General features: G+C 36.4%; 11 protein-coding genes and 1 pseudogene across 13 annotated transcripts in view; 5 read left to right on the top strand and 7 right to left on the bottom strand.

Annotated features, from left to right (window-relative positions):
- Positions 1-3,266: 3,266 nt before the first annotated feature.
- LOC106382712 lies at positions 3,267-6,275 on the bottom strand (annotated as a pseudogene).
- A 1,566-nt stretch (positions 6,276-7,841) lies between these two features.
- LOC106380104 (cytochrome P450 86B1-like) lies at positions 7,842-11,752 on the top strand. The gene is made up of 2 exons (XM_013819922.3): positions 7,842-9,432; positions 11,233-11,752. Exons 1-2 carry the CDS (start codon positions 8,191-8,193, stop codon positions 11,653-11,655), a joined length of 1,665 nt encoding a protein of 554 aa, XP_013675376.2. The 5' UTR covers positions 7,842-8,190; the 3' UTR covers positions 11,656-11,752.
- A 1,831-nt stretch (positions 11,753-13,583) lies between these two features.
- LOC106447857 lies at positions 13,584-15,906 on the top strand. Its single transcript, XM_048759640.1, has 4 exons — positions 13,584-13,692; positions 14,609-14,987; positions 15,087-15,468; positions 15,556-15,906. Exons 1-4 carry the CDS (start codon positions 13,584-13,586, stop codon positions 15,904-15,906), a joined length of 1,221 nt encoding a protein of 406 aa, XP_048615597.1.
- Positions 15,907-19,073: 3,167 nt separating this feature from the next.
- Positions 19,074-19,637, top strand: LOC106447856 (uncharacterized protein At4g04775-like). The gene is made up of 2 exons (XM_013889812.1): positions 19,074-19,229; positions 19,335-19,637. Exons 1-2 carry the CDS (start codon positions 19,074-19,076, stop codon positions 19,635-19,637), a joined length of 459 nt encoding a protein of 152 aa, XP_013745266.1.
- Positions 19,638-20,548: 911 nt separating this feature from the next.
- On the bottom strand, positions 20,549-21,589 carry LOC106447855. The gene has a single exon (XM_013889811.2). It carries the CDS (start codon positions 21,587-21,589, stop codon positions 20,549-20,551), a length of 1,041 nt encoding a protein of 346 aa, XP_013745265.1.
- Positions 21,590-28,639: 7,050 nt separating this feature from the next.
- LOC106449134 lies at positions 28,640-29,861 on the top strand. Its single transcript, XM_013890942.3, has one exon. The coding sequence runs from the start codon at positions 28,766-28,768 to the stop codon at positions 29,732-29,734; it is 969 nt and encodes a 322-aa protein (XP_013746396.2). The 5' UTR covers positions 28,640-28,765; the 3' UTR covers positions 29,735-29,861.
- Positions 29,862-42,306: 12,445 nt separating this feature from the next.
- LOC106437194 (protein CYSTEINE-RICH TRANSMEMBRANE MODULE 3) lies at positions 42,307-42,949 on the bottom strand. The gene is made up of 3 exons (XM_013878110.3): positions 42,806-42,949; positions 42,578-42,716; positions 42,307-42,467 (listed from the first exon to the last, which is right to left on the bottom strand). The coding sequence occupies exons 1-3, from the start codon at positions 42,831-42,833 to the stop codon at positions 42,422-42,424; spliced, it is 213 nt and encodes a 70-aa protein (XP_013733564.1). The 5' UTR covers positions 42,834-42,949; the 3' UTR covers positions 42,307-42,421.
- Positions 42,950-43,983: 1,034 nt separating this feature from the next.
- On the top strand, positions 43,984-44,943 carry LOC125589223. Its single transcript, XM_048761719.1, has one exon. The coding sequence runs from the start codon at positions 43,984-43,986 to the stop codon at positions 44,941-44,943; it is 960 nt and encodes a 319-aa protein (XP_048617676.1).
- A 4,830-nt stretch (positions 44,944-49,773) lies between these two features.
- On the bottom strand, positions 49,774-52,799 carry LOC106447854 (putative tRNA (cytidine(32)/guanosine(34)-2'-O)-methyltransferase). 2 transcript variants are annotated; one of them, XM_048761721.1, is made up of 12 exons: positions 52,648-52,799; positions 52,244-52,287; positions 52,041-52,134; positions 51,881-51,930; positions 51,543-51,592; positions 51,296-51,404; positions 51,121-51,181; positions 50,983-51,035; positions 50,782-50,874; positions 50,636-50,699; positions 50,399-50,506; positions 49,774-50,195 (listed from the first exon to the last, which is right to left on the bottom strand). In XM_048761721.1, exons 2-12 carry the CDS (start codon positions 52,268-52,270, stop codon positions 49,975-49,977), a joined length of 930 nt encoding a protein of 309 aa, XP_048617678.1. In that variant the 5' UTR covers positions 52,271-52,287; positions 52,648-52,799; the 3' UTR covers positions 49,774-49,974. The 2 variants fall into 2 exon arrangements, with proteins under 2 accessions (XP_048617678.1, XP_048617679.1); XM_048761722.1 differs by having other exon boundaries at positions 52,608-52,675.
- A 782-nt stretch (positions 52,800-53,581) lies between these two features.
- Positions 53,582-55,550, bottom strand: LOC111212564 (uncharacterized protein At4g15545). Of its 2 annotated transcripts, XM_022714115.2 has the most exons (9): positions 55,185-55,550; positions 55,032-55,100; positions 54,883-54,936; positions 54,769-54,799; positions 54,610-54,663; positions 54,299-54,529; positions 54,160-54,205; positions 54,009-54,087; positions 53,582-53,915 (listed from the first exon to the last, which is right to left on the bottom strand). In XM_022714115.2, exons 1-9 carry the CDS (start codon positions 55,446-55,448, stop codon positions 53,826-53,828), a joined length of 918 nt encoding a protein of 305 aa, XP_022569836.2. In that variant the 5' UTR covers positions 55,449-55,550; the 3' UTR covers positions 53,582-53,825. The 2 variants fall into 2 exon arrangements, with proteins under 2 accessions (XP_022569836.2, XP_048617677.1); XM_048761720.1 differs by having other exon boundaries at positions 54,610-54,799.
- A 4,202-nt stretch (positions 55,551-59,752) lies between these two features.
- LOC106358680 (elongation factor 2) lies at positions 59,753-60,967 on the bottom strand (the record flags this gene model as incomplete). Its single annotated transcript, XM_048759641.1, is given in 3 exon segments — positions 59,753-60,672; positions 60,675-60,907; positions 60,910-60,967. Coding segments are annotated over 3 exon segments (1,104 nt in total), but the record flags the coding sequence as incomplete, so codon positions are not given.
- A 709-nt stretch (positions 60,968-61,676) lies between these two features.
- The window catches only part of LOC106360458 (WD repeat-containing protein 11), an 8,595-nt gene continuing 904 nt past the window's right edge, over positions 61,677-69,367 (bottom strand). The window contains exons 1-20 of the mRNA XM_013800060.3: positions 69,174-69,367; positions 68,227-68,677; positions 67,976-68,063; positions 67,701-67,882; positions 67,364-67,500; positions 66,999-67,065; positions 66,298-66,427; positions 66,097-66,202; positions 65,589-65,664; positions 65,331-65,513; positions 64,985-65,145; positions 64,573-64,678; positions 64,205-64,409; positions 63,807-64,093; positions 63,542-63,663; positions 62,849-62,993; positions 62,666-62,758; positions 62,431-62,504; positions 62,253-62,306; positions 61,677-62,137 (exon numbers count right to left, since the gene is read on the bottom strand). The exon at positions 69,174-69,367 is cut by the window's right edge and continues 904 nt beyond it. Coding sequence (XP_013655514.1) covers positions 61,837-62,137; positions 62,253-62,306; positions 62,431-62,504; positions 62,666-62,758; positions 62,849-62,993; positions 63,542-63,663; positions 63,807-64,093; positions 64,205-64,409; positions 64,573-64,678; positions 64,985-65,145; positions 65,331-65,513; positions 65,589-65,664; positions 66,097-66,202; positions 66,298-66,427; positions 66,999-67,065; positions 67,364-67,500; positions 67,701-67,882; positions 67,976-68,063; positions 68,227-68,677; positions 69,174-69,367 — 3,162 coding nt within the window. The 3' untranslated portion in view covers positions 61,677-61,836. The remainder of the gene's footprint in view (positions 62,138-62,252; positions 62,307-62,430; positions 62,505-62,665; positions 62,759-62,848; positions 62,994-63,541; positions 63,664-63,806; positions 64,094-64,204; positions 64,410-64,572; positions 64,679-64,984; positions 65,146-65,330; positions 65,514-65,588; positions 65,665-66,096; positions 66,203-66,297; positions 66,428-66,998; positions 67,066-67,363; positions 67,501-67,700; positions 67,883-67,975; positions 68,064-68,226; positions 68,678-69,173) is intronic.

A 69,367-nucleotide genomic window follows, 5' to 3' on the forward strand; every position in this document is an offset into this window, starting at 1 on the left:
CGGCGTGGGGTTTTTGGCCCGTAGTGTGAAGCATCGGCCCGTTCCCGTGCTCATCGACCGTGTTACGGGAGTTAGAGCAAGCCTGGGCGATTCTAATGGAATCAGGAAGGCGCCAATAACGGATGAGGCCATCCCACACATCCGTGGTGAGCTCAGCGGGTTTGCCACGCTCATACCCCTTCACGATCCAGTCACCCTTCCAGTTGGAGACCGTGTCCAACAAGCGAACTTTCGCCTTCGCGTTAAACTTCTTCCTCACCCTCTCAGTGATCCCCAAGGCCCAAGTATATTTTTTCTGTTGGAAAAATAAATTAACAATTAGTTTTTTAGAAAGTATATATATAAATCATGAAAAAATTAAAGTATATATAATTAATTAATAGAAACTTACAGCGTAAATTTTGAACCACGTCTTTCTGACGTAGTGAGGCGTCTTACTCCAGTTTGGATGTGGCATGGAGAAGTAACCCTTGATCGTGTCGGTTACGTCCGATGCAAGACATCCGTCAACCCCCCACCTGGAAAATACAAATTTAAAATATAAATTATTTTTTAATGTTATAAAAGAAATTTAAACGAATTAAAAAAAAATTAAGGCAACATACCACAAAGTTCCGTCCGGGCGGTCTGGGTCGATGACTGGTAAACCTTCTCTGCCTGGCAGACTGAGAATGTCCTCTACAGTGTACTGCGAGTAAGGAGCACTCGGAGGCACCATCAAATCAGGATGAATATCGGCGGCCATCGGAGGTGCCATCGGAGGAGGCACAGGAGGAGGCATCGGAGGAGGCACATGAGGAGCCGATGGTGCAGTAGAAGAAGTAGACCCAGAGACTCTCTGAGTGTACTGAGTCTCGGGGACAGTCTCCTGGCCCGAAGAACTGGGAGCAGAAGAAGAGGCCGGGTCTAAACGACTACCCGGCTCACCGAAGATCTCTCTGTAATGGGCAGTAAGTCTTCCTTTTCGAACCTGGGAAAAAAATGAAAATTTTAAAATTAACATCAACAATATATTTCCCAACATTATCCACATAATCAACACTAAACAACATAAAATCCGCAAACCTATCTAAATTCCCTATACTAACCACCTAATCTATCATAAACTAACCAAATTAGAGAAGAATCAGAGAGGCTTACCATTGCTACGAAATGGAGAGGAAGTAGAGAGGAAGTAGAGAGGAAAGAAAGAGTGAGCGCTCGGGTGTATATATAAGATTACATATCGTCGCAAATTCCTCGTAAGTTTACGACGAAATAGCGAGCAGTTACAAAGGCCCGTCTTTTTTTTTACGAGGAAATTGCGAGGAGTCACAAAGGCCCGTGTTTTTTTATACGAGGTATTAACGACGATTTACCTTACGAGGAATTAACGAGGCTTGCTTTCCTATAAATATACCCACAACTCTCACTCTCAAACCACACACAAACTCCCAAATCACACCTTATCTCAAATCACAATCCTCAAAAAAATCCTATTCAAATTATAAATATTTGAAAAAAATAGGAAAAGGAGAAGATATTAGAATTCATGTGGGCGAGACTTACGTATTATAATTCCTGGAAGTCTTGCCACATGTTAATCTGGTATTTCTCTCCTTTTCCTTTTTTTTTTCAAGTTTGTACACTCGGAGATATTTACGACGATTTGTACTTACGTGGAATTAACAGGTTTATGTATAAATCCGTTTACGTGGTCTTTACGACGATTTCTGCTTACGTGGAATTAACGAGTGTTTTGTTTAAATCATTTTACGTGGTAGTTACGACGATTTCATCCTACGAGGACTTTACGACGATTTGTGCTTACGTGGAATTAACGAGTGTTATGTTTAAATCCCTAGAATCCGAAACCCGAAACCCGAAACCCGAAACCCAAACCCGAAACCCCAAACCCCAACCCCCAAACCCGAAACCCGAAACCCAACCCCCCATCTTTAATTTTCTACTTCATATATTCCAAATCCCATATTTAATTTTAAGTTTCGTCGTTATTTTTAACGAGTGTTATGGTTAAATCCCTAGAACCCGAAACCCGAAACCCGAAACCCGAAACCCGAAACCCGAAATCCGAAATCCAAAACCCGAAACCCCAAACCCCGAACACCTAAACCCGAAACCCCAAACCCGAAACCAAAAACCCGAAACCCGAAATCCAAAACCCGGAACCCCAAAACCCCAAACCCCAAACCCCAAACCCGAAACCCGAAACCCGAAACCCCAAACCCCAAACCTCAACATTGTATATAAAAATTATTTTATATATTATATGTTTTTTTATATATTATAAAATAATATATATATATATATATATATATATATATATTGGATAGTAAAAAAGTCAATAACTATTACGTATATAATTAAATACGTAAATAAATTTTATTAATCCAAACAATCATTTTTCTATTTTTTATTTTATATAATTAAATTTACATAATATATACATAGATAAATAATATATTTTTAATATTGATATATAGTTAAATGATGCGTTCTATTTATTTGTATTTTTTATAACAAAAAATTTAAATCGCTGATAACAAATTTTCATTGTGCAATATTTTTGAAAGTTGTAGGAACTTATAATTTTTTTATAAAAATTCAATGCAAATTTTAAATTTTAAATATTAAGTTATCAGTATAGTATTTGTTTAAAGATTTTATCAAAAAAAAATTGTTCAAAAACAAGTTTCAAAATTAAAATATTTATGTATTTTCTATGGTATATAGTTTAATTAAAAGATATTAATATATATGAAACTTTCTACTTACATGATTTTGTAATAATTTGTATCTTGTTGTAAAAAAATAAATCATGGATCATAAAAGTTTTAATGTGAGACTTTTTAAAAAGTTCAAAATATAACATATACGGAAAAATCTAAATTTTTATTATATGGTTAATGTGATTGTTGAATTTATTTTAATAACTTAAAGTTAAACAAAAATGATAGAGAATACACTAATTTGTATCAAATCTTTATTATTCAAAATCATTAATTGTCATATATACGTTAGCCACATTAGGCAATTCCGTAATTTTTATTTAAAGAAAGAATTGAAAACATGAATAATTAATTTATGGTTAGTTTATTAAAAAGTTTATTATATATTTGGATAAACCAACCTATTTTTCTAAGAATTTTAAAAATCATTGTGGTGATAACACGTAACTACTTCAAATGCTGAAATGCTTATCTTTTAAGGGGGTTACAATGCTTTTATAATAAACATTTTTGTAAGATTTAATTAAAAAGTTTAACTTACCGATGACAAATAATAGTTTGATAAGATAATTTTGCTTACAATATTGTTAGTTTTCAGACCATAATCTTTTTTAATTAACAACAAAAACATATTAAAAAGAACAATAACACACAAACACTACGACGTCGTATTAGTGCGAAACAGAGGAGGGAGCTCGGAAACAGAGTTCATGACTTGAACAAGAAAACATATAACAGAAGCGGAGAAGTTTAGCTCCATCTTCTCCTATCCTCCTCTTCGTTAACAGTACCAATCCGGTCTTCTCTTAGAGTTAGTCAGCCTGTAATTCAGCAGAAGCTCCTCATCGCATAACTCCCTTGTTGCCACCAAAACCAGTGTCTTCAAAACAGGAGCATCCAAACCATTGCTACCTCCTGTCTTAAACCAAAAGCTTCCAAATCTTTTCAAGAACCTCTTTGGCTTTACCAAAGCCTTGGAGTGGCTTGCTCAACGCTTTCAAGAACCTGTCTGAACCGTTTTCTGATATTTTGGTGTCTGTTTAACCGCGGGTGTGTAGGAAGTACCAGTCCATAGTTCTTTAGCTTCGCCACCAAGTCCCCAAGGCTGAGAGTTTATCACAGTGCCATCGTACCTTGTGATGAGATAAGAGGTGTGTGAGTCAACCTTAGGGTACCCTGGTATGTACCTCTAGAAGGCAGGGGAGTAGATAACTCCAGGGTAAAAGGCTAAGACAGTTCCAGCATCTGCTTGGCCTTTGATGAAACAGCCTTGACCAGAGTCTTTGTGAGGTGTAGCCCATTTGATCAGGTAAATGTCTATGAGACCTCAGCTAGTTTCAAAGGCTTTGTTTCAGGAACAACTGTGCTGAAGAAGAAGAAGAAGAATCAGTGTGAATAATATGGAAGAAAGTAGTGAAGATCAATGTTAAAAAAATCACTAACCGGTAACTAAGCATTTTACAGAAGACTAGCGATTAGACCGCCATATCTGGAGCCTAAACGTTAACGAATAATTGCTTTATTTTATATACTTTTATTTATATTAGATATTTTAGTTTTTGGGTTTAGTTATAAATTTATTTTGATGAATTACATACGACAAAAAAAAAACTGAATAAATTTGTGGATTTGCACTAACATTATTGGTTGATTCAACATATTAAGACTGATTTAAACTGAAATAGACCGATTTCAACTGATTTAAACCGATTTAAAACGGTATAAACCTATTTGAGTTGCATAAGTCAGATTTTAGTAAAAAAAAATCTTAGTTTATAACAGATTTACAGCTTAGTAGGATGCCTAGACACTGACTACATGGGTTAAGATTATAAAGCTCACGAATAGGCCTGGGAATATGAGTTTTTACCCGCGGGGCCCGGCCCGTTTGACCCGCCGCGGAGCGGGTGCGGGTTGGTGGATTTTGAAACGCTGGTACCCGCCAATCCGCAATTTTTTTTTTTTTACATTTAAAAAAAAAAATATATTTTTTTTTGTAAAAATGTATATTTTGTAAAGAAAATATGGGAATTTTAAAAAATAATAATCAAAATATTTTAAAATATTTAAAATTTTAATTATAAATATATTATTTATATTATATTTTACAAAAATTAAATTAAATAAATAAATTTTAAAATAAAAATATAACCCGCAGGTCCGGCGGGTTATCCGCAAAATTAAGCGGGGCGGGTGCGGGTACAAATTTATTTGTTCGCGGATTGTGCGGGTCGGATTTTTTGACAAAAAAAAACTTTGTAACCTGCGGGTTGGCGGGTCAGCGGGGCGGGTTTGACCCGCAACCCAGCCCTACTCACAAACTGAAACACTTACGGAGCTCATCTGCAGCTGGAAAAGTATTACCCCCACCAATGGCGAAAGTAAACCGCTTTGACGAGGAGGAGGAGGGCTTGCTGTTTGTGATCCTGACTCGTTCTTGCTAACATCAGGAAGAAGGATTCCATCCATCAAAGAGCAGAAGTTTTCAACTAGGTGGTGAATGTTCTCTTGAACTTGTCTCTGCTGCTCAGACAAGGAGGTCTTACCAGCCATCTCAATTATCTCTTCTGCTCCGTCTCCATAGCTTCGTTAAAGCTAAACACACAATTGGTATTCATAATTTAACTTAGAAGGAACAGCTGGAGCTAAATAAAACAAAATCAAGAACTATTGAGACAAAAGAACCAACCTTGTATACATAAACAGTTTGTTAATGTCTGCTTCAAATTGTAGTTGCCTTTGGGTTCTTAGCAAATGTGGTACTCTTGGCAAGAACTCCAACAGCCTAAGTTCAAAATCTCAATCAGCAATGTATAAACCCTCTCAGAAACTAATCAAAAGAGAAACTTCATACGACATTAACCAACAAAAAATGAAAATTTAAAGATTCATATTCAACCTCTGTTCTAATCTATTTCTTGCAATGCCAAATTTGCCTAAAATCGAACAAAGAGTCAAACTTTGTTCGTACCCGTTACTATAAATCGTACAAGAGATGGAAACAATGTTCAGATAATTCGATAGGATCAAACACAGAAGCCAAGAGAGTTCATTAACCTGCTGGAATTTGTTGAACAAAGACGCCATTTTTCTTCTGTGTGTGTGTTTTAACAAACGATTCTCCGACCTCTTTTTTGTTATAAGGATTGCTAGAAAGGGCTGAAACATCAGGAACTGAAAGAGCCTAAAGAAAACCTCCTTTGATGCAGGTTGCTGCATCTTCAGTAGCACAACTCCATGGCTGCATCACCATGTCTGGGCCTATTACTTAATAATGGGCTGAACACAGTGCATTTTGGGCTTTCTAAGATTTTCATGTCCGAAGATAATACTACATTGTATACTAGTATATACAATAAATATACAAGAAGCCCTTAGGCTAATGTATTTCGGTTTATTTTCACGAAACTAGCATTCAAAGAATAAAATAATCAGAATAATTTTTATTGAAAGGTAAATCTACCTTTATAGTTCTTGGGTCAATTAACTTTATATTTTGAATTTAGACTTAAGATTGAGTTTCAGGGGTGAAGTTTAAAATTTTTAGAAACAGAAAAGAAATATTAAAATTTTAAAATAGTTTCAAAAAATATTTTAGAACTTTCAAAATAAAATTTGAATTTTTTTTTTTGAAAATTCTATACAAAGTTCGAATTTAAAAACATATAACTTGAAATTATGAAAAAAAAAATTATTTTATTTTATTTGTCTTTATATATGTTTATAAAATAAAAAGTAGAATGATGCCGATTTAATGATTTTTTTTTTCATTTTCCTCCTCAATAGACTCTTTCGTCTAACTAAATCTAATACTAATCCTTTGAAACTTATAATTGTTCACATAATGTCCACTGTTTTTCTTATTGAATTTTGAGTGTTTCTTTAAGTTTTTTTATATGACTGAATCAAATGAATGATAAATATATGATTTGTATCATTTCATCAAGATAATATTAATACAAATCATTAATTATTTGTCATATATATATAAACAACGGTAAATTAAACATGATGAACTGATATTAAGCAAATGGTGAGAACATGAAAACCATAACTAAGAGCAGCTCCAATATCAAATTGTATAGGAGTCCTTAACAATTAAAGAAAATTAGAAAACAATTAAATTTGGAGAGAGAAAATAGAAAAAGTTTTTAATGGAAGATTTTTAAGGACTGGTCATAAACTCCAAAGGACAGATGTCACTTAACTATGCTTTTAATTGGTTTTACAAAATTAAAACATAATCAAATTATTATAATAATGTTTTTTTTTTGTTTTAGACTAGTAGAGGTTGTAACCGATAATGTTGCTCTAATGACGCTATAAGAAGGCCCAATGAAAATGAAGAATTGTTATTTTCTATAGATGATGCCCCATTTTATTTGGCATATTTGAAAAAGAAAATTAATCAACTTCCTCGTAATAATAATATAAAAAGTGGTAACTCTACGTGAAAAAATAATATTTCATCCGTTCCCGAAAGTAAAATGTTTAGATTTTTTACTTATTCCACAAAGATAGATTTTTTATATGTTTAAAGTATTTTTTTATACTTTTAAGAAACATTAAAAGTCTGACTGGTGACCATTCGAGAAACAAGAGGAACGAATAAAAAAAGAATGTACGGGTATAAAATAGGAGGAATGAAAAGAAATGTGTTGTTTCTTATCAAATTTAACAAGATAATTTTATTTTTTAATTCTCTACAAAAAAAGAAATGAAAAGGAATGAGAGAGAATTATTATTCTTTATGAATGGTGATTTTTTTTAGGAACATTAGAGAATGCATTATTCCTCGCCGTTCCCTGGTCATCATTCATTAAATGAAAATATTTGAATTGATTAAATTTCATTGGTGAAAAGTTATTGGAAAGTGTATAATAAAATAAAATAAAAATTAAATTATAAACACGTATTGAATTCTTAATAAGCGTGAACACTTTAGAAAATCTTACTTTCGGAAACAGAGAGTACAAAAAGAAACAAACGTGGACGAAGCAATGAGCTAAATATGATAGAGGATTAACTTAGGTTACCCGTTATCAACCACTTCTCATCTGAATCATTTTCCCAAAACCAGTTCACAGTTTTGGTCAAAACACACATATTTTTTTTTTTTGGGGCAAAGGAATAAAAAAAACAATCTAAAACCCTATTCCTCTATTTAAATTTTAAACCTCCCAAAAAGATTCGACCTATTGATATTCCCAAGAACATAGCGAATGACCTCAAAAGACCCTACTTAAAGTGCAAGAAAAGTAATACACACACGAGAATCAAGAGCCGCAGGAATATAAAGACACAACATCTTTCTGCTCACCAAATCAAACCCTATTTTCTCCTGAGAGAACCACAAGAAACTCATGCAATATTCTTCACCCCACTAGCTAAACTCACCACCTCAATTGTTTATTAACCTCTCTTCATTCCTCTCTCTCCACTCTTCATCATCTTTTTCACAATGAGTACCAATTCTTCTTACTATCTCACCTTCAGTGACCCTTTCTCCTCCCACGACCCTCTTGTTTCACGTAAGCTATTTCTCCTCAGAAACGTTCAAGTTCTTGAGCTTCTTCTTGCCCTTTTTGCCTTTATCGCCATACATTCCTTGCGTCAGAAGAAACACTACGGTCTTCCTGTATGGCCCTTTCTAGGCATGCTTCCTTCTCTAGCTTTCGGCCTCAGAGGAAACATCTACGAGTGGCTAACCGATATTCTCTCTCGTCAAAATGGAACTTTCCATTTCAGAGGCCCTTGTTTCAGCAGCCTCAACAGTACCATTACTTGCGACCCAAGAAACGTTGAACATCTCCTCAAGAACCGTTTCTCTGCCTTCCCTAAAGGCTCTTACTTCCGAGACAACCTTAGAGACCTCCTAGGAGACGGCATATTCAACGCCGATGACGAGACTTGGCAGAGGCAGAGGAAGACCGCAAGCATCGAGTTTCATTCAGCTAAGTTCAGACAGCTAACAACTCACTCGTTGTATGAGCTTGTGCACAAGAGGCTCTTACCAGTTCTTGAAGCTTCGGTTAAAACCTCTTCTATTGATCTGCAAGACGTGTTGTTGAGGCTAACGTTTGATAACGTGTGCATGATAGCTTTTGGAGTCGATCCAGGCTGTCTAGGTCCAGACCAACCTGTTATACCCTTTGCTAAAGCCTTTGAGGACGCGACAGAAGCTGCGGTTTGTAGATTCGTCATGCCTACTTGCGTGTGGAAGTTGATGAAGTGTCTTAACCTAGGAACAGAGAAGATGCTAAAGGAGTCTATAAAAGGTGTGGATGATTTTGCTGATGAATTTATAAGGACGAGGAAGAAAGAAATGTCTCTTGAAGGTGAATCCACAAAGAGATCTGATCTCTTGACGGTGTTTATGGGTCTGAGAGATGAGAAGGGAGGTAGCTTTTCAGACAAGTTTCTTCGTGATATCTGTGTGAACTTCATACTTGCTGGGAGAGATACTTCTTCTGTTGCTTTGAGCTGGTTCTTCTGGTTACTAGAGATGAATCCAGAGGTGGAAGAGAAGATTATGGTGGAGATGTGTAAGATTTTGAGGCAGAGAGATGATAATGGTAAGGGAGCGAAGGTAGATTATGAGCCTGTGTTCGGACCAGAAGAGATCAAGAAGATGAATTATCTACAAGCTGCTTTGTCTGAAGCTCTCAGATTGTACCCTTCAGTTCCTGTTGATCACAAAGAGGTACCAACTTTTAACTAAATCTGCTATGTTTTACTTCCTAATTTCTGTTAATTGCTTACCAAGAAATCCAATTTGATTTAAATTACATAGTTAGAGCTTCTCCAAAAGACACTCTATAACTTCGAATATGAAGTTTTTTGCTCTCCAAAAAAGAATTTTAAATTTGAAGTTTTGAGTAATAAAACTCTATATTTGAAGTTTCACTACTCAAAACTTCAAATTTGAAGGTTCATATTTTTATTTACATTTTGGTCCCCACAAATCACACATCACCTTTATGATCCATAAATATTTTTTTTGTTTATTGTTTTAAGCCCTAAAAAAATTATATCTCTTGAATATTTTAATTTTTGTTTACAGAATTTAAATTTTACACATAAAATTAAATAAAATTTTAAAACAAGATTTAAAATATTTTAACTAGGAAAACAATAATATACAAAAGAAACTTAACAAAAAATATTTTAAAAAACTACATGAAGACATAACTATTACACAAATTTAAATATTACAACAACACTAGTAGTCAAGTAAGTTTGATCCGGAACCTTCAAAATTTTCAAATATTGTCCACATGTAGATGGTTGTTGTTGTTGTTGTTGTTTTTGATGTCTTTTTCGTACAATTTTTTTTGTTCATATCGAATATATTCATGAGTATTAATATCATCGAAAAGAAATTAGTATTTTAGCAATATTTTATATTACTCTTTTACTTTCTTGTTCTGATCTAATATATTTACAAGTATCAATATCACCCGATTTCACCAAAATAAAAAAGGGGAGAGCCATTTTTACTTTGAAAAACACTAATATTATAAAAGTCATTAATTTTTTTTCCCTACAAAAAATCATTTATGGAATAATATGGTATTTCGTTTGAAGTTTAATATTAATCAAGTTATTTTTATTTAAATTTTTATATTTTAATAGAATATTTCATTAATTAATATTGTTGTGATATGTTTATATATGTGCTAATTATTTATAAAAGTTTTATGAATTCAAATTAGTTATCACAAATATAAGGACCATATTATAAAATATAAATAATTTTGAAGTTGAGTTTGAAGATTTGCTTTTAGAAAATAATATTTTTAAACTTCAAATATAGAGTTTTGGAAACTTCAAAATAGAGTTTCTTTTTGGAGATGCTCTTATACTCATTTTGTTTCACACAATGTCGTTTAATTTTTTCACATATATTATAAAAGTCATTAATTTTTTTATTTTATTAATTAATCAGTTAAAAGGCTAATTGTAAAATCTGAAAATTAGTAAATAAGTATATGCATTGAAAATGTAAAAATCGAAATGAAAATGATACTTAAAATGAAACAAATTTCAAACTATAAAACAATATTTGTGGAACACAGAGAGTATAGAATTAGTTAAAGAGCTCACTGCATGTTTAATTAATCTTCCTTTTAAAAATTTAACCCTTCATAATATTTGGTCGTCTAAACTAATAAAGCCATTTGATAACCAGAAAAACTTAATTTGCTATTCAGTTTGTTTTCTTATTGGTTACCTAATCAGTAAACAGATAGAGTTATTATGAAAATTCTTGGGAAGACACCTAATTAATATGCAGGTATCTTAAAAACATTTTTCAAAAAAAAGTAAATGACTACCTGTATGACATTCTTGGTTACACACAAGAATGGTATGTTCTGCTGTTTCCCCATGAAGCGTAACCGCCAACTCATTCATATTAAATTTCTATGATGTTAAACCTATCACCTCGCGCGTGAGGTTACTACAGAGTTACTAAATTTATTTGTTTGTTAATATTATTCAGGTCCAAGAAGATGATGTTTTTCCTGATGGAACAATATTGAAGAAAGGAGAAAAGGTTATATACGCTATTTACGCAATGGGTCGTATGGAAGCTATTTGGGGAAAAGATTGTCGTGAGTTTAGGCCAGAGAGGTGGCTAAGAGATGGACGTTTTATGAGTGAATCCGCATATAAATTCACGGCCTTTAATGGCGGTCCACGGCTTTGTCTAGGCAAAGATTTTGCCTATTATCAGATGAAATATGTCGCGGCTGCAATAGTTTACAGGCACAAGGTCAAGGCTGTAGAGGGTCACAAAGTGGAGCCAAAGCTAGCTCTTACAATGTACATGAAACATGGATTGTTGGTGAATTTGATCAACAGGAGTGTCTCAGAGATAGATCAATACTATGCCAAGACTATTGATGATGGTAGTAGTGTTTAATGTTTGAGATTTGTTAATTAGTTAAGATGGGGATCATAAGAAGATTGTTTACTTATTTTTGGATCATTTGAGTTTTTAAATAATGCTTCTTTTTTTTAACTGGTCATACGATGATGTATATAGTCTATCCAAATGGTGTTTTAGCGTTTGTGGAAATTAGGAAGAAGGTTGTTATGGTTGGTTATATGTAGGCCATTTTATTGTTCGAATGTTAGGAATACTAGTTGGTGGGGCTTGTAATATCATAATAACTTTATGTTAGATTTTTTATATATTCTTATAAGTACAAGATATTTTATTAGGTATAGTACATATTCTAATCATTTTTTTTAATTAACAAACTGTTCTTTTCAAAACAAAATCGTAAAGAAACTAAACAGTTTTTCGTGAAAACTATTCTAACTTTATTCTGAAAAATAAAGTTATGGATGAGTATAGCTTTTACATATTGGTAGACCTAGCCAGCACATATCAGTGAACGTTCATACAAAGTCAAAACATGTATCCAAATGACTCAACAAATTTTACATGAATCTTTATCAACGGCTATACCAAATTCAGAAGAACCAAATTCAGAAGAACCAAATAGTCACGATAGCTACAAAAATGTTATTTCACGACATATAATAAAAAGTGCATGAATCAAAGAAAACTCATAAAAGATGATGCATGTAACAGCATGTTATAGAATGCAAATTGACTCGAACTTTAACTTCTTCGAACAATATATTACAATGAGATCAGACTTTGTCCGTCTTAAAATGATGTTTTTGGTTACTAATTTCAGAATAATTAGCATAGATCGACGGACCAGTTTATGGATCAAGTCATTATGAATTGGGTTGGACAACGTAAATCAAACTCTTAAACCATGTTAAATTTTGCTTTTAACAAGATAAATTATTAATAGATCATCTGTTTCAATTTAGTTATCGTTGTGAAGTAAAATTTTTGTTTAAAAATAAGTGTCGTGGCAGAAAGTTACAATCTAAGTTTCTCATCCTGGAATAAATCTGCATGGGTTTAGAGTCCAAGATAGAGAGAGACTTAAATGTTATACCGAAACCCTGAGTTTATGTAAATTTGGTTGAATCAATGCTAAGCTGTCTGGAAATTTATCAAAGAAAACTCAATATGAAACATGGAGTAATAATAAAAGAAAGAAAAGAAGACAGCATGAGAAACTCTGGCAATGTAGAAACGTGTTACGACCACAACTAATCTGTAAAGCTATCAGATCGAACGCAATCTAAAACTTCGTCAAACTGTAGGATTTATTTTCAATTTCTTAATTTCAGTTGTAATTAGTTTTATTATATGTTTTGATAAGTTGGGATATATCATCTGAAATTTACCAGGATAAAGAAGTTATAATTATTAAAATTGATTGGAAATGAATATTACAACCATTATTCATAAATTGGTAGACTAGTAACAAAACACTAATTTTACATTCGAATTATAGAACTTCTATGTTTTTGTGAAGCAAAATAAGTTATACGACTCACGTATGGTCACAACAAGATACACATAGTCTAATCAATTCCTATAAGCACGATCTGGATACTTGGAAACATGTTAAGTAAATATATACACATCGCATTATCGAAAGCGTGCGAACACAAACTGTTATAATAATAAATAACTAAAACAAATCAAAACAGATAAATCCCAACTGTTCAGAATCATCATCAACCCTTACATAATATTTCACTTCTCGTTCCTTGGATTCGACTTCAATGGGCAAACCGGAGAGGAAAGCCAGAGAGAAGACATTCTCTTCGTCTTCTTATTTTCTTCGTTGTTTCGGTATTTCCCGGAAAATACATTCACACAAACCAACTCTAGACGACGACGCCGGTCAAGATAGGAGACGTTGGTTTTCACGAGCGACAAAATGTCGTCTGAAAAACTGCCAGATCAAAACGATGCCGGAGAAACAAAATTGGACTATTGAAGATGATAAGCAAAATCTGTTGCGGGTGATACGTCAAGTTACTGATCAAGTCATCGGCATGTCAGAGCTAGCCGTCGCCGGTGTTCCTTCTGCCCGCTAGGACTCCGGTGGTGTTCTTCTTCTTCTTAATCGCAGTCTCAAAAACCACGTCTCACTTCGCATCTCGTTCTCAAGTAACTTGTCGAACACCACTGCAGCTCGAACCTCACCGATAACCGAAGCTCGTGCCTCTCCGATCTGGAGTATACTCTCTCAGCTCTATTTCAAGCAAACCAATCGAGACTTTTCAGGTTTGTTTGTGAATTTTTTTTCATGTCTTTGTATCTTTTACTTGAGTCTTTTTTTAATCATAATTTGACTGTCATAGGTTTCAAATTTAGTTTATGTGAATGATTTCGGCTTCTATCTTATCAAAGTTGCATACTTTTTTGATTGTTGATTTGTGGCAACTGATCTCTTGTACCTGTTGTTGTTTCTCGTGACATTGAGGGAGAATGGATTCGTATTTGATTGGGTATTAACATCTATAAAGCAAGTAAAGTATGTGGTTTGCATTTTTGTATGTCTTAGGTGATTTTGTTTGATTTGTTTTCACTAGTATGTATGTCTTTGGACGATTGTTTTATGATGAAAAGTGGCATGAACCGTGACTGTTGTGATTGTTTTTCTTTCCTTGTGCATTGTTCTCAGACACCTCGACCTTTTCAGGTTTGTATAAGAATTGGTGACTTCATTTTCATGTCTTTCTTTTAAAAATATATGTGTTTCATTATCATAATTTGCGCTTGATATGTATCGATTTTAGTTGAGATAGTTAGTGTTAATGATTTAGGTGTCTATGTTATCAAAGTTTAATTCTTTTGATGTTTTTGAATGCTAAGTAAAGTTTCATACTTTTTCTTGTTTCTCAACGCTTAAGTATTATGAACTTGTATTATGATGACTTTGTTTTATGAGTACTGACTGTGGTGATTGTATTTGTTTCATTGTTCACAGGTATGGCGATGGATCAGTTGCCAAAAACCCTATTCAAAGAGGGAACGGAAACACAAGTTGAGAAGGTCAACAACACTTGTCGAACTTCCATACTTAAGAAGGTGGAGAAGTATGTTGAAGCAGAGTACAAGGAAGTGTTGGGTGATCCGCTATTTTCTCAGGTTATGGATATTTATGTGCACAAGCTTCAGTATTCAGGGAGAGTGATCCACAGCTTCGTTTGTAAGCAGCTTCTGACCGCAAAGCGCCATGAGTTGTGGTTCCATTTTGCTAGGAGGGCTCTCAGATTTTCAATGCAAGAATTCCATGCGATCACTGGACTGAAATATAAAGACGGCGAGCCTGACTTGGATATTGATAACAGGAGAGGTGATAAAGGGTTTTGGAGTAAGTTGCTGCGGAGAAAAGGAAAAATTAGCGTATAGCAAATCAGGAAGGTGCATCTGAAATCTTGTAATACATGGTCTCATGTTGATAGGCTGAGGATGGTGTATTTGTGTGTGATTGCTGGTCTGGTTATGGTGAAGGATGAGAATATGTGCATCCCACACAAGTACATCAAGCTGGTGATGGATTTCGATAAGATGAGAAAATATCTGTGGGGTCTTCACTCTTTTGATGCGCTTGTGACTTCCATTACTGAAGCTAGGGATAAAGTGAAGACGCAGAACAATTATGTCATAGATGGATTCTCTTATGCACTTCAGATTTGGTTGATGGAGGCTATTCCAGACATCGGGTCTCTTTTGGGTAAGAAGCTCAAAGAAGGCGTCACTAGCATGAGATGCAGAAATTGGAAAGGATCTGCTAAGGTTTCCTATGAGGATATTATTAGTATTGAGTCCGATTTTGCATCCGCTGTAAGTTTTGATTCCTTTAATCAATGTGACTGAATTTCATGATTCTTAATCTTTGTGTTTAACTTTTGAACTTTGTTTTTTTTGTAGGGAGTTGTTTTTCCATACATCTCTTCAACTGGAAATTGCAACATCATTGTTGATGCTGGGTTTGAGCGAGACGATGAGATGAATGACGAAAGGGTCGATCTGATCATTGACATGTACAGAAAGAAGTATGACTGGAGTAAGCATGTTTGGGGTTATCAGGAAACTGAACAACCATATGCGGACAGTTCTGAGGATGATGGTTCAAAGGAAGAAGAGGCTGGAGAAAGAAGTGACTGTGGAATGGAAGAAGAAATAGAAACCGCTCATGTGTCTCCTACAAAGAAAAGAAAGAACCAGTATCAGGATATTGGAGCCGAGTCAAGGAAGAAGAGGTTACTTTGCCAAAGATAAACCGACAAATACAGAGATCTTGAAGAGGGTATGAAGTCCCATATCCAAGGTATGTTTAAGTCTTCTTTTACTGCCTTAGGGCTTGAGGTCCGCGACTTAATTGAAGACCGGTTTACCAAATTAGAGCAGACGATCCTTTCATCTCAGACTCCAGTTGGTGTTCCGGCTTATACTCATGGTGCTGCTCCGGCTTATACTCAGACTCATGGTGCTGCTCCGGCTTATACTCAGACTCATGGTGCTGCTCTGACTTATACTCATACTCCTGCTGCTGCAACGACATCTACTCAAGCTCCTGGATCAGATTCTACTGTTGCTCCTACTCCGGTGTCTACTCACGCTAGTGCTCCTGCTACTACTTCCCGCGCTCGAGCTTCTCGCAACAAAGCTTCGGTTCCTTCTCACACTGGTGGTCCTGCAACTGCTGCTAAGACAAGGTCTCAGACAAAGGTAAACAAGAAATAGATCTTTTCTCATGTATTTGATGTTTTGTTAGATGTTTGTAATATTGATGTAAGGATGATGGTTTGTTTGCGGTTTGTAATATATTGAAGTAAGGATGATGTACTGAAATTGCATGTATTTGATGTTGTCATATATATGTTTTAAAAGTATTAGGGTCATGTTTTTCTGTTTATAACCAGGATCCAGAGTTGTCTGATGTGTTTGGCAGCTTATTTGACACTTTAGATTTCAATTTAGGGACCCAAGAGCACTTACAAAAGACAATGGGCAACCTTACACAAGAGTCGCATGTTAAGGGGTTTGATCCATCTCAAGAGATCTTCAACCGACCATTCTTGAATGATATAGATGATCCAGAAGTCCGTTGCAAAGACAACGACTACGAATTGGTTTTTGTTCTAAAAGACAAATTTTTCAAACTAACTGAATGGATCCTCAAGCCCAAGTAAGTAATATTTGTATTTTTTTTACTATTTTTCTCAATTTTCCTCACAAACATCGGCACACTATTGCTTTCTATTTACAGAGTACTTCAGATTGGGCCATCTAAATTTGATGCAGAGTTGGCTTCGCGTATAATGGGCCCTAATGAATGGTTGAAGAACAATGTGAGTTTAGCTTAGACTTAATTTGCAGATTGAATTATGTTATTGGTTCTCATTCCTTAAAAAAAATGCATTGTCTTTTTTAGGACATGGACAACATTTTGTATTTGTTTCGGGAAAAAACCTCATTGCGTCGGTGGAAGCCAAACCGAGTAGCATTTATGAACTGTATGTTCAGTAATCAGATCATCACCGCCTACGGCAAGTTTGATGGGAACAGGAGAGGGTACAAAGTCGACAACAACCTTCTCAAGTATGGAAGAGGTGAGCTTCCATATCATGGAAGCACAGGTTCGGTTTGGAGTGTTGATGTCGATCGTCTCTACATCCCTATTTGTGTCAACCAAATCCATTGGATCTCTATGTGCGTCAATCTTGTGAACCGGACTGTTGAGGTCTTTGATTGTGGGGGTAAGAAGAACAACAAGGCCGTGGAAGCATTTGCCGTCCTCATTCCACGAATCGTCAAGGTTGTCCAGTCATCAGATAAGAAGAAAGATTTCAATGTCAAACAGTATGTTGTTTCATATGTCCCGATGCGCGCCCTAAACACGAGTGGCAATGATTGTGGTGCTTATTCGTTGAAGTTCATAGAGTGCCATCTACTTGGTTTAGATTTCTCATTGGTGAATGACGATAACATCCAAGAAGCCCGACACAAGATAGCGTTTGATCTTTGGGAAGCAGCAAATGATGAGGCCTTGCAGTATCGAATGTCCACATTTAAGCCTCCAAAGCGTGCTCCGGAGAAAACGGTTGAACTCTTTTGAGTTCATGATTCTTGTCTTTGATTGTTTGTGGTTTATCATTTCAGTTCATGCACTACTGTTATTGTTTTGAAACTGATCTACTATTTAAGTTCATGATCATGGAAGCACAGGTTCGGTTTGGAGTGTTGATGTCGATCGTCTCTACATCCCTATTTGTGTCAACCAAATCCATTGGATCTCTATGTGCGTCAATCTTGTGAACCGGACTGTTGAGGTCTTTGATTGTGGGGGTAAGAAGAACAACAAGGCCGTGGAAGCATTTGCCGTCCTCATTCCATGAATCGTCAAGGTTGTCTAGTCATCAGATAAGAAGAAAGATTTCAATGTCAAACAGTATGTTGTTTCATATGTCCCGATGCGCGCCCTAAACACGAGTGGCAATGATTGTGGTGCTTATTCGTTGAAGTTCATAGAGTGCCATCTACTTGGTTTAGATTTCTCATTGGTGAATGACGATAACATCCAAGAAGCCCGACACAAGATAGCGTTTGATCTTTGGGAAGCAGCAAATGATGAGGCCTTGCAGTATCGAATGTCCACATTTAAGCCTCCAAAGCATGCTCCGGAGAAAACGGTTGAACTCTTTTGAGTTCATGATTCTTGTCTTTGATTGTTTGTGGTTTATCATTTCAGTTCATGCACTACTGTTATTGTTTTGAAACTGATCTACTATTTAAGTTCATGATTATTGTTTATGTTTCGAAACTGATATATTAATTGATTTAGGGTATAGGGTTTCAACCCTATCTAATGTATTTGAGTTCATGGTTAATTGTTGTTGTTAGTTGTTATGACAATTTTCATTTTAAATAAGAACGGGTTGAAACCCCTAAATTCATTACGGTTCAAACCCCCAAATTCGATGTTGAACCCCCAAATTCTATGTTGAACCCCTAAATTCGATTTGGTTCAAACCCTATACCCTAAATCATGTTATAGGGTGTAGTATTTAACAAGAGTAAATAAGAATTCTGTGTTTAACAATATCTTTACAATATAGTATGTAACATGACGATTTTAATTGATTACTAAGATGAGATTTACAGATTAGTATTTTCAAATTTTGTCTTCATATAATTCTCAGAAGTTGATTTTTGTGTATTAGAGTGTTGTATTTTAGCAGCTAATATAAGTGTTATAGAGTATAACCCAATTCCGGTTTATACCCACTAGACCCACCCAAAAATGTTTAAAACCCGACCCTAAACCTAGGTCCACACAACCCCAAACACGTGAGTTTCTTTTCATTTGTCGAAACTTAAGAAAGTAAAATAGAGAGAAAAGGGGATTAGGGTTCTTTATCTGCGAATCTAGCAACGAAATCGCAATGACCAGTTCGTCAACATCTTCTGCTCGTTTTCCTCGAATCTCTACTCATGGTGTGCCTACAAGATGTTGGTGTGGCGAGGGCATAACCACGTTTGGTTCATCGACCACGGAGAATAGGTATCGAGGATTCTACCGATACGAAATCGCAAGAGATGTAAGTCCCTGTTTTGATTTCGTGTTGCAGATTAAACCATACTATATCACTTAGATTTACAGTTCATAATACAATACTGACTGAATTTTGTTTCTTTTGCGCTAGAGAAAAACTGAGAATCATCTATTTAAATGGATTGATGAAGCTTTGATTGAGGAGATTCGGATGGTGGATGCGAAACATGAGAGGGTTGCTCAAGGGATTACGAAGTTTGAAGAAAGGGTTATGGAAAAGGTGAAGTCCGAGATGGTTAGAGTTGAACATCAGACGTCCGAAAAGCTTAAAGAGAAGGTAGACTTGGAGATTGCTAGAGTTGCACACGAGATGAAACATAAGCTAAAGATAGGAATTGTGGCTATGGTAGTTGTAAGAGCAATCGTAGGAATATGGACTTCTCTTAGTGTATGAGCAAGTTCTAGTGGTCGGTTGCTTGTTGTCTGAGTTTGATTTTCCTCAGAATCTCTTAAGTTTGCAGTATTGTTTTTCATTATTTTGACTAATATACACTCCATGGATTCTTGTTTACAGTCGTTAGCTTTATAAGTAGCTTCAGTTCACAATCTATTTCATGTTTTTTAAAGAGTAAAAGTTGCAGAGAAACCTATTGATCAGCTTCAGTTTACAACTTATTGTCAAATATATAGAAAACGAAGGAATGATTGCATAAAATTAAGTAAACCATAACCAAGAACAAGAAAATCCAGAAGCAAGAAAACCAAGCAAATCAAGTGACCAACACCATAATGAAAAACAAGAAAATCCAAAACAAAGAAATGTCTAAATAGCTCTGTCACACGTAGCCCTGTTATGATTCTCTTCGCCACATCGACTGCACCTGCGCCATTTTTTTTTTGAGCTCCTTGCGATGAACGGAGCTTGTCTTCAACAGTCTCATACCTGCATTTTCTTCTCCTTCTTGCTCCTCTTCTTGATTCAGGAGCTAGCACACTTGCATTCCAAACAGTATATGGAACCACCCAACTATCCTCAGGAACACCTATTGGATTGATAGTTTCTTCATAAGCTGTTCTCCAATTGGAAGTCGTGTACATGAAATAGACCTTTAGTTGTCTGAAAAACCAATCCCATGAACGATCATTTTCTGAGTCCACAACCGCAAATGCAATAGGATACAAGTTGGAGTTTCCATCTAAAGTCGTCGCAACAAGTAATACTCCTTTGTATTTGCTCTTCAAAAATGTCCCATCAACAACAAGAAATTTTCGCATGGATGTATGAAAAACTCGTACTGATTGCCCAAACGAAACAAATAGAAATCTGAATTTACCATCAACATCGGTTTCGTAAAAGGTGTGTGTTCATGGATTAGCTTCTTTCAGCATGTGCAAGTATTTCGAAATTTTTCCAAAATTCTGCTCGGGAATGCCTCTAACCAGACTAATCGCATACTCACGAGCGTCCCACGCTAATGATTTAGATATCTCGCATCCATGTTCCATTCTCATAATCTGTATGATATCATTAGCTTTGGGACCTTCTTTGACACCATCATACCTATGCATTATTAGACTCCCAATAGTTTTTGCAGAAGCTGTTCGACCACCATTATTCATACTTGACGCAGCACATGTATGATCCGCCACATATTTTTTGATGATGAAATATGTGGATCCTGATAACCCTTCAGCACGAACACTCCACCTACACTTGTTGTCCACGCATCGGATGTACCAAAGTTTTCTATCTGAATTCACAACTTTGTAATCGAAGTTATTCTTCATTGCTGACATTTCCAATGCTACTTTCAACTTAGATTTGTTTTGAAACGTTTCACCCCTCTTCACAACATCCTTCAAAGAGAACCAGACACTTTTTCCCCTATCCTCTTCTTTTACACTTAAGTCAGCATCTTCATCTTCTTCCGAGGCGTTCGAGTTACATTCGTCTTCACCATCCTTGCTCGATTCAGAAGAACTACCAATGCCATCTCCAGGTGAAAACGAGGAAGGCTCACCTCGCTCTCTGCCAGACGCGTTAGATTGCTCCTTATCAAACTCAATGTTGTCGTTGTTTGCATTGACAGGTGAAATAGACACACACAATCTTGAAGAAGGTTTTCCACGTACATATGTAAGAAAATTCTTGACTTGCCGATCATTCCCAATGATAACTGGAGGACAGTCTATCGTATTGATTAACTTCATAGGTAAGTAGCTTAACTCAAGCTCAACATCGTTTTGGTCAATTCCAAAATCCTCAAAAGCCGTAGTCCTTAGATCTTCAAAGGAACTTGTCAATTCCACAGCAAGTACTCTTCCTCCTTTTTCCTTATCAAAAGCAAATCCCCATCCTTTACAGGGATCAAATTTCCACACCCCACAAGAGGCATAGATATGCATGTTCTTCGACAAGGAATTCAAATTTTTGGGGTGGTTTCAAAATTAATCAAGAACTTGTGAAGAAGAAGAAGAGAGGTCACGGTTATTTTTTAAAAACATAACTTTAGGAAACACGTAAAATTTGGGAAATTAAAGATTTACATGATATTTTTCAACAGATTTTGGAGAGATTTAAAGAATATTTTCGAAAATAATTTGAATTTGGCAGAACACGCATTCTGCTGCCAGTAGAATGTATATATGATGGTAGATACGACGGCAGAATGTATAATCCGGCAGAGATAAGTTATAGTATCTTAGTAGATAACGAAATATTACCATGGTAGAGTATTAGCAACTGGCGGATTCTATGATTCCGAGCCAGTAGATATATAGGAGACAGTAGTTCATGAAATCTTTCGGGGTTCAGATCGTAAGCAAAACCGTAACCTTTTCTTTCTGCGGTAGTAGACATATTACGAAATCGTAGATTTAAAAATCTTCAAGCGCCAGATATCTATGTAGTTAACCGAAACTACGATCTACATATCCGTAGTTAGTAGATTTTGCTTTCTGCGATCCGAAGATCAAAATATGAAATTGTGTTACACTAATATTTAGTCAGCCAAATTATTTTTCATATGATTGTTTCATGTTTATGTACATTTTGAATAATTTTTCATATTTTTCTGACTCTTAAAATAATTGATATGAATTTTTGAAGTTGGCCAGGTGTATCTAAGTCCAAATCCGACCAAAAAACAGATTTATGCTATAGGGACAATGTAGTTGTTCTTCTGTGGTGTTTTGGCAATTTTTTCAAATAAAGAAGCTGGTCTATATATACACATTTGTAAGATTCAGTGGAAGCGTGTGCAAGGTATTTGGGTTCCATGTTGGCGTTTTGTTGTGACCTGAGAGAAGTTAAAATGATGATGGTCACAACAACAACTAAACCTTTAAAGTTGAACTCTGGTCTATATGACAATATACACATTTGTAAGATTCAGTGGAAGCGTGCGCAAGGTATTGGGTTTGATGATGCCGTTTTATTGTGACCTGGGAGAAGTGAAAATGATGAGGGTCGCAACAACAACGAAACCTTTAAAGTTGGACTCTGTTCAGATTTCAGTTCCTTGGGCATAGATAAAACTAGTTTCAGTCCAATGTACTTTCGGAAACATTGTATTTCCTCCATATACGATTGGATAAAGCCAAAATCCTTAAAGGATGTGCGGTATTGTGCATTCCATAACGATACAATAATATTGTATGTATTGCCCATGCATACGAATGTGCATTCCATTATGATACAATAATATTTGTATGTTTTGGAACCTTACAAAACCTTCCCTTCCAGTCTTAGGGATAAACGAAAACCCTTGCAAAAAGCTTCTGAAATATAGTCATAGCATCAACCGATCTACATGTATTGTTTTTTGTCCTTCTCTTTAACATGATAGAAACATTTTATTCTTTGTTAGGTTGATGAGATTTTGAGATTAGCAAGAAAGCATTACATAAATAGACAATGTATAAATAATACTACCACACATTCTACAAACGCATGAATATGAATTGATTTTGAGTAATATACCAATATCTAGAACAATTCCTACATTTGGTTTGATATTACTTTTCAGACATGTAGAACAAACAAACCATATCTGTGAAAACAAGGACGAAGAAGATAATATGCGAATCTTGACAAAGGTGCTATATAAGAAAATAACAATCTTGACACAAGAAAAAATCTAAATCACAATCCCTCTCTCAGTAACATAAAATTCAAGAAACTCATACAATATTATTATCAAAAGAAATCGTCTAAAAATCTAACATGACTGTTAAATAAAATCAATATACAATACTAAAAGGGGATATAAGCCATGGAAAGGGTGTCCACGTAGGATATGAAAATCAACCAATCAGAGAACCCGAAGTTTCCACGTCATCTCATTTATTTTTCGTAAAAAATGAAAAACAATGCGAATGAAATGATCGAACCCGGGTTAGTATGACATAAATATAGGGAAGTTACCACTAAGCAATTGAAACTTTCTTGGACACATATACAAGAATCACTAATTATGTAATCACAAACTCTTATGTACAATTACAATAATATGAATTCAACTTTCAAGACTCTGATACTTTGTTTTGTAAAAAAAAAAATAAGTAAGTGACTAAAAGGGGGATATAAGCCATGGAACCCGAAGTTTCCACGTCATCTCATTTATTTTTCGTAAAAAATGAAAAAACAATGCGAAGGAAATGATCGAACCCGGGTTAGTATGACATAAATATAGGGCACTTACTACTAAGCCATTGAAACTTTCTTGGATACATATACAAGAATCACTAATTATGTAATCACAAACTCTTATGTACAATTACAATAATACGAATTCAACTTTCAAAGCTCCGATACTTTGTTTTGTAAAAAAATAATAAGTAAGTGACTAAGCTAATATATTCTTTGAAAGTGTGAGAACATTGTCAAATATGAAAAAGCATAGATTTTTGTTTTTCGTGACAAAGTTAAGAATTTTGTAAAAATAAGTTTAACATATAAATTTTCGTGACAAATATGAAAAATCATAGAATTTTGTATAATTTTGACAAAACAACTCAAAAAATAGTTCTCTAATGTCTTAATAAAATATTATTTAAGAGTGCAATAATTAAATATATCAATTCAATACACCAATCAGAGAACCCGAAGTTTCCACGTCATCTCATTTATTTTTCGTAAAAAATGAAAAACAATGCGAAGGAAATGATCGAACCCAGGTTAGTATGACATAAATATAGGACAGTTACCACTAAGCAATTGAAACTTTCTTGGACACATATACAAGAATCACTAATTATATAATCACAAACTCTTATGTACAATTACAATAATATGAATTCAACTTTCAAGACTCTGATACTTTGTTTTGTAAAAAAAAAAATAAGTAAGTGACTAAAAGGGGGATATAAGCCATGGAAAGGGTGTCCACGTAGGATAGGAAAATCAAACAATCAGAGAACCCGAAGTTTCCACGTCATCTCATTTATTTTTCGTAAAAAATGAAAAAACAATGCGAAAGAAATGATCGAACCCGGGTTAGTATGACATAAATATAGAGCACTTACTACTAAGCCATTGAAACTTTCTTGGATACATATACAAGAATCACTAATTATGTAATCACAAACTCTTATGTACAATTAAAATAATACGAATTCAACTTTCAAAACTCCGATACTTTGTTTTGTAAAAAATAAAATAAGTAAGTGACTAAGCTAATATATTCTTTGAAAGTGTGAGAACATTGTCAAATATGAAAAAACATAGATTTTTGTTTTTCGTGACAAAGTTAAGAATTTTGTAAAAATAAGTTTAACATATAAATTTTCGTGACAAATATGAAAAAGCATAGATTTTTGTATAATTTTGACAAACAACTCAAAACATAGTTCTCTAATGTCTTAATAAAATATTATTTAAGAGTGCAATAATTAAATATAACAATTCAATAAATTTTGTAATTTATAGACAAAACAATAATACAAAATTTTTGAAACATTTGTTTAACCTATCGATTTCTTCTCATGAATCCAACTAAACAAGATAAAAAACAATTAGATTTACAAATATTTAATTACCATTTTATTTAATTTTGATTAATTTTAAATTGTAATAATGTATATTTTTCAAGTTACAAAAAAATAATGTTTTTACTTTATTACACTAGCATTATATATAGATTCTATATACACAAATAAATATAATATAACAACATAAGTTTGCTTTCCCCGATTCATACGAAAACTTTTTAAGTTATCCACCAAAGCAAATTAATTAAATCAATCAAATTGTTTGAATACAGCAAATTAATATATAATTTTATTTTAAATTAAATTATTTAAAAAGTATATTTTCATTAAAAACAAAATAATAAATAAGTAAAACTGATTTCATGATAATTTTTATGACATATATATATATATATATATATATATATATCAATTCTGTGAAAGAAATAGAAGCTTAATATGGAAAAAAAATCTTAAATACAAAAAAACTCTAAAAATTAACAAAAAAACTAATAAAAACTAAACTATGTTATCACTTGAAATCTTCTTAGACAATATTAATAAAATATTTAAGCGATAATTAGACAGATTTGATTTTTTTGCCAGCCAAAAATTTATTATTAATTAGCATGAGTTATTTCAAGATGTTTAAGAAAGGATGGACAAAAAAATAGGATGGACATAAATGATATATGAACTATGAATAGTACTTTGTAAAGCTCACTTAGATAGCACATCAGCACATCCATTTCCAGTCTTTTTTATGCTTAAATTCAATTTTTTCAGAGAAATTATTCCATAAAGAGATCGTATGAGGTATTTTTTTGATATTCAGATTTGTTTTTTGACCGTTAAGAAGATTGATAACTGTAAAAATGTCTCCTTCGAATATAATATGTCTATAACTGAGTCTCCAACATGAGACAAAAAAACTTTAAAAGTAAATAATTTCTCTTTTCTTATATTATATAATAAATATATATTATTTACTAATAATAAAAATATAGTTATTCATTTATCACAAATATTTATGCAAATATGTGAATCAAGTACAACAATCAAACAACATAATGATTTCCACAAAGAAAATTTAAAAAATATATTTATGTTATGTAGTCTTATTTTATATTTTTTAAATAATGTAATACAATATTATACATTATTTTTTTAGAATTGAGAAATACATATATATCAGTTAGACAAATTAAGCAATAATTAGACAAATTTGATTATTTTTGCGAGCCAAAAGTTTATTATTAGTTAGCATCACTAATTTCAAGATGTTTAAGAAATGATGGACAGAAAAATAGGATGGACATAAATGATATATGAACTATGAATAGTACTTTGTAAAGCTAACTTAGATAACACATCTGTACATTTATTTCCAGTCTTTTTTATGCCTAAATTCAATTTCTTCGTAGCAGTTATTCCATAAAGAGATCGTATGTGATATTGTTTTGATATTCAGATTTGTTTCTTGACTGTTAAGAAGATTGATAACTGTAAAAATATCTTATTCGAATATGATATGTCTTGATAACTGTAAAAATATCTTATTCGAATATGATATGTCTATAACCGAGTCCCCAACATGAGACAAGTTTGTTTAAAAAGTAAATAATTTCATTTTTCTTATATTATATAATAAATATATATTATTTACTGATAATAAAAATATACTTATTCATCTATCACAAATATCTATGCAAATATGTGAATCAAGTACAACAATCAAACAACATAATGATTTCCACGAAGAAAATTTAAAAAATATATTTATGTTATGTAGTCTTATTTTATATTCTTTAAATAATGTAATACAATATTATACATTATTTTTTTAGAATTGAGAAATACATATATCCGTTAGACAAATTAAGCGATAATTATACAAATTTGATTTTTTTTTGCCAGCCAAAAGTTTATTATTAATTAGCATCAGTTATTTCAAGATGTTTAAGAAATGATGGACAAAAAAATAGGATGTACATAAATGATATACTCTCTCCGTTTCAATATAGATGATGTTTTAGAAGGTTTGTTTTGTTTCAATTTACATGAAGTTTTGAGATTTTAAGGTTAATTTTAACTTTATTGGACACTGTTCAACCAATTAGATTTTACAGTCTTTTTTATAATTGGTTAACTGATTTTAAAATTATATCTTTGAAATATTTTTCTAGTGAAATGTAATTTTCTTAATCTTTGTGCACTATTACAAAACATCAAGTATTATGAAACGGAGGGAGTATGAACTATGAATAGTACTTTGTAAAGCTGACTTAGATAACACATCTGCACATCCATTTCGAGTCCTTTTTGATGCCTAAATTCAATTTCTTCAGATAAGTTATTCCACAAAGAGATTGTATGAGATATTGTTTTGATATTCATATTTGTTTCTTGATTGTTAAGAAAATTGATAATTGTAAAAATGTCTCATTCGAATATGATATGTCTATAACCGAATCCCCAACATAAGACAAGTTTGTTTAAAAAGTAAATAATTTCATTTTTCTTATATTATATAATAAATATATATTATTTACTGATAATAAAAATATAGTTATTCATCTATCACAAATATCTATGCAAATATGTGAATTAAGTACAACAATCAAACAACATAATGATTTCCAAAAAGAAAATTTTAAAAATATATTTTTGTTATGTAGTCTTATTTTATATTCTTTAAATAATGTAATAAAATATTATACATTATTTTTTTTAGAATTGAGAAATACATATATCAGTTAGACAAATTAAGCGATAATTAGACAAATTTGATTTTTTTTTTTCCAGCCAAAAGTTTATTATTAATAAGCATCAGTTATTTCAAGATGTTTAAGAAAGGATGGACAAAAAAATATGATGGACATAAATGATATATGAACAATGAATAGTACTTTGTAAAGCTGACTTAGATAATACATCTGCACATCCATTTCCAGTCCTTTTTGATGCCTAAATTCAATTTCTTCAGAGCAGTTATTACACAAAGAGATCGTATGAGATATTGTTTTGATATTCAGATTTGTTTCTTGATTGTTAAGAAAATTGATAACTGTAAAATGTCTCTTTCAAATATGATATGTCTATAACCGAGTCCCCAACATGAGACAAGTTTGTTTAAAAAGTAAATAATTTCATTTTTATTATACTATATAATAAATATATATTATTTACTGATTATAAAATATAGTTATTCATCTATTAGAAATATCTATGCAAATATGTGAATCAAGTACAACAATAAAACAACATAATGATTTTCACAAAAAAAAAATTTAAAATATATTTATGTTATTTAGTCTTATTTTATATTTTTTAAATAATGTAATATATTATTTTTTTAGAATTGAGAAATACATATAATAATAAGCACAAAAGAACAAAAAAGTAACAAGCATAATTAAGAAACTAAATATGGGCTTGTTACGCAGCCCATTAAAAAATGACAGACCCGAATGGAGCCGGTAAATGGGTAAAAAGCGTACGGGTGTACCTGAGAAAGAGCTGTATATAATATAACGCTTGTCTCAGTCACTCTCCAAACCCTCACAGAAGATTCTCTCGAAAGATTCTTCTTCCTTAACAGCAACCGGAGCGATGGCTTCCGCTGGTGTTTCGCCGGCGGGATACTCTTTGTACGGTCGAATGTCTTTGAGGCGAGAAGAGAGGGGCTCTGAAAACCAAGATCCAGCGGTGGATTTCGAGTTTTGTCCCGAAGATCCGGTCACAATGCTCTCCGCCGACGAGCTCTTCTCCGACGGAAAGCTCGTGCCTTTGAAGTTCTCTGGTCCGGCGGAGACGAGGAGGAGGCCGCAGACTTCCACGGTCAAGACGACGACTGCTGCTGAACGGACCCAGTCGCCGGAGGTCCGGCGGAGGCTAGAGGTGGAGATCTCGGAGCTCTTCTCCCCGAGAGCTCCTCGTTGTACGAGCAGATGGCGAGAGCTTTTAGGCCTCAAGAAGGCACATGAATCTGTTTCTGCTTCTTCCTCCCCTAACCCGAAAACGTCGTCGTTCAAGCAATTTCTTCACCGCGGATCTAAATCTTCGTCGCCGGCTGATGCTACTCCGTTGTTGATGAAGGAGTCAGATATGACCTCTTCACGTCTCTCTCTATCATCATCGTCCTCTTCCTCCGGCCACGAGATCGATGACCTTCCAAGACAATCGCTTGACCTCGAGAAACCAAGTCCGAACCCCTTTGCTCCTCCCTCTCGGATCAGATTAGCCAAGCCAAGGCGTCCCTCCAATCCTACCGTGGACGGGGTTGTCAACGTGACGGCAGATAGTCCGAGGCTTAACTCATCTGGGAAAATCGTGTTTCATGGACTGGAAAGAAGCTCGAGCAGTCCCGGTTGCTTCACCGGCGGACCCAGACTGAAGCAACACCATAGAATGCCCAGATCCTACTCTGCTAATGTCAGAATCACCCCCGTGCTCAATGTTCCGGTTTCTTCTCTCAAATCAAGCCTCTTCTTCGGCCAGATGTTCTCTTCATCTTCGTCGTCGCAGTACTTACAGAGCTACGGCAAAAACCATACCACTCGAACCAGAGTAGAATTTTAAGTAAACCGGGGTGTGTGAATCTTATGACTTTTGTTTTTGCGGTATAAACTGATGTTTTATTTGAGGGCAGATTATGTAAATACGGTCTATCTATTCTCCGGTTATCGTATTAATCACGTTCTTACTTCTCTCATAACCTCATCGAATGAGTCGTCCGTTGGTTTTACTCGAAATACTATCAAACAGCTATTAATTTATTTATTACACGATTCAGAAAAAAAGAATGATCAAACAGTAATCAAATACTTATACTTGCCATGTTTTGGACTGAATTAACCTAAAATTGTTGGAACGGAAATATAAAATGAAACTAAATTGATTTCTAAGTACTGGTTAAGGGAGAAGTTCCTGCAGGTTTAGTTATTATTATTAGAGTTTCTGAAAAAGGCACATGCTAATATCACCTTTTTGTGTTTCCTCCCCCCCCCTAATAATGTGTTTGCATGTCACTGTCAGTGACGATCCTTATTGCAATTTTAGGAAACAAGTACATTAGTTTAAGGAGAAAATAACAAAAAGGCAGCTTTGATTTGGTTTATAAGGAATAAAGTGGGAATAGAGAAAGTACTAATTGGAAGTGCATGTGTAGTTAGTAGAGTATAGAGGATAGACTGATAAGTTGGTCGGCGAACCAAATCGTGAGAATCAATCACCATTAGACTATTTAATCGCTTTTTTGCATTGTTCAAAAAAAAGTGACAGCGTAGCTAATCAGAAGTTTTAAAGGATGCTAAGCATTTAGGGATTGATTACTCATTATTATTATTATCATCATTAGGATGATGGATATTTGAACTATTTACTTCTGATCAGTCCCCTAAATTCGTTTATTTTAAAAACAAATTAATCGATTTGATTTAGTTTCATTAGTCTGCTGGTAAGACTAATTGATTGTCTAGACCAACTAAAATAGCAACTCTTTTTATTTGTCAGCAAGGCAACAACCTATTGTACAAGAAGATGAAATTTAGTTGAAGCCTCAGTAATAACATATTCTTCTTGCATCTGTGTTGCCTAGATAAATGTTTAATATAATCTATGTTTGGAGTTTTGAAGAGACTGAAAAGGCATTTAACGTATAATATATAGTATTAAAATTAACCAAGGGACAGATCTGGGATTACTGTTGAGGGTCAAAGCGTGAAGAGAGCTGTCATTCTAACGTAGTAGCTACCTGCAGACTGTAAGGCTTGGAATGGTGTAGCAGGAGAAAGACAGTTCACCCGGCAAGCAAGTGCAGTTCTCCTGTTTTTCTCTTTTTATAAAGTACAAAGCAGAGATCTGCACACGGATCAATATTTTTTGTTTTTTTGTGAGAAAAAGCAGGAGATATGCATGCAGATTTCACCACCATACATTTGAAGCAGTTCATATACTTTTCTCTTTTCTTAACCAATCAATAATTTTTTTCATAAGTAATTAAATTTCAAAATATATCTGAACTTCTTCTATAAATATTATATTTTCATTTTAGTTACTCACAATTTTTATAATACAAAAACTATTGTTATCTATTTAGCTTTTTCATCATATAATTTTCATATCTATTTTAAATTATTATATTTATATAATATATGTGGTTTTAGTTATAATATGTATTATATAAATATATAGTATTGTAGTTTATATATGTATACTAATAAAAATATATGTATTTTGTTAATTGTTAAAGTTTTTTTATATTATGTGTTTTGATTTTTATTATAATTTTAATTATTAAAATATATAATTTGTTTTATTTAAACTGATTTTACCATTTAAAATTGTAATAAACTATTTGATATGCATGATTTGTATTTATCCCGTTTAATCTGTTTAATCTGCACTTGTCCCGCTTGAACCGTTTTTACCATTCGAAACCTTGAATAAACCAAGTTCGTTCCGTCCAATAATTGTTAGTATTTTCAATAAATAAATAAAAATTAAAGTTGTTCGTGATTCGTGAACATCATTTCTTAAATCCCAGCCGTTGGATTCTCATTTCTCAAGCCACAACATGACGACAAGAACACATGCAAATACAAATTTGTGTATTTATAAAGCACAATCACATTCTGTAATTACTATTTTACAGAACTTTGTGTAGTGTAGAGTTATCATATCAAGCACGGGCTACCACTTCGTTAAGTCATGCTTTAAGCTAGGAGTAGCCATCTACTAATACTGTTATCACTTTATAAACGACAAAAAATTAAGCCTACAAATTTATTGCATGCGTGAAATAAAGAAAATTGTCTGCTGGGTCTTCTTACTTTTTGAATGCCAAAAGAATCAAATCAATATAGATCTGAAGACTGAAATCAATGCAAATCGTCTGATGGGTCTTCTTTTTTCTTCTTGTCGTTTGTTTCGCTACAGCAAATACTAAATCCAAATTGAATCACATTCAAATAGCTAGTCAAATACAGTGAGTGTCCTAAATCATTAATTACTTACTACATTATATCCACCAGTATTATACATTATGTGAAATAGACATTATATAATGAATCATTTATAAACTGAAAAGGTAAATAAATAAATGTAAAGGAAATGAATGAGAGAACGTGATGGTTCCCACTTCCCAGTGTTGTGCCCTCTGTAAAGATTCTCTACCTCCCAATTTAGGCCTGAGCATTTTACCCGGACCCAAAGACCCGAACCGGAACCGACCCGAAAATACAGGTTCGGGTCCGGATCCATGCTAAGTATCTATTGGGTCTTTTTTTTAGATCCGCACGTCTCGGTTCGGGTCCGGGTCCTACCCGAGACCCGTTTGGGTACCCGAAATACCCGCAAAAATTGTAATTGTATATACTAGGTATATTTGGGTGATTGAGTATATTTTTGGTATTTTGGATTTTTTTTAAAGTTTCGGGTTTGGATTTTCGGGTATAATTGTAGGTTTTTGGTAAAATTTTTGGATTTTTAGAAAATATAATTTGGGTATTCGGGTATGTTTTGGATTTTCGGGTCTGATTTTGGATAAATTTTTGGGTATTTTTGCGGTTCTTCGGGTATTTTTAGAGTTTTCGGGTCGAGTTTGGGTACTTCGGGTCTATTTCGGGTCCTAAATACCCGAACCGACCCGGATCCGAAATATACCCGAAAATTTTGGGTATTTTACGGGTATTGAAACTATAGACCCGAATCGACTCGGACCCGACAAGATCCGACCCGGAACCGACCCGAAAAGTTATAGGTACGTATATGGGTCTAAATTGCTAAGATCCGAAGGACTCGGACCCGACAATACCCGACCCGAACCCGATCCGAAAACCTGGATGCCCAGACCTATCCCAATTGATTCTTACTCTTCCCTTTTTGCATCTGTCTTCTTTTTTCTCTCTCTTCCTAATATACAAATGTGACGACAAATGACTTGTGTAGAAAAGGCCGACAAAGAAGAAAAATTTAGTTATAATTAATCGTTTCATAAAATATTTTAATCCATGAAACGGCGATTAAAGTAGTATATAGACTTTATAGCTAATTATAATCAACCACTCTTGATCATCCCCTTAAATAGGCTTGACACGTAATCAAATATTTGATTGCTACACCTACATCTATATACAACTCAAAACCCTATTTTCTGATTGTCTTTTGTAAATAAGTTTTTTTTGTGATTGGCCCATTTGCCTGTTTGGGATGCGGAACATAGAGACTAGTTGGAGAGAAGAAAGGACAGCTTGAGCTGGGGTCTTAGCTGTTTGGTACATAGAACCAGATGCAATGTTGAATGGTAACTATTGAAAAGTAATAATAAAAGAGGTAAGAGAGAAAACAAACAAACAATTTTTTTTTGAAAAAGTTTGTCTTCTAGGTGAATATATAAGTGTTTATATGTATGTTTTGGTGTAACAAGTTGCAATGATAGAGCCTATATTGGAAGTTTATTGACCAATGTGTAAAAAAACCCTGCAGGCCATTTTCTTGTCCTCTTCTAATCTTCTCTGTACATCTACGTACTTTCTTGTTGCTCTCTCACTTTTGTCTCTCTTATTAATTATTCCTCTCTCTAACTCGTTAATTTTGTATAAAGGTATCCCCAAGGATATTGAAGTTTAATGGTGCGACCGGCTAATAGGCCTCGTACGCCATGCTAGTTCATTCGATTCATGGATACTCGAAAGATTTATTTATTGATTCTGCATTTACCATATTTTTTTTTGTGCTTTAGCTTCAGTAACACAATATCACAAATCAGTTTTTTTTTATAGGTCATCAATCATTCTAATACTCAAATATAACCACACTTAACTACATAATTCTCTTTAGATGCGAAAAGATAAATGATTTTTTGGAAACATAACATATCAAAATTAATTCTTTTAATTTTTTAACATACACTACAATTTACCATAAACCGGAACCGAAATATTACTTTTAAATTTTTAATCTTGAGCATCAATTTTTAAAGATAAAATTAAAAGAGACCAACCCTTGACTTAGGTCATCAAGTGTCTCTCAGAGATTAGGGTTTCGCTTTTTTAATCTGGCGGTTTTGTCTTAAGATGGAGTTTATAATAGTTCTCAGTTGGTGTAGCTATTTCGAAAACTGAAAACTATTCCATTACAAAAAGAGAGATACCAGAGTCTGAAGAAAAGAGTTGTGTTACGCCACACTGTCCGTTTGTGACGTGACTTTACCGAAGACGTTACCGAAGAAATGAAAGCATATTAATATAGTATTGGGGTTGCTTTTATTGTTTTTTGGGCTTTAGTATGTTTGGCTTTTGATGGCGTTTTAGGCGTGTACAAAACAAAACACAGATGTCTTCTTTACCGTTCTGAGCAGAAAATGGCTTTATTTCCATTTTCGGATAATTATAGAAAATGAAAACCAGCCATTGATTGATCCACGTACGATCCGGTTATAGTATTTGAGAACACTGGATAAAAAATTTCAAGCAAGGCTCATAAATAGTAGAGAAGCGACTCGTGAGTCCATTATAGGCCCACTATCAAAAATTTCAAGCAAGGCTCATAAATAGTAGAAAAGGAGGAATGATTCCAACTCTTGAATCGCAGACCGGAGAGTACGGTTGGTTGGGCGAGCGCAAGATTGCGGTAACGACCCGGATTCCTGGAGCCGTTCTGATTTTCTTTTTCTATTAATTATTTTTTTACTAAACCGATCTGGTTTCTTTTTGGTTTAATTAATTATCTCCACCACTTGTTTTCTTGAACCAAAACCGTGTATGCATGTACTTAAAGCGTCTATGCATCTTCCTCTTATTTCCAACATAGCCAAAGTCATTGTTCCTCCACTCAGAACCTAGCCTCAAACCGTGATCGATCTCTCATGCTTCATCTCCCTCCCATCGCTCTTGCTCATCATTTGTGTCACTTGTCTTCTTCACGCATGCGTATGTGTAGAGTACGAGACGCGGCGGCATGACCAATCACCATTAGCCACCGCCGTGACGTGAGTCACTCACCACCAGAGACAAAGCGTTGATGTCAGAGTTGTTGCTGTACCGTATCAAGTATGGAGAACGTGAGAAAGACGTGAGCTAAGGTTGAGTGCTTTTCTCTTATGTTTCTTGTGTGACAAGTTATCAAACCCTAGCCTTAATTAATCCTTTTTTTTGTATTTTCCCGAGCTACCTTGTGATGCGTTTGATCTGACTTTATGCGCCATTGATGAGAGATCAAGACCCAGGGAGAAACCTTGAGTTTTCTTGGTGGTCAAGTCATCTAGCCTTGTTTTTGATTTGCTTTCCAGTTCTCCAATCTTGCCTAACGTGACGGCTACTCCGTTTAATCCCGAGCTAGTTTAATATTACTATTATGGAAAGTATAGTTTTGAAACATGAACCGTCTCTATGAATCGAGTCTGATTGAGAGTCTTGTTTGTTTATTATTATTATTGATTGTTAAACCGGAAATATGACAATAGATGATTCAACTAATGATTGAAATGAGTGATGTTAAAAATGCTATATATATGTATAAATATATAAGTCCGTTTGTATGGATTGCGGGTGCACAAAGACGTTTGTGTAAGCCGCCGACGAGCAGTGTGATTGCGGGTGCACAAAGACGTTTGTATCAGTCGCCGACGTGCATATTGTGGGAGTACAGAGATGGACTATTATACGCCTGGAGATATACATATATCCTTATGAGGAAATGCGGGGTGCATAAAGTTGCATGTACTATCAGCGCACTAGATGTTTTATGTGGTGTATTAGACACTGTGTTTGTTTCATGCTAGAACTAGACCTACATGGTCGTAGTGCTATGTACTGAGTCAGTGGTTTGCGGTTTAGCATACCATACCTCACGGAGTAACTCCCCTGTTACTCACCCCTCTTTCTTCCCCTTGCAGGTGAACATGACGAGTAGTTGGATATGTGGACGGATTGGTGTCTTGGGATCGTTGTATTTTATTTCGGTTTTAATTAACTTTTCGATTTAATGTATTTGGTTTTAAATTATAAACTTGTTTTCTTTGGAAATTATTTGATTAAAAGATCGACATTTTCTTCGGTTTTATAAATCGGATTAATTTGGTATTTTTCGGTTAGTAGCACACCGTTCCCGAGAGAGGATGAGATGGGTGTTACAATTGCATTGACAAAGCTTGAGATTTGTCATATCGTGACCTGTGCTAAACCATAACTTAATAGCCTCTACTGCGCAGGCATGTCCATCGGCAGCAAAGTGAGGATCATAACCTCATGCGAAATATGTAAACCAAATAAGCATATTACTAAAGTCTACCTCATGAGTGTTGTAGAAGAAAGCTTCTTGTAAAGATATATAAACCACATAAGCTCTCATCCTTGGTAGCTCATTGCTTCAACTCAGCTCGGCATTCCATTAACGTCGGCTCATAATAAGTAAACCGGACACAGAATTGGCTCCTTGCACTATGATGAAATTATTATAGTTTCAAATATTCCCAAGAAACTGTTGAAAACAAAATGTATAACCAAAGTAGAATGAAGAACACAATTAACCATATTTGGCTTTATGTTATCTGTTAGATGTGGTTTGGATTGGTTGAGCCGGTATGTCGGTTGTGATATATATATTGTAGATAAGTCCATATCGTTATGTGATAAGGACTTGGGAGATATGATCGGATCCTGAGAGGATCTCTTGTGTAGGGTTGTATATAACCTCACTGTATGTTGTCAATATACTTAACACAATTCCTTCAACATTCTCTCTGAGTTTACATGGTATCAGAGCTGGTGTAAAAAAAAAAAAAAAAAACAGAGTTTTGTTGAAGAGAGAAATATGACTAAAGGAGATTTAACCATCGCTGGTGGCAGTGGCAACGAGAACAGTATGGTCTCGCCGTATTATCTGTCTCATTCCGATAACCCTGGTGTGTCGATCTCTCCAGTCAAGTTGACTGGAGAAAACTGTGCAGAGTGGTCATCGGAACTGGAGAACGCGCTTCGTGCCAAGCGCAAGGTGGGATTTATCGACGGGTCGTTGATGATGCCTGACGAGACGAGTAAGCCTGCAGAAGCTGAGATGTGGAAAACTGTGAATTCAATGATTGTGGGGTGGATCAGGGCATCGATCGATCCCGCAGTCAGATCGACAGTGACTTTCACAACTGATGCGCACAAGATGTGGAACGATCTGAAGAAGAGATTCTCGGTAGGGAATGTCGTTCGTGTGCATCAGCTGAAGTCGGAGCTGGCCGCATGTAAGCAGAACGGAGCGAGCGTGATGGACTACTTCGGTCGTTTGTCGTTGAAGTGGGAGGAGTTGCTGAGCTACAAGCCACTTCCTACATGTACTTGTGGTGCCTCAGAGAAAATTTCTCAGGAGTATGAAGAGGAGAAGGTTCATACCTTCCTAATGGGACTTGATGATGCTCGGTTTGGCAATGTATGCACGAACATCATTGGGCTTGAGCCGTTGCCTGATCTCAATTTCGTGTATCAGCGAGTTGTGATAGAGGAGAGGCGCTTGTTGTCATCTCGCGTAGAGACTCAACAAGAGGCAGTAGCCTTTGCGGCTAAAGCAGAATCAACTGTGGACTCCGTGAATGGTCTCATTACAGGAACTGCAAGGATTCGCGGTGGTGGAGCGGCTGTGTGTTCGCATTGTGGTCGTTCAAGCCATGAGAAGAAGGATTGCTGGCAAATCATTGGCTTTCCTGACTCGTGGACAAAACGCAATCGTGAAGGAGATCGTGGTGGTCGTGGGAGAAACAGGGGTCGTGGAAGAAATCAACCCCGTGCCAATGCAGTGCAAGGTGCGTCAGGTGGAGTAGTTCCATCCCTATCTGCGGAACAATGGGCGTCATTAACTGCGCTTCTGGAGCAGCAGAAACCCCATCTGATTCCTGACAAACTCAACGGTAAGAAGCAGACTGGTGAGGTGATCCTTGACACCGGTGCTTCTCATCACATGACCGGTGATGAGAAACTGTTGACTGATTTGAAACTGATAGTCGGTTGTCCTGTTAATTTTGCCGATGATAGTCAGGTGTTTGCGTCTATGAGTATTCATTGCGACTCTCTCAGACCATTACGTTGTCTCATGTCTTGTTTGTGCCAAATTTAAATTGCACATTACTCCCGGTTGCAAAGTTACTCAAGCAAGTTGGTTGCTTTGCGATATTTACTGACACCCTCTCATTTTACAGGACCGTTTTACGAGGACCCTGATTGGAGCCGGTGAAGAACGGGACGAAGTTTATGTTTATCGGGATATCACGATCGCACGAGGACACAGAGTCAAGGCTGCTGAAGACAAGACCTTGTGGCATCGGCGGTTAGGTCATCCTGCATTTGGTGTTTTAGGAAAATTACCTTTTGTATCTGGTGTTTTAAGTAGCTCTGACAAGTTCGGAGGCTGTGAAATTTGTTTTAAATCAAAACAGACTCGAGGGGTGTTTGCCGCGATTATTAATAAAGCTTCTATTCCTTTTGAGTTGATTCATGTCGATTTATGGGGTCCATATCGCGAACCTTCTACGTGTGGTGCGGTTTACTTCCTCACGATAGCAGATGATTTTTCGAGAGCAGTTTGGGTGCATTTGTTGCTAGAGAAGTCTGAAGTAAAAATCATCCTACAAAACTTCTGTCGTCTTGTTCACAGGCAGTTTGGACGTCTGGTGCAAAAGATCAGAAGCGACAATGGCACTGAATTCATGTGTCTATCCAAATATTTTGCCGAGAATGGTATACTCCACCAAACTTCGTGCGTCGCAACCCCTCAACAGAATGGCAGAGTCGAGCGTAAGCATCGCCACATCCTCAATGTCTCGCGGTCGCTGCTGTTTCAAGCTGACTTGCCGGTCAAGTTTTGGGGAGAGAGTGTTCTTGCTGCCGTGCATGTCATAAACAGAACACCATCGAGCTTGCTTGACGGCAAAACACCTTATGAATGCCTATATGGGAAGCCGCCAGTCTACACAGACATTAAGGTTTTTGGCTGTCTGTGCTTCGCTCACAAGATGTTGCGAGATAAGGACAAGTTTAAAGAACGCAGCAGGCGCTGCATCTTCGTAGGATACCCGTTTGGTAAACGTGGGTGGAAGTGTTATGATCTCGAAACACAAGAGTTCTTTGTGTCCAGAGACGTGGTGTTCAACGAAACAACATTTCCGTACACTGATGAGCACAATGTCAAGTCACCAGATCCTGTGATGCCCCCATCTGTCACTGACATTGATATTGGTGACTATGAAATGGCTCAGGCGGTGATGGACCACAGGGGGAGACACTCGCAAGGAGTTGATAACGCAACAACATCGTATAGAGATGTGGAAGCTGAGGTGATTGCATCACCAAACGAGGTGGTCGAGTCAGAGGTTGAGGTGACAGTTCCGGTGTCTGCGATTGCAGAAGAGCAAACCGTTGACAAAGAACCTGCAACACAACCAGTACCAGCTATGGGAAGAGGGCATCATGTATCTCAACCATCAACTAAGCTGAAAGACTACATCTGCTACAACTCTTAGAGTCTTCCAGATAAACATAAACTGCGCCCTGTTTCGCCTCCATCATCGTCCTCTACAAATGGTCCAGGTACCACCTCTCACCCGATATCTGCTTATGTATCTGACGCTGTCTTCTCAGAAAAGCACCAAGTCTTCTTGGCAGCTATCACAGCGGGAGTAGAACCGCGAAGCTACAAGGAAGCAATGCGTGATCCTCGCTGGAACGCTTCCATGTCTGATGAAGTGGTCGCGCTTGAGAGAAAGAGGACATGGGACGTAACTGACCTGCCTAGAGGGAAGAAGGCGTTGAGTAACAAATGGACACATAAGATCAAATATAATGCTGTGGGACAGAGGAGAGGTTGAAATCGCGCCTGGTTGTCTGTGGTAATAAACAAGTCGAGGGGGAGGATTATTATGAGACTTTCGCACCTGTGGCCAAGCTAACTACTGTGAAAACCTTGTTGGAAGTTGGAGTGGCATTGAACTGGGAGATACACCAGATGGATGTGCACAATGCCTTCCTCCATGGTGATTTAGAAGAAGAGGTCTATATGAAGCTGCCTCAAGGTTTCCATATTGACGATCCAAAGAAGGTGTGTCGGTTGAGAAAGTCTCTCTATGGATTGAAGCAGGCTCCGCATTGTTGGTTTGCCAAGCTCACAAGCGCTCTTAAGACCTTTGGGTTCAAGCAGTCCTACTCGGACTATTCACTCTTCACATATATAAAAGGTGGGAAGTCGTTGAGAGTACTGGTGTATGTAGATGATTTGGTCGTTGCGGGTAATGACCTGGTGATGCTGGAAACGTTCAAGGGCTATTTGAACAAGTGTTTTAAGATGAAGGATCTAGGAAAGCTGAAATACTTTATGGGTATTGAAGTAGCGAGAGGCCCGGAGGGTATGTTCTTGTCACAGAGAAAGTACGCCCTTGACATCATTACTGAAGCAGGGTTGCTTGGTTACAAGCCGGTATCTACTCCCATGGAACAGAATCACAAACTTCTTTCTGACAAAGGCCCTTTGTACAAAGATCCAGCTCGGTTTAGAAGGTTTGTCGGACGTCTAGTGTATCTTGCCATTACCCGGCCAGAGCTGTGTTACTCCATTCATGTCTTATCGCAAGTTATGCATAAGCCGCGAGCAGTTCACTGGGAGGCAGTTGTCCGTGTTCTGAAGTATCTGAAGGGGTCGCAAGGACAGGGGATCATGCTGAAAGCGGTTAGTGACCTGCGTGTGCGTACCTTTTGTGACTCCGACTGGGCGTCATGTCCGAACACTCATAGGTCCTTGTCAGCGTACGTTGTGTTACTTGGAGACTCTCCAATTTCATGGAAAACCAAGAAACAAGACATTGTCTCGCACTCGTCAGCTGAGGCGGAGTACAGGTCGATGGCTGCGGCTTTGCGAGAGATGAAGTGGCTCAAACGACTGCTGGCTGACATGGGGATAAGACATAACATGCCAATGGAGCTGTTCAGCGACAGTAAGTCAGCCTTGTATATTGCAGCGAATCCCGTATTTCATGAAAGAACGAAGCATATAGAGGCGGACTGTCATAGTGTGCGAGACTCTGTACAAGATCGCTTGATTGTCACGAGGCATGTACGAACGACGGAGCAGCTCGCCGACATCATGACGAAGGCGTTGGGGAGTGCTGTGTTCCATTACTTACTCTTCAAGTTAGGAGTTCGCAACTTGCATTCTCTTACTTGAGGGGGAGTGTTAGATGTGGTTTGGATTGGTTGAGCCGGTATATCGGTTGTGATATATATATTGTAGATAAGTCCATATCGTTATGTGATAAGGACTTGGGAGATATGATCGGATCCTGAGAGGATCTCTTGTGTAGGGTTGTATATAACCTCACTGTATGTTGTCAATATACTTAACACAATTCCTTCAACATTCTCTATGAGTTTACATTATCTGACTCCAATCTTAAGGACACAACAAACCCCACAAACAGAAAATGAAAGATCCAATTAGTCTAGCTAGGTACTAAAACCAGTTCGAAAGAGTAAATGAACAGTAAATCACTCAGTAGACATTAATCTGTCTTGGTGTGGTTGTAGAGAACGGTTACTGCTGCTGCGGCGGCGTTCGATTGTTAAAACTGTTGCTGCTTCCTGTTCTGGATTTAGGGTCAGGGAAAGGAGAATAGGCATGAGCTAGATCAAGGGCAGAAGGTGCGTTACCGTCCTTTTGTTCAAATTTCCATGTTCTCGGAGCGCTCATTGGCTTTTGAATTGCATGCTCTGGAACTCTTCATTCAGTCGGTTTGAGAACCATCATCCTTTTGATATGATGAAGTAATAAATAAACAAAAGCATTTGGTTAGATAGTTGATCTCAACAGAGCCGCAAAAAGTTGGATAGCAGGGGACGTATACACAGCATACGCTAACAAGAGGCAATAGATTCAGCTTAGGTCGTTCCGGAAAGGCCAGCCAGTGGGTTGCACCAAATGTCCAGCAGGCCTAACGTAAGAATAGTTTGTAAGACGGTTACTGCTGCTGTCTGATTCTAAGTTTAGAGATGAATGGATTCCATGTCTTTGAAATGGATGTCAATGTTTCACCAAACTATACGGCCATGTTGTATATTTCTGAAACTGATTTCAGCTGTAAGTTGATTTAGTTTAAACTAATCTCAAAAGCAAAAAAATAATTAATTAACACCAATCATATATTTTAAAAAAACACCAATCATATATATGTTCAGAACACAAAACAAATGATTTACAAAGAACATTTGCAGAATTCAAAAGACAAAACAGATCCGTAGCCTAGAAGACACAATCCAAAACGCAGCAGCAGCACATTGCAGCCAAACTGCAAAATAAAATAAAATATATACAGATGTAAGTGACTTTAGGAGATTTATAGAGAATATCCTATTTAAGTGATATGGTTTTGGTGAAAAAGATAAAAAGAAAGCTTACCATCCACGTAAAAATCCACCACTGCCTTTGTTCTGCGTCTGATGATGCACAGTTTTGGGAGAGCCACTCATCATCACCGGGTAACCCATCGGTGGTGGCGCCGTCACGTACGGTTTCTCGCTCAATGTCTGCTTCATTTCTGCATATTTAATAAGAAAACAATTGATTGATTTATATGCCTCAACATATGTCAACAGCACTTGTATATATAAAAAGAATTGAACTTGCCGTTTTGCTGATAATACTGCTGAGCCATTTAGATGGTATTAGTTTGGAGAGCTGAAGATGAACACGATTCTTGGAAATTTGGAATTATAGATCTTTTTAAAATCTTTGAAGTCTATATTATTTATATTGTTACGAAAGACAAGAAAAGATGAGCCGCTTTCGTTAAAAATATAAAAGATGTGGGGTCCGCTGCACTATTTGCACATTAAATTTCCTTCTATATATACGAACGTTTGCGTTCGTTTGTAAACATACCATCTTTCTCCTTCAATAACACATCCTCTCTTCTTATCAGTATTATCTCCTTCGTACGGGTATAAAATTTTGTTTTATTTAAATTCCTGCGATATAATAAAATTCCAGTTCTTTTTATAACACGTTATCAGCATGATCACTCTGCGATTCGGTAAAATTTATTTGTATCATTTATACCCTGTTATAATGGCCGGAATACCGCCTATATTATTTACTATTAATTTAATTTATTTATTGGTCGGCCGAGCCGCCTTATATTCTGTTTATTGTTTATTGGTCGGCCGAGCCGCCTTATATCCTGTTTATTATTTATTGGTCGGCCGAGCCGCCTTATATTCTGTTTGTTATTAATTGGTCGGCCGAGCCGCCGTATAATTTATTTATTACTCTACATTGATCGGCTGAGCCGTCGCATGATTTGTTGTCATAACATAAATATTTCATTGCCATAATTTTTACTTTTATGAAATTTTATAGATTTGATTGACTGTTTAATACGATATTTTCAGACTGATTTTTAGTGCACTCGATTTAACCCCAACGGTCACAAAGAAATTTTTTCAAAAATTTCCCTTTCTCCAACGGTCATGAACAGTAATTTTCATCTATAAATACAACTCATTTTCACTCCATTTCATCATCCAAAACATTTCATCTTCTCTCAAAAATTTCAAATCGCTCTCCTCCGATTTATCATTTCAAGAAAGATGATTCGCGCACTTTTGTTTTTATGTGCCATTTTTATTTGTGTTTCTATTTATGGTTTACTCGTTGGAGAATTTACTCCGAGTGAATTTAAGATGAATATCGGTTTAATTTTCTTTACATCGCTTCTCCTTGTAATTGCTTGCATGATTAATGTAAACGGTTTTTAAATTATGAAGTTCTAATAAAATATTTTATTTTGTGTTTTAGAAATACAAATGGCAAACATCGAGAAACTCCAGTTCCCGGCTCTGAAAGTAACCGGCGAAAATTATGTCAGATGGGTCACAAATGTGAAACCTTATCTTGTAATAAAAAAGATAACTGAAGCGATAGAAGTCGGTAACAAATCGCCACCCGAGCATATAGCCGAAGCGATAATCTTCCTGAAGAAGCATTTAGATGAGAATCTAACTCACGACTATGGAGACGTTGAGGACCCAGCCGTACTATGGCAAGCCTTGAAAGATAGGTTCGATAATCAAAAGGAAATCAATCTCCCTCACGCTCTTGAAGAGTGGAAAACCCTGAGGTTTCAGGATTTCCAAAGGGTTAGAGATTACAATTCCACTATCTTGAGGATAGTTGCACAATTAAAATATTGTGGTAACCCTGTCACCGAAGCAGAAATGCTTGACAAGACATACAATACTTTCCACAAAGAACACAACGTCTTATCCCGAATTTACAGAAAATGTGGGTACACCAAATTTTCTGAATTGATGGTAACACTCATGTTGGCTGAAAAGAACGATGAGTTACTAATCAAAAACCATAATTCCCGACCTACGGGAGCCAAGGCATTTCCCGAAGTGAATGCTACGGCGGTAGAATATTCGGGAAGGAGAAACCAGACCAACCGAGGTCGTGGTCGGCGTTTCAACAACAAACGTGGAAAGCCTTACTATCCTAAAAGTATTAGATCTAACAAATGGGTTAGATCTGAACAACCTCCTAAAGGCAAAGAAACCGAAGAGGATACCACAAAGAAAAGTGAGACTGTATGTTACAGATGTGGATGTAAAGGACATTGGTCCCGTACCTGTCGTACTCCCCCACATTTGTGCAAGTTATATCAAGAGTCCATAAAAGGAAAGGCTAAAGAGGTGAACCTCACGGAAAATGTTGAAGGGACCTCATACCTTGAATCCTCCGACTTCGCTAATGAGCTGGACTAGATTACTCCTGAAGAGAATCGAAATGCCTATGATAAGAGTATTGAATAGTTTTCAGTATTACCATGTATAATTATTATATTTCATGTTTTAAACAAATAATGATGTTTTTAACGTCATCTTATTGTATAATTATTATGTGTTTCCTTATATGAATGAATTTTATGTTTTTCTTTTATTAATATTTATGACAATTTCAGAAATGGATCAGAATACTAATGAAGCAAAATCCAAGAAACGGATTCGTGAAATATGCATACCAGATAGTGGAACAACGCACACTATTCTGAGACAAAAGAGATATTTCTCTGATATAAAACCGACAAGAATTGTCGTCAATACAATATCAGGTCCTGCAGACGTGATTGAAGGAACTGGTAAAGCAAACTTTACTTTACCGAATGGAACAAAATTTTCCATAAATAATGCTCTATATTCTCCAAGTTCTAAAAGGAATTTGTTGAGTTTTAAAGACATATATCTTCACGGATATGATACTCAGTCTGCAACTGAGGATGGAAAGAAATACATGTATGTAACTTCTGAGAAATGTGGCAGAAAACACATATTGGAAAAGTTTCCAGAGCTTCCTTCGGGGTTACATCATACTTATATCGATGAGATCGAATCAAATCTTGTAGTAGAACGGAACCCAGAAGAGTTCACGTTATGGCATGATCGCCTTGGCCACCCAGGAACTACAATGATGCGTAAAATCATAGAAAGTTCACATGGTCATCCACTGAAAATCCAGGAGATTTCTCAAGGGAATAAAATGACATGTGTTGCATGTTCTCTAGGAAAATTGATCGTAAGGCCATCGCCAACCAAAATCGATAAAGAATCACCAAAGTTCCTTGAAAGAATTCAAGGCGATATATGTGGACCTATACACCCACCTTGTGGACCATTCCACTATTTTATGGTATTAATTGACGCATCCAGTAGATGGTCACACGTTTGTCTATTATCATCTCGAAATGTGGCATTTGCGAGATTTCTAACTCAGATAATCAAACTGCGAGCACAGTTTCCTGATTATACTATTAAAAGAGTTAGACTAGACAACGCTGGTGAATTCACATCCCAAGCATTCAATGACTATTGTATGGTAATGGGAATTGAAGTTGAACATTCGGTTGCTCATGTTCATACGCAAAATGGTTTGGCTGAATCTTTAATTAAGCGTCTGCAATTGATTGCAAGACCATTGATCATGAGATCAAAACTTCCAACCTCTGTATGGGGACATGCCATTTTGCATGCAGAAGCACTCATTCGGATCAGACCGAGTGCATACCATAAGTATTCCCCACTACAGTTAGCGTTTGGTCGAGAACCAAACATTTCCCACTTTAGAATCTTTGGTTGTGCGGTATATGTGCCTGTAGCACCACCACAACGTACAAAGATGGGACCACAAAGAAGATTGGGAATATATGTTGGTTTTGATTCCCCATCAATTATAAGATACCTAGAACCACAGACTGGTGACGTCTTTACAGCACGTTTTGCTGATTGTCATTTTGACGAAAATGTATTCCCAGTTCTAGGGGGAGAAAACAAAAATGTTGGAAGTGATATAAAATGGAGTGTACCATCATTGTTATATCTTGATCCTCCCACTAAAGAGTCAGAACTAGAAGTTCGACGAATTATGCATTTACAGAGTATAGCTAACCAGCTACCTGATGCATTTGTAGATACCAAGACGGTAACTAAATCTCATATACCAGCTGCAAATGCTCCTGCTCGTATCAAAATGCCAAATGAACAAGAAAAGGAGGATGACACACGAGAGCCAAAAACACGCCTGAAGCGTGGTAGACCTGTTGGTTCTAAGGATAAGAATCCTAGGAAACAGAAGAAAGCTGAAATATATGATGCACCCAAAATAGCAGAAAATATTTTGGAAGAAATAAATGATAAGGATTCTGATGAATCAGAGCATCATGAATCAGAGCATCATGAATCGAAAGATAATCATGAGATTTCTATTAATTACATCCATAATAAAAGGATATGGAATAGAAATGAACAAAATGACCTTGATGATGCTTTCTCATATATTGTGTCAAGTGAAATAAATGAAGAAATCGATGATCCAGAACCAAAATCTGTCTATGAATGTCAAAAGAGACATGATTGGGAACAATGGAAAAATGCAATACAAGCTGAACTTGATTCGCTTAATAAACGAAAAGTATTTGGATCTATTGTGCTCACACCTGCAGATGTGAGACCAGTTGGGTACAAATGGGTTTTCGTTCGAAAGCGAAATGAGAAAAATGAGATTACGAGATACAAAGCTCGTCTAGTGGCTCAAGGTTTTTCTCAAAGACCTGGAATCGATTATGAAGAAACGTATTCTCCAGTTATGGATGCAATCACATTTAGATTCCTGATGAGTCTAGCAGCTGATAAAAATCTAGAGATGCGTCTCATGGATGTTGTTACAGCTTATCTATATGGATCATTAGATACTGATATCTACATGAAAGTTCCTGATGGATTTAAAATGCCAGAAGCATTAAGTTCCAAACCTAAAGAGTTATGTGCAATAAAATTGCAAAGATCATTATATGGGTTAAAGCAATCTGGACGTATGTGGTATAATCGTCTCAGTGATCATTTAACAAAAGAAGGATATGTGAATGATCCTATATGCCCATGTGTTTTCATCAAGAAAACAATATCCGGATTTGTAATAATCGCGGTATATGTTGATGATCTTAACATTATCGGAACTCAAAAGGAAATACAAAAGGCATCAGACTATCTCAAAGGAGAATTTGAGATGAAAGATCTTGGACAGACACAGTATTGTCTTGGCCTACAAATAGAACATTCACAAAATGGTATATTTGTGCATCAATCCACATACACTAAAAGAGTGTTGAAACGATTTAACATGGATAAATCAACTCCTCTTAGCACCCCGATGGTCGTTAGGTCACTTAATATTGAAAGTGATCCATTTCGACCACCTGAGGAAAAAGAAGAGATACTTGGTCCGGAAGTACCATATCTAAGTGCAATTGGAGCGCTGATGTACCTTGCAAATTGTACACGGCCTGATATATCATTTGCTGTGAATCTTTTGGCAAGATTCAGCTCATCCCCAACTCGAAGACATTGGAATGGGATTAAACATGTTTTTCGTTACCTCCAAGGGACCATTGATTTAGGCTTGTTTTATCCTAAAAGTTCAAAAGGTCAAATGGTTGGTTTTGCAGATGCAGGATATCTTTCAGATCCACACAAAGCCCGATCGCAAACAGGATACGTTTTTACGATCGGAGGCACTGCTATATCTTGGCGTTCTCAGAAACAAACGCTCGTGGCTACTTCTTCAAATCATGCTGAGATCATTGCACTCCATGAAGCAAGTAGAGAATGTGTATGGCTAAGATCAATAAGCCGACTATTTTATATGAAGATAATGCAGCATGTGTTGCTCAAACAAAGGACGGATATATCAAAAGCGATAGAACGAAGCATATTCATCCGAAGTTCTTCTCATACACTCAAGAGCTCGTGAAGAAGAAAGAGATTGAAGTAAGATATGTCCAATCATGCGACAATGCAGCTAACCTCTTCACAAAATCACTTCCGACTTCGATATTCAGAAAACATGTTCGTAACATTGGAATGCGTCATCAGAAGGATCTATGACTGCTCATTCGAGTGGGAGCTTACGTAGTTGTACTCTTTTTACCTTACTTTTTCCCATTGGGTTTTCCTAGAAAGGTTTTTAACGAGGCAACAAAGACGTTAAGCGAGAGCGGATAGTGACACCGGCCCCCAAGGGGGAGTGTTACGAAAGACAAGAAAAGATGAGCCGCTTTCGTTGAAAATATAAAAGATGTGGGGCCCGTTGCACTATTTGCACAGTAAATTTCCTTCTATATATACAAACGTTTGCGTTCGTTTGTAAACACACCACATTCTCCTTCAATAACACATCCTCTCTTCTTATCAGTATTATCTCTTTCGTACGGGTATAAAATTTTGCTTTATTTAAATTTCTGCGATATAATAAAATTCCAGTTCTTTTTATACCATATATACATTTTTTTGGTGTTACATTTTGCTTCTCGTTTAAGACATTAACTAGAAGGTGGTTTGGTTCTCTTCTTCGAAACTTCCCATTTGACACCGACCAACGACGACGGAAACGCGTTTCAAATAAAACATACTTGACATTTGGTCGTCTTCGAAGTTTCCAGACCAACGGACGTTTTCTCACGGGAATTTTTTGAATAACGTTATTGTCTTGTCCGGCCCATATAATGACAGGCGGATGATGGTCATTGTCTTGTATGGCCCATATAATGACAGGCGGATGATGGTTATTGTCTTGTATGGCCCATATACTCAATCCATCATTTCCTCATAGCACCAGAAGAGGATGCTTCTTTGATTAGAAGAGCATTCAATCATTACAGAAAAAGAGATTTTTTTTGCAAAACATATATATAAATGAGATAGACGATGCCATACAGAAAAAGAGATCTTTTGGCACATAAATAGAAAAAAGAAGAGAGTTGAACACAGAGCCGGTCCTAGGAAGAGTTGAACATCATCAAAACAATATTTTCATGCACGTAAAGGTATCCTTTTTCAAAAAATGAGTGTCTTTGTCAACAACGTTTTAAACTGTGTTTAACTTCAACACCGCCAATAAAAATCTCTAACCTAACCAAAACCTACATCTTCTCTAGCCCAGCAACGTATCAACCTAACTTAATGTCATGGCTTGGAGACTAATATCCCATGATTGCAATGCATAACAGAATTTAACAACGTTATAATGAAAACAGGATAATAAGATGACTGCAAAGAGAAAAAACATATGCGAACAAAGAGAACCAGTTCTCAACTAAAAAATACAAACATTCAAAGGAATGAGGCAAACCTTTTGGGTCAATGTTGAAAAGCGTTTCAGAAATTGTACTACAGCCTTTTAAGAATCGAATGAAAAACTTCTTTCTTTGTCCTTGTTTTGCATTATTATTGTTACCTAGCCTAGCTTTAAGAGTTGAAGCTTTGTGCTGAAGCTTTCTTGAGCTCAATAGCTCGTTTATAAGGCGGTGCGATCGGAGGCTGAATCGGGTCCAGGCTTCGGTATGACGATCCATCTGCCTCTTTTGGGAGTGGGTAAGACCGGTCCGAGTCATAACCGCTTAAGTCACCACATGCCAAGAATGGAATATAAACTTTGTTGGGTCCTTCGAGCCAACCACTACTGCAATCTGCAGGGTACCAAGAATGTCATGAACAAAACTCTCTTTAAATATACAACAAGTTATGTGGCTTGCCCAAAAAGTTCAATTCACATGATGGGAGCATTTCAGGCGAGAGTTTTGTTGAGAAAGAGTCATTTGAAAGTGTACTACTCAATACTGCACAAGTTAGCTTCTGATCTTGAAGATGAAGTGAAAGAGAGTTTTTTTACCGAGATCGCTTCCACCTGAAGGGCTTCCGACTTTCTCCAAGAGAAGATGCAGATCTCTCGGGTTAAATCCTTCTGGTGGGGAGTAATTTTCGCAGACAGCAAAAGCTTCTATTTATAAACAAAGTCAGAGAAATGCAATCAGAAGAAAGGGGAAACAATTGAGACCTCTTTGATGGTTAAACCTCTAAGTGTAAGCAAATCATATTTGCACACATGAAAGTTAATACTCTTTATTACCTATACTAGAATTGCGGCTGCTTTTAGGTTTCGCAAAAGTCACAGTTGGGAAAAACAACTTCAGCTGCATATTAAAAACAAACAAATATATCAGTAAAAGAACCAGTTAGTTAATTACAAAAGCACAACTTAATCTAAAAACTTACCTGACAGTACAAGAGACTTGTATCTTTTCCACGGAATATCTTTGCAATGAACTTTCCACCTTCTTTAAGAATATGGGTTACAATCGTTAAGCCCTAACGAAGAAAAAAGGATATGCTTATTGTCAATGAGAAAAAAACATGTTTCGGGTTAAAGCTAAACATGACATGCAGAGTCTTGTAAACAGAAAGCAAACACCTTACCGCTAGTATGAGTTGGGACTGGACAAATTCATCCATGTCATGCAAACCGGTAACTGCCAACCAAATTATGGAATTGTGTTATTTCGCTAGTATGTGGTAAAAACTGAACAGTGAAAAGGACTATAACTACTGCTTTACCATCTGGAGCACCATCACACACAACCAGGTCAGCCTTGCAACCGTCAAAATGTCTAATGACCTTGAGAAGAAAAAGAAAACACCCAGAAAAAGGTAAGCCATAGAAACAAACAAAAAATCCAAGCATAAATGATGAGGAATAAAAAGATGAGAATAGGAGTTAAGAAAATTTCACCACTTGGGCAGTCCGAGCATTAGTTATGTCCCCTTGAACTTGGATTACACCTTCGATTGGAGCCATAGGCTGCAAATCTATGGCCACAATAAGAGGAAGATCCTCTTCTCTGCAAAGTGATTCAGCAGCAACATATCAGTTTGACTTTGTCAACAAGTGTGAATTACTAAACGAGCACAATTGAAGAAAAACGAAGTTCAAGTGTGATGATGATTATGTGACGATTTTGCACAATATGAAAACTTACTTTGACTCAGCTGAATACTTTGCAGGAAGATACAGTTGACGACTCAGAACCTAGAATGAGGACGCTGATAAGATTCAGAACCTTTCTCTCCCAACTTAATTTTCCAAATACTTATCACTTGCTGTTTTCATCTATGTAACTCCTCCAGTATTAAACTAATCGTACGTACTAAGTTGTCAGTTAGCTAACTGAGATTCCAATCCTATGCAAAAGGTTTACCCTGGAGATCTAAAAAGTAATAGCTATAGACATTCTTAACAGCTCTTCTAAGCAAAAAGATGGGCGGTAGTTATAATGCACGCAAAACAGATTTGAAGAAAGAATAAAAATCACCATACCTGACTCCAGCTACCAGGGGCAGCACATAAATCTACAACCCTCTTCACTCCTGCATAATATTAACAAGAACAAATCAGGAAAGCTTACATCAACTTTAATTGATATTGATAATTTTGGCTTAAAAGTGCTGCACTCATTTAAATAAATATTATCTTAGACCTTGAAAAATGTTGAACTCCTCATCAATCTGAAGAAGCTTAAAGGCACTTCTGGCACGCCACCCTTCTTCTTTGGCTTTCCGATAGTATATATCCTACAAATTCCAACTGGTTAACGCAAATGCCAGAAATATAACCGCAATTTTTTCTAACTGTAAGCTAAGAAAATATGAGAATCAAGGGAGGGTGGGTGGGCGGGCGCACCCTTTTATCCCGAGAAGCTTTTCCCATGTCTTTGTCAAGAGTTACTGCGATGAACACACAAAAAAAAAAAAAGTCAGACAGCGATAAGTTAAGGCAGAATGATGACTAAGAGGCATTCTATCGAACACATTAAGGGCACAACGAAATCAAAGATTAAAAAGCCAAAATCAAACGCACGATTTATGAACCAAGAGTTTAGCAGCAAAGCAGAATCCAAAGCTAGAGCCAAGTTAATCAGACCAAACAAATTGTCATGCTAAATCAAGTAAAAGAAAGAAAAAAAAAAAAAAACTCATCTAAACAGCAAACCGCTTTAGTTCGTTGCAGACCATAAAAAACAGTAAACAGAGGAACACATACAAACCTAAGCAATAAAATAGCAAAAGGCCTCAACACAGACGAACCTTGAAGAAGGAAAGCGACTGAAGCGAAGGAGGCGCCGGCGGAATCGTTTTAGAGCTATAGGAGGAGGAGTCGCTCTTCTTTGTGGGCCATCAATATTCCGATAAAAGTTTCGGCCCATTTAACTATGATTTGATTTTAATTCGTCCGTTTTGTTCCTCCCACAAGCTCACTCTCTTGTGTGTTAATAAGTTTTTTTTTTTTTTTAAACTCATCATCAACTTATCATTAACCTACTTGTTCTCCAGACAACATTCTATCAGACTCTACTTGAAATTTTAACCACTTTCGCACTACAGAATATAACTTGGGGACATTAGACACAAATATGATAGTCTCTTTTACTATCCTGTCAGCAACCTTATTACCTCCTCTTAGAAAGAACCTCACTTCTGCATGCAGAATTTGTAACAGAGCTTGGGGAATCTTGTCCATTACTGGTAGTAGCTTTGGCCATACCTCCTCTGTTCCGTTCACCATCTTAGCCAAGCACAGGGAATCAGTTTCAAATAAGACATTGTTGTACTGAAATCTCGCCATTGATTCCACTGCCCATTGGAGAGCCTCTGCTTCTGTTCTTATGCTCGATTCCAAACCCATAGCATATGTCCTTTTTCACCTCTGCAGATCCACCCCACACCGCTATTATTTCTATCTTTTTTCCAAGCACCATCGGAATTACATTTTATCCAGTTCGCTGATGGAGGTCTCCATGAGCGTACCTGCTGAGTGTTATGAACATTATGCTCCCCTCTCTTTTCTACCACACCCAGTTTAACCTTCTCTCTTCTCCTCCATTCCTCCGCATCCTCTTGGGCTTTCCTCACAATACTCAAAGCTTCATACTCTTTGCCTTTGAACATCAACTCACTTGTGTGTGTTAAGTTAAGCATCTAGTATTTGATATTCATCCAAATATATTCATTCAAGGTCGGCTGGCTAACTTTGCTTTGATATGTTCCCCATCTTTTGTCTTCTCTTAATAAAAATACATCTACCTCATTGAATATTCATTACAAAAATGAATCTTATTGAAATCAACCATGACTAAATTGGTCATGAGAAGAATAAAAGAGTGAGATCACATTCATAGTTGTGGTGTGTATGTCCAAAGAAGAAGCTAAAAAAGGTTGTTGTTGGTGATGGTGGTGGTGGTGGTTATCATATCATATTATATAGATCAACGGCCGCTTGTGAGAAGTCCTTTAAAGGATATGTAAAGATCATTGTTCTCTGTCCCGAATATCTCCTCCGACTTCCTCAACGTTTCCTAAGGGGGATGGAGATTGAAGATGATATGGTTTTCGTTTTTTTTTTAAATTCAAATTATACAAAATGACACACTTGTCAGGTTAACTATTACCTCACGGCTCTGCTTCCGAGCGTTTAGTTCCTTGATGTTAGCCAGGAATGCGCTGAACTGCTCGTAAGACAAACGGCTCCTGCACAACCATTCCCTCTTCTTATCTAGCTACTACCTCTAGTAAAACAGTTATATAACAATCTTAACATACCTGGCTTGTCTAAAGAACTCTTTCCCATCAATCCTCGCATGGCGAGCTGTATAATTAAAAGACAATGAGACATATATATATATATATATAATAATAATACTGATTGAGAACAGAGGAAAAACAATTAGGGAATATTGACCTGAAGTAGAATGTGAGCGAGGAGGAGAGTTTGGTACTGAAGATTGCTGGCTTGATGAGGACCACATGCGTATATGATCATACTGTGAAGCTGTTGGAGATGCGGCTCCTGAGAATAGCTTAGGAGATGATGCCGCAGAGTAGCTTCTCGGAGATCCACCAGCCGATACCATCTTTGGCGTTCCGCTTGGAGTTAACCCGGGGGGAGTCAAAGAGGCTCTTTGCCGTAAACCTGTTTCATTAAACCATTTATTTTATACATAAGAAGAAGAAACACTGTTAGATGTGACAAATCATTTAAACATACATTACCTTGGTTGTTGTTGGAGAAAGAATCGTGTGTGGATAAGCCATTTGAATTCTCATCTACAGAGAGCAAATAACATGAGAGAACAATCATTTCATTGACGAGACAGCCTCTTAAATAAAAACAAAAAGAGCTTAGCGTGAATGCGAACAAGCTTAGAATACCTTTGTCTCTGACATCAGTGCTGTCGATTTGCTGTAAGAAAAAAAGGGAAAAAAAGTATGTAAGATGAGATATATATACAAAAAAAAGAAAGGAGTGAGTGATGTTGGGCATACAGATGGATTCTCATCATTCAAAGATTGCATCAATTGTCTCTTGAATGCTTCCAGCTACAAAACAAAATAATGACAAGTAACTGAATCATAAATAATAAATCACCCATAACATGAACAACAGTATGTAAAAGATAGGATAGGAGGGGAACCTTTGCATAATCACGACCGAGTTTCTTGGCAGTGATGGCCAGCGAATCTCGCTCTTGTCTTAGTTTCATCTTTCACGTTACAAACATAACCACCCCAATATTAAAAATTGGCAGACTGATCAAAGTCAACTAGTGTGATTGATTAATTCTTACATTTTCGTCGAGGGCATTCTTCAGGGAGGAACCAGCCTCGTGGTATAGTCTTTCCAAGGAAGATGCTCTTCCCTCGAGATCATCGATAAGCTTATCCTTTTCACGAAGCTTCTGCGTGAGGACGGAGACTTGGGACTCTAGATTGGAGACCCTGGAAGCGATGGCCATTGACGTGATCTTCCTTGCTAGATCCAGTTGTTCATAAGGGTCCGTTGGGATCACCGCCAGAATCTCGTCCGACAGGCTGAAGTCTGGTTGCGACATCTTCACCGGAGAGATTCCTAGCAGCAGGGCCCGACTCTGATCCCTAACCACTTTCTTTTCTTTTTTTTTTTAATTTTGTTTTTATTTATTGGAGAGAGAGACAAATGACTGTCACATTTGTCTACATATTATTTTTATATTTACTAGGCCTGGGCATCCGGATCTTCGGATCAGGTTCGGATCGGGTATTGTCAGATCCGGGTCCTTCGGGTCCTAGCAATTTAGACCCATATAGGTACTTATAACTTTTCAGGTCGGTTCCGGGTCGGGTCTTGTCGGATCCGGGTCGGTTCGGATCTATAATTTCAATACCCGTAAAATACCCAATATTTTTGGGTATATTTCGGATCCGGGTCGGTTTAGGTATTTAGGACCCGAAATAGACCCGAAATACTCGAACTGGACCCGAAAACTCTAAAAATACCCGAAGAACCGCAAAAATACCCAAAATTTTATCCGAATACCCAAATTATATTTTCTAAAAATCTAAAATTTCACCCGAAACCTACAATTATACCCGAAAATCCAAACCCAAAACTTAAAAAAAAAATCCGAAATACCAAAAATATACTCAATCACCCAAATATACCTACTATATACAATTATTTACGGGTACTTCGGATATCCGAACGGGTCTCGGGTAGGATCCAGACCCGAACCGAGACCCGCGGGTCCAAAAAAAGAAGACTCAATAGGTATTTAGTATTGACCCGGACCCGAATCTATATTTTCGGGTCGGTTCCGGTTCGGGTCTTCGGGTCCGGGTAAAATGCCCAGACCTAATATTGACAATGAAAACCTGACCTCTTGCGATTTTTATTTATCTAAAAGGCCTCAATTTCTCTTATTTATCATCTAAAACCTCCCTCTTACGACTTTCATGTTTTAGATCCCTTAGCTATTTATTAATTATATAAAAGACCTCACCTCCTTTTATCTATAGAATTAAAGCAGAATCTCTAATAGGATTATGCCCTTAGTTTTTCAAGTTACTTACAAGACTATGTCATTGTCTTTTTAATTTCTCATCTATAATTAAATTCATTTTAGAAAAATCATGCTTTTCATTAAAGTGATCGTAACAATTCTTAACAAAAATATAGGAACTTCTGAATAATTCGACAACAATATATGTCATAAACTACACAATTAATCCTATTTAATTTATTGGTTATCGAATATCGAATTTTAGAAAGTTGAAACAGAGGAAAGTTATAAGGGAGTGAAACATATTTCGATCCCTATATTTTTGTGAATCTATTAACTAAACGGTTTAGTCAATTTAAAAATTATTTTATCACGAGTATAATCATAAAACTCCTAAAACAAATCGATCATATTCCCTATATATTTTCTTCATTTAACAAGTCGATTTTTAGGCAATTTTAAAAGATTTGACCACACCAATAATCTAGGAATTTCCAAAACTAACCGTGTATATTTCCAAAGAATATATTCTTCATTTAATAACTTTATACACGATGAAATATAATTCTATAAATACATCAAAAGAGACGAGTAGATTCAAGCAAATGTCATTCATACCTGGAAGCATTGCAATGCTCAATATGGCGAGAGTTAAAGAGAGATAATAATGTAAGACATATCTTATGTTTTTAAAAACATTAGTTTATTATTAACGATCAATGGTTTTCTGATATTTTTATAATTCTATGTAAGAAAAAAAATACATGCAACCTGTGGAAAGAATAACCTTAACTTTCCAATTTTTTTCAAACCTAGGTTTGGTCCACCGGGTCCATGTCAGAAATGTAGCAATTTAAAGTTCATGAGTTAATGATCAATCAAAACTAATCTGTAAGCCTTTCAATCTTTTATTGATGCTAACATTTTCAACAGGTTTAGCGAACGATACCAATGACATTTGCTAAGATATTAGATAGAGTTTCTTAAAAAGTAAAAAGAAACGAAGCTTACAATTCGCAGGAACAACCACATCTCTTTCAAGGTGACACCCAACTTTTTCCTACAACAAGGCAATGAAACAATGATTTATAGAAGATTCAAGAATATTTTTAACTGTAATTTTTTTTTCCTTTTTATCTGAAGATGGGTCAAAACTAGAAGATTCAATATGTTGTCCACTTGCTCCATCAACGTTTATTGTCTCTATAATCTTCAAACAATTGATTTTTCTTTATATTTCTTTTAATCACATTTTCAAATATGCTATAAAAAAGATATTTGGTATTATCTTTGTAAATATAATAGATTACAATAAATTAAAAATATGAATACAAGGAACTTTTTATAAAAACCCAACTCCTCAGAATTACTTTGTATGACTATAAAAATAAAGGTTTGTAAATTATGTCCCCAAACCAATAAAAATTTGTAAAACATAAAAGATTAACACAATTAAAAAATATTAGTTATCAAATATTAAACACATAAGTTAATAATTAACAAATATTTTAACTTCTTAATTTAATTTTTTAGGGAAACAAATCCAGCGCTGACATTTAAATCTCCTCTTAAAACTTTCATGTGTTTATACCCATTCCTTACTTATTTTTTTATCTAAAAGTCCTTAACATCTTCTATTTGACATTTAAAGCCCTTTCGTTAAAAGTTTCTTCACTCTTTTCAAAACGAAACATGATCAACTAATAATATGTTCATATAAGCAGAAAAGTTTATATGGTCTTAAAATTAATTTCACACAAAAACAATTATGAACATGTGTTTTAAGATTACAACATATACAACTATAGTGGGAAAATGACCGATTTAGATCCAAACAATTTGCGTTGTGCTAAATACGATCTAAACAACTAGTTCATGCTAAAAACAATCCCAATTCTATTTTAATTTAAATGTCCAACCCGAAATCCTTTCCGTTAAGCAAAACCTACTTTTACTAACATTTAGTTAGTCAATCGTTAAACCTAGATTATTCATAGTGCAAAGCCGATAAGTTGGTTCGATATGGACAGTAAAATAACGGTTGTTTGCCTTCTAACACAATACTACGATGTCGTTTTGTAATTGTGATTAAGTAAAGCTTTTAACCATTCTTCCCCTTTTCTCTGCGACAAACACAAGCTATTAGAAAGAAAATTCATAATCTGAAATCTTAAAGAACTCAAGTTTTTGGGGAAAGGTATGTTAATAATTGTTCGGCTTTATGAAATTATGGAAGATGAACTCCAAACTTGTTTGCATTTTGTTGAAGTTTTGATCGGAGAAATGAGTGAGCGAAGGAGAAGGTTTCCTAAGATTTATAAATGTAGAGAGCATGTTGTACTCTGAACATCAAATATGGCTAAAACCCCATAACGGTTGAGCTCATATAGAAAAGATGGGGCAAGATTTTTACGTTAAGAACATGTCAATTTCGGGTTTAGTAAGTACATGGTTTACAGTTCATCTTGACAGAATTGGTCTCATATATTTAAATGAACATATATATGCATGGTTGGAAAGATTGAAGAGATAATTGAAAAATTTGAAAACATTGAAGAAACATCCATAACTTTGCAAAAAGAGTTCAATGTCCATGACTGACCAACTAGAAGGTGGTTGGCTCGCCTCTTCAAAACTTCCCATTTCACACTGACCAACGACGACGGAAACGTATTTCACATAAAACATACGTGACATTTTTTCGTCTTCCAAGTTTTCAGGCCAAATGATGTTTTGATGATAAGTGATAACGTTATTGTCTTGTAAAGCACATATAATGACGACAAGTGGATGATGGTAATTGGTTGTGCTTCTTTGATTAGGGTTAATTAATCTTGAGCCTATAGTTTGAAGATGAGATATTATGAATGCCATACAGAAAAAGATTTTTTTTGGCTTATGCATACAAAACCAACTTTGAATAATGTCATCAAAACAATATTTTTGTGTTGTGGAAGCATCGTAGCCTACTGGTTAAGGTTTAAAGGCTTCTACATCCAGGTCGGATCTTCAACATGGTGCAAGTAAATCTGGCCAGACGTGGATCTTTATAGGACGGCTCAGGTGATGCAGTTAGGCATAGATCTTCATAAGGCAGGTAGTATTGTCGTTTGTCGAATCGTCTATGTAATCTTTCTCATATCATAATTGTAAAATCATAATAAATGAGCGTTAGAAAAAAAAAACAATGTTTTCATGCACCTCAAGGGACCCTTTTTACAAAACGACAGTCTCTCTATTAACAACAGTTTTAACACCTCCAATAAAAATCTCTAACCTAACAAAACCCCACTTCTCTGGCCCTGCAGCATATCAACCTAATGATTTGGCTTGGAGACTAACATCCCAAGATCGCAATGCATAACATCATCTAAAAATGTTATAATGAAAACATGATAATATGATGACTGCAAAGAAAAATACATAGATAAACCAGTTCACAACTAAAAAGTACAAACATTCAAAGGGATGACCAGAGATAAAGTCATACTCGATCCATCAATAGCATCAAAAAACAGAAAACAAAAATATAGTTGTGATAGAGAGTGACCAGAGTTGAGATAAAGAGAGATGGTCTTGCTGGCTGTTGCTGCTGTAACCACAACTTGTCTTCGAAATTAGACCACGGAGTCATCTGTTCCTTCATACCCTTCCTCTTCCTGATGTCAGTCACCAGCGTTGAAGCCTGCGATCCTGCCTCCAGAGGGTCAGACGACATCATCTCCCAATGATCAAACACACATTGCGGGAATGCCTGTCCTGAGGTTGCTGCCCTAAGCTGACTCGAGAATCCAAAAGATTCAACGACTGGCAAGTAAGCCTTGATGTTGTACAATGGTGTTCCTGGCCTCTGCATCTCCTTAAACACATGTCCACGCTTCTGATTCAGCACATTGTAGATTCGACCAAGTGCTCCCTTTGGTGCTTGGATCTCCACCATGTACACCGGCTCCAACAGTCTGGGCTTGGCGGTGAGCTGCGAGGTGTAGATAACCCTCCTGGCTGTAGGGATAACCTGACCACCACCTCTGTGAATTGCATCAGAATGGAGAACCACATCACACACCTCAGAGCAGATTCCTCTCATGTTCTCATCACATAGAGGACCTTCCTTTGACGCCCACTGGAACCCAGCAACAACTGAATCCTTGATTTCATTTAGGTATTGTACTCCCTTACACATGTCTACAACCATGTTAGGCTCCGTGGTTTCAGGTCTAAACGCCCAGATCTTCTTTGCAAGATCCTTGTCCCAACCAAACTCCTCTGCCAAGATCTTGGAACGGATCTTAGGATCATATCTCTTGGAACAATACAGCCTTCGTCAATTGCCTCTGCAAGACCATCCTCCAAGGGCCTAGCTTCCATGTAGAGACGGTTATGCTTGTTGGGGGACTTGCTCATCACCTTACAGATAGATCGCTCCAAAACAGTCTCACAAAATGAGACAACCGAGTCTGACTTGACAATCTCAACACCACCCATGAAATCATCCTGAAGATCCTTAAGACAAATTTCAAGATGAAGTCTCTAGCACCAGCAACAATGTGCTCACCTGACTCCTCCATCGTGCAAACATACTTTAATACCAAAATAGATTATAATCATCTAACAGAGAAGTATAAAGAGGTAAAATTAAAATTTGTGTTCAATCCTGGACAAAATCATATTTGCATCAAATTATCAAAAAAATGTTAACACATATAGACGAAAACGAGAATATACAAAACGAGATAAAAAAAAAAAATGTGATCCAAACAAAGTATAACAGCAAGCAAACATTAGATAAGGGTCAATCAATCACTGTTTATATAAGGCTTTTGGATCTTATCTGAGTTCCATCCTTAAAACGATTTCTACAATCAGATCTTACGAAACGAGACAGATTACAAAACGAGCAACAAAGAGTCGATGGGTTGGTAAGCAAACAGTGAGTATTGGTCATCTACACATTAAAAGCTAAAGCTATGCAGATCCAATTCAAAAAGTAAGCATCAACAACAATCGGAGAAAACACTCCGAACATCGTAAGAGAATAACAAGGAAACATGCTAACCAACGAAAGGAAGAAGAGGGAGCTTGAGAAAAATATAGGTGCAAGGAGGCGTTAGATAACTCAAAATCTAAATATATAGTCCGTGAACAAAACGTCTTATAGTATATGCTTCATCTCTTTTAGGGTTTTTGCTATTTTTTCGTGGTTATTTGACATCTAAAAACCACGCTGTTCAAAATCTCTCCACTCGTCTCAAAACGAAACAGGATGAAGTAATGCCCAAACAGGCAGGGAAAATTTGTCCGAGTCTTAAAATCAATTTTACACAAAAACAGCTATGAACATGTGTTTTAAGGGTACAACATACACAACTGTAGTAGTAATCTTTTTTTATCTGAATACCAAAACCTGTTTTTCATCATTTTTCTTCAAAAAAAAAATAATTCCCTCATGTACTTGTATGGATCAGTCTGCGTAGGGCTGTGAGTCCATGCATAAGTGCACCAACTTTCTCTGGTACTGCTGAAAGTATTCGCAAACCGCTGCTACTTCTTCCTTCCCTGGTTCTAGACCTGGCATATCCGTCATTACTGTGCCTAATTCCCCAGTAGACTCTTCGTCTTGGCTTGATAGCTCGTTTACGATTTCTGAATGGATCTCGTTACAGGCCAGCACAAACATGGCTACTGTGTCCGGCTGTTGCACCTCCTTGAGAGCTGCAAGCGCCTCTTGCAGGGAACCAGCGGCCACATATAAGATAAGTGCCCTAACATCGATATAAACGTACTTTCTTTTGTCATTATGTGATCTCTTCTTTAAGATGAAACTATGTCCCCTTTTTTATTTTTCAGTATTAAGAAAGTGAGAGTATGATTCGGTACCTCCACACATTGTGCTCCGCGTGGAGAACATGGTCAGCCCACCTCTGCAATACCCTGAGTAGAGAGAGATAATAGTTAAAGCAAGGGGCGGCACGAGATCACAACAATTACCAACACCAATTCTAGGAAATAAAAATCAGTCATATTCGAGGGAGAATGAAACGGTAAAAGAAATTACCTGGCATAATCCGATCCTTCTAAATGTGTGGCAGCCAAGGTAGCAGCATCTGTCCATCGCCCAGAATCTTGTAGCTGAAATATTATTAATGTCCAATATATTTAATGTGTTCCCCATTGTTACTAAACCAAAGCTAAAACACTCCCTAATAATTGCTAAGATGATGATCCTAGTCGAAGTATAGTTCAGAAGAATATACAATATCTCGTATTACAAAGGAAACAACGAAGCTAACCTGTGAACAAGCTTCTTGATGTCTTCCAACCGCGCATAGAAGATGAGTGCCAGTGAGCGAATTGTCCGTCCTTACCATGTTGGCTGCAACAACCTACATTTGTGTGCACCAAAAGTTATCAACGGAGCTTTTTTTTTTTTCAAAAGAAAACAAAAGACTATCAAATACGTAAAAGATAGATACCTTCAGTGCAAGGTCGAGAAGAGATTTAGACACAGCTGAAGAGAGTGCAACGGCTCGGAGAGCATTTGGATAGAAGTATGGAGAATCTGGAGCAGAAGTAAGCAGCAAGCTAACAGCAGCTTCCAAATTTCCAACTGATATCAGCCTGATCACAAAGCAATTCACTTGTCACCGCAAGATCTAAAGCTTGTAAACTCAGATTGGAAAACTAAAACCTAAGAACTTCGAATTTTAAGTTTCTGGTCTAGTTTCCAAGGACAAAGTTTATGTCTATAATTAAAGTAGTTAATTGATGTTTAAAAAGTCTAAAGCATGACTCGTCCAGCTATACTGCACAAACATCGTGAGACCCAAATATTTTTTGAACTTACAAACTGCTCTGTTTCTCGAATACCAGTTTCCATTATTGTAGCAAAAAATAATCATGCACTGTGTATCTTAACATATGATATCTAGTCTTCTTTCTAGCTTTGAACATACAACTGCCTTCGTCACCATAAATATCAAAGAAAAAGAAGAATCTATTTGCATCTGAAAAGTTGCATATTCAGTTATGATTCAAGATGGACACAGTTTCTCTCAGCTTAAAGACTTCTAAAATATATAGTTTCAACTTCATACAAGAGCTAATATAAAAATCAAACCAAAATTTTCAGGTAATAAAATGAAAAGAGATGAAGGTGAAAAACTAACTCGTGTACTTGTTTCTGAATGCAATCTTCTCCCTCCAATTTTTCATGCCAAGGAAGACGTTCATTGGCACGTGTCCATAATTCTTCTCGCTCAAAAGCCATTAATCTAAGTGAACCATCGCACTGTTCATTGAAATGGGTAATATAAGTTCATCGACAAACACATTGCAAATGAAAATATAATGATCTAAGCAAAGGAACTTATTTCCCAAATAAAATCGACGGGAATGGCTAGAATGAAAAAAAAACATTATTTTGAAACTGACCATAGAATCTATCTTCCTGGCTTCAGGTGCCGATGAACCAGTAAATGATATTTTACTCGGCATTGATGCTTCATCAACTCCTGAGGCCGAAGCAGGAGAAGGGATTTTCTGCGGAGACTTTCTTATCAGCTTGTTCATCAGATGGCGAATGGCCCGAGACAGTTGCAACCAGAAATAAGCTTCGGAGGTTTCACCAAAAACTGCAGCCGCAAAAGCAAATCTCGCAGCATAACCTTTCTTGACCACATCAGCATAGATTTTTGCTCTCTCATCATCCAATAAGCAACCTAGGATGAACAAAATTTAGAGCAGGGTAAGAAACTAGAATACTGAAACAGATACCTAGAACGAGAGACGTTAGTCTGGTACTGATACTATGCTAAAAAAGGGAAAACAACCTTCTTTCCGATAGGGTTCTAGTATCTTCAGTAGCATCTCTGGCACTACAGGGTCTCCTAAAGGTGGTAACTGAATCATGTAGCTCCGAAGATCTTTAGAGGATGAAGCCATTCCACGGATCAAATGAGGCCTTTTCTCCAAACTGGTGCTACAAGTATTAAACCAAGATGGTTTCACTCCCAACTGTAAGATCATCCGTAGTGCCTGCATGCATAATAATTTAGAAACATTGCTCTCAGAATCTTTCATGGGTCATATGGGCTGAGCTCATAGACACTAGTACTTGTACATAATTTCAGTAGTGTTCCAAGACTGAGTACCACAAAGACTTCAGAAACAAGAAGTATTCCTAAGTAAAGAAAGTTACCAGCGCATGAGGTACAGGAAGTAGGATAGGGGAGTACATAGGCATAGGGCGGAATCTCTCCTTTACAGATTTAGACTGGGGCACAAAGCCACCCTTCTTTTCATTTCTGCAAAAATCAGAAGAAGTTGGAAAAATAAAATAGCAGAAGTGATTGTAGCCAATTTAGGCTTGGATCAATAATAATAGCAAATCCGAAACAAGATCCTATATTACATGCCTAACTAGACAGATAAGGTAGAAAAACTTAGACATTCTATACAGTTTTAGTTATATGGGGAGAAACAACAGATAATGACTTTAAAACTTTATGTGAACAAAATCAACAAGTTGACAAGAAACTAATCCTAATCTGAAATCAGTCACGTGACTCTGAATGCGAATAAATTTCCACAAAGAACTGGTGTATACATACACAATAACCTCAACGAGTCGGAAGGTGCTATCAGCTCCAGCAATGCATAGAACAAGTGGATCATTTTTATCAGTTCTCAGAGGCAACCAGTCAAGTTCCAGTACAAGGGTGCCAGGAATCTGGGGCTGCAGAAGCGACTGGGCTACCGGATCTGGTGAATCCTGCAGCAAAATTCAGTATCAACTGTCAAAACAGATATTTTAGGTTGACCGAGACATATTTCAAACAACAAGTATCAATTAAAAAACAGTATTGTGTTTCTTTTCTCCCCAAAATTAGTAAGATAGCTTTGAAAACACAAGACGTGCCCAACTAATAGGAAACAGCGAATTCTCTTAGGACTCACAAGATCATATACAGAGAATGTATTGTCATTAAATAGCACAGCTACACGCCCTCGGCTGCGATCTCCAGCAACAACAGGTGAGAATTTGATTCTACGTACTCCGTCTCTGTGACTATTAAATGCAGATGACTGTCCAGTTGTTACATCCCACCATCTTATGTTTCCTGATCTATCTCCCATAACCTTAAAAAGAGAGTAAAATATGATTTCCCATGAAAAAAAAATTCAAAAAGAACTGGAAAGTGAAAAGAAACTAACCACGTGAGGCAAGCGATAAGCCATGGCGGTAACCAGCCCATCTGAAGGAACAAATGAAGTAGATGGCCACTTTGGTCTAGAAACAGAAGCGGATCATGTATGTCAGTAAATATAGAAGCAAGATTACACAGCAATCAAGGTCTGAGAAGGTGATTTTTGATTCATGTGAAAGCGTATGAAAGAAACTATCAAGCAGTGAAATGTCAACACTTTTCTGAAATTGGACAACGAAGATCCAATCATTATCTCACAGTTTTTCTAAAACGAATTTAGTGACGCATGGCATTAGAGAGAAATCATAGAACAAAACGGAATAAGGACAAGGTACGCTATAATGTGCAATCACTATTTCAGAATTTTCAGCAGCCCTAAAATATAATCTGCATTTGGCCACGGAAATTAAACGCACCTATAAGGGATTGCTAGTTTACGTACTAATGAAGATCTTTATACTGGAGAGATAAAAATTTCAGAACAACAATTGAGTTAATGGAACAATCTGCTATACCTGAAATCTCGAATCCTACGTCCTTGAACTTCAAATACTCCAAGGGCACCGTTTACCAGTGCAAATGCAAAACTCTCTACAGTTTCCTCATGCGACCCATCCGACTCTGCAAATATGTTAATTACAGACCATTAGAAAAAGATACATCAGACACTGGGCTAAGTTTAAGATATCACAGTTTTAGTGTCATAAATATCTCACTAGAGTCCGCTGAAGCAGTTACTCCTTCAGATGATGGCTGAAATTGCTTGGACGGACCGCTTTGAACTGGGCGTGGAACTGCTGGAAGCGTCCATTCTACGACGGTAAAAGGAAGAGCTAATGATCTAAGCTACAATAAGAAAGAAAAACAAACATAAAACAATTGGTTAGAATACATAACCTCGAAAAGATAATAAATACTCCAAAGTTAGACCTGGCGTGTATATAAACAAGCCTCAAATGCTAGAGCATTTATGTATTAAGAACACTTATAGTTCCTGTTTTGACCCACTCTCCACCTTATCATTATTTTCTTCTTGCTGGAATAGACATTGACAAGGCTAGGAGAGGCCAGAAAAGAAGCCACAGAGAGTAAGTTGCTTAAAACGACCCTCCTCTAATTTTCAAAAGGTACAAATTAATCCATTCAAGCATATTCTAACTCATTAGGCATTATGATGTTCAAGACCCAACATGAGCCAAATGTTTCAACCTTACTAAAGTTTCATATGCAAAAAGCAGAACCTGGTCAAGGGTGTGTTAGTTGAAACCTGAAACTTGAAAGTAAATGGACATACGAATAATAAATTCATATGGATGAAAGTTACAGAATATATGTGAGAAAGAAAAGGTTGTTATCACTCATGGGTACTAAGTCACGTAGAAAAAGCATATATTCTTCGGGGTTTGAGCTCACTCACCATGACTGGATGCTTGGTCATTGCCCAAACTTCTACAGGAGCATCACGGAATAGAATTAAAAGATACCTGCAACAAGACAAAAAAAATATTTTCTCAGCATCGGGGAGGTCTCTAAAGCTCTGGGCCCAAGTAATTACTTCTATTTTTACAATAGTTCCTCATCCTTAACATAGTGAGCCAGTATCTTCTATAATCTACATATTACATTTTTCATCTCATAATGGAACATGTTTCATATACCTAGGTGAGACACTGTTTCTAAGCTTAAACCATCAATGACAAGCTGGTAGCTTGAAGTGCACAAAGCCATTTGTATAGGCATCAATTACTCAAGCAAACCAAATTACATTCATTAAACTCCAACCTTCCGGAAGAAGAAGTTCTAAGAGCTCTTATGGGAGTACGCTCTGGCTTTTGTAAATCCCGAAATGGTTTATTCAACCCACTCCTAAGGCAGGTAACAACAAGCTTATTTATGTAGCCTCTGCTTTTGTCATTCACCTGAAACCACAAAACAATGAATGATGTTGGATGTCCAGTTCTCAAGTCTATTAATTTTTTCGTTAAGCTACTGGAAATAAAACTAAACCAAACAATCTTCTTAATCCTGATAGAAACCAATCCCAAACTGAAAACTACTACGAAAAAACAGAAGAAAGCAATGAAACGTAACTTGATCCACTTTAAATTTATGTGCACACCTGACTATAAGAAAATGAAACTAATCTTGAGTTTCCAAGCCACCGAAGTCCCCTAACTACTCCTGTATGAACCGACGTGCTTGCAGCAACAGCATTTGTCGATACATCAACAACATCGATTGTTCCGTTCTGAGTTCCCAAAGCAACCAGAGGAATAGCTGCAGCAGGAATGTTACCCCCTCCTTCATTTGATATCAACCCGTCAATCAATCAATCAATTTAATATTCCTAGGAACACCATCAGTATTAAGTATACAAGGGAGAATATAACTAACTCGCTAGGGTTGCTGTAAGAGAAGGAGATGGAACAGCAAGTGTAGAGACTGTGGAAGAAAGAAGCTGAAGCTGTCCATCCAGGCTGATCTGCATTGAGCGATGTAAAACAAGTAAAGGTCACTAAACAAGTATTGTGGAAAACACTACCGTAAAGACGAGGAACCTGCAAACACCAACTTCTATCCTCTGGAAGAGCAACCATTAAGTAATTATCAAACTAGTTAACACAAAAAAACTTGAAGCCACCAACCTTAAATGATAGGTCTGATTTGCCAAAGGAGGAAGTTGATGTGTGGCCTCTGCTTCGACTTGTAGTTGCAACAACTAGTCCCTCATCCAGATCTGAGGAATCTTTTTTCTCAAGTGCTTCAGGATGTGCTGCTTCAGTGCCAATGTCCAAGTCTGACACATTCTTCAGAGCATCTTCAACTCCTTCAGCGCTTAAGACCCACTTCCATATTTTACCGTCATCAGAAAGGGAGATAAAAGTTGTCTTAGAGACAATAAGGCTTTCGTCGTAAAAGTCAAATGGGTTATCAAAATCCACAGAGGAAGTTCCATCGGGGTGAAGTTTTGTAATAGTTTGCATGGTGGAATCCGATTGACTGAGGAGAATAGCCAGAGCTGAGGGAGAAGGGATGGACATTCCAATAGATGGCAAAAACTCTTCCATGGTACACATGACATGCACCTGTTCTCCTCTGCAACGATAAATAACCAGCAGTAATTTAGATGAATATCCATGTTTGACAAGATAGAAAGTCATGTTCATAACATGATTTTCAACCATGAAGTTCAGACACTATATAAAACGAAGCTAGACAGTATAACAGTTCAAGATATAACCATATGGATATTGACTTGTTCCTTAGCTATGAAACCCAGTACGTACCCAATGAATTTTTGACTGCTGTGATTTTCAATAGGTTAGCTTTCTCAAAGACTAGCAAGGGCCATCAAACATGAACCAATACAACTTGGGAAGCTGCCTATTTCAGTAAGTTTTCTCCTAAATATTCGCAATACTAAAGGAAGCAGATAACTAAAGTCGCACCATTGCCCTGAAAACTAAAGCCTAAAATACTCTAAACAGCTAAAGCAGATGATCAAACCTCCCACCATATTTTCACAGTTAGAGAGGAGGAGAGCACATAGATGTGCTTCAATGAAGAAAAATAGGGGAGGGCGATATCTTACTCTTGGCGACGCCAAATGCTGAGCCTGCCATCGACATGAGCACAATAAAGCAACTCCTTGTTGGGATCCGGCAAGACATCCATAAACTTGGCGCAGCCGCGAGGCAACGGGGTGGAGGAGAGAGGCGTCTCGTACTGGAGATCAAACACCAAGAGCTCCCTGGGGAAGGTCAGGAACAGTATATTCTTCCAGTG

This window comes from Brassica napus, chromosome C6 (genome assembly GCF_020379485.1).
Source record: "Brassica napus cultivar Da-Ae chromosome C6, Da-Ae, whole genome shotgun sequence".
Classification (NCBI taxonomy): Eukaryota; Viridiplantae; Streptophyta; class Magnoliopsida; order Brassicales; family Brassicaceae; genus Brassica; species Brassica napus.

Excerpts from the sequence above, each read along its gene's own strand:
- LOC106380104 (XM_013819922.3), top strand. The coding sequence starts at position 8,191 with ATGAGTACCAATTCTTCTTACTATCTCACCTTCAGTGACCCTTTCTCC. Across the intron at positions 9,433-11,232 it reads TTCCTGTTGATCACAAAGAG|GTCCAAGAAGATGATGTTTT; the intron begins GTACCAACTTTT and ends AATATTATTCAG.
- LOC106447857 (XM_048759640.1), top strand. The coding sequence starts at position 13,584 with ATGCCGGAGAAACAAAATTGGACTATTGAAGATGATAAGCAAAATCTG. Across the intron at positions 14,988-15,086 it reads AACAGGAGAGGTGATAAAGG|GCTGAGGATGGTGTATTTGT; the intron begins GTTTTGGAGTAA and ends TCATGTTGATAG. Across the intron at positions 15,469-15,555 it reads AGTCCGATTTTGCATCCGCT|GGAGTTGTTTTTCCATACAT; the intron begins GTAAGTTTTGAT and ends TTTTTTTTGTAG.
- LOC106447856 (XM_013889812.1), top strand. The coding sequence starts at position 19,074 with ATGACCAGTTCGTCAACATCTTCTGCTCGTTTTCCTCGAATCTCTACT. Across the intron at positions 19,230-19,334 it reads GATACGAAATCGCAAGAGAT|AGAAAAACTGAGAATCATCT; the intron begins GTAAGTCCCTGT and ends CTTTTGCGCTAG.
- LOC106447855 (XM_013889811.2), bottom strand. The coding sequence starts at position 21,589 with ATGCATATCTATGCCTCTTGTGGGGTGTGGAAATTTGATCCCTGTAAA.
- LOC106449134 (XM_013890942.3), top strand. The coding sequence starts at position 28,766 with ATGGCTTCCGCTGGTGTTTCGCCGGCGGGATACTCTTTGTACGGTCGA.
- LOC106437194 (XM_013878110.3), bottom strand. The coding sequence starts at position 42,833 with ATGGCTCAGCAGTATTATCAGCAAAACG. Across the intron at positions 42,717-42,805 it reads GCAGTATTATCAGCAAAACG|AAATGAAGCAGACATTGAGC; the intron begins GCAAGTTCAATT and ends TTAAATATGCAG. Across the intron at positions 42,468-42,577 it reads GGTGGATTTTTACGTGGATG|TTTGGCTGCAATGTGCTGCT; the intron begins GTAAGCTTTCTT and ends TTTATTTTGCAG.
- LOC125589223 (XM_048761719.1), top strand. The coding sequence starts at position 43,984 with ATGGCAAACATCGAGAAACTCCAGTTCCCGGCTCTGAAAGTAACCGGC.
- LOC106447854 (XM_048761721.1), bottom strand. The coding sequence starts at position 52,270 with ATGGGAAAAGCTTCTCGGGATAAAAGG. Across the intron at positions 52,135-52,243 it reads AAGCTTCTCGGGATAAAAGG|GATATATACTATCGGAAAGC; the intron begins GTGCGCCCGCCC and ends TGGAATTTGTAG. Across the intron at positions 51,405-51,542 it reads AAGTATTCAGCTGAGTCAAA|AGAAGAGGATCTTCCTCTTA; the intron begins GTAAGTTTTCAT and ends ATCACTTTGCAG.
- LOC111212564 (XM_048761720.1), bottom strand. The coding sequence starts at position 55,448 with ATGTCGCAACCAGACTTCAGCCTGTCGGACGAGATTCTGGCGGTGATC. Across the intron at positions 54,530-54,609 it reads TTTCTCCAACAACAACCAAG|GTTTACGGCAAAGAGCCTCT; the intron begins GTAATGTATGTT and ends TTAATGAAACAG. Across the intron at positions 54,088-54,159 it reads GAGTTCTTTAGACAAGCCAG|GAGCCGTTTGTCTTACGAGC; the intron begins GTATGTTAAGAT and ends ATGGTTGTGCAG.